At 40.8% G+C, this 68014-nt stretch overlaps 7 protein-coding genes and 1 long non-coding RNA gene across 10 annotated transcripts in view; 3 read left to right on the top strand and 5 right to left on the bottom strand.

Annotated features, from left to right (window-relative positions):
* Positions 1–26675: 26675 nt before the first annotated feature.
* Positions 26676–28101, bottom strand: dynlrb2 (dynein light chain roadblock-type 2). Its single transcript, XM_072673655.1, has 4 exons — positions 28039–28101; positions 27679–27754; positions 27058–27225; positions 26676–26937 (listed from the first exon to the last, which is right to left on the bottom strand). Exons 1-4 carry the CDS (start codon positions 28039–28041, stop codon positions 26894–26896), a joined length of 291 nt encoding a protein of 96 aa, XP_072529756.1. The 5' UTR covers positions 28042–28101; the 3' UTR covers positions 26676–26893.
* A 258-nt stretch (positions 28102–28359) lies between these two features.
* On the top strand, positions 28360–32871 carry rccd1 (RCC1 domain containing 1). 2 transcript variants are annotated; one of them, XM_072670047.1, is made up of 8 exons: positions 28360–28699; positions 28781–28984; positions 29266–29431; positions 29680–29801; positions 30799–30897; positions 30966–31112; positions 31246–31275; positions 32070–32871. In XM_072670047.1, the coding sequence occupies exons 1-8, from the start codon at positions 28471–28473 to the stop codon at positions 32225–32227; spliced, it is 1155 nt and encodes a 384-aa protein (XP_072526148.1). In that variant the 5' UTR covers positions 28360–28470; the 3' UTR covers positions 32228–32871. The 2 variants fall into 2 exon arrangements, with proteins under 2 accessions (XP_072526148.1, XP_072526155.1); XM_072670054.1 differs by having other exon boundaries at positions 30966–31075.
* Positions 32304–35528, bottom strand: cib1 (calcium and integrin binding 1 (calmyrin)). Its single transcript, XM_072670063.1, has 7 exons — positions 35301–35528; positions 35017–35051; positions 34727–34835; positions 33725–33878; positions 32844–32962; positions 32654–32742; positions 32304–32564 (listed from the first exon to the last, which is right to left on the bottom strand). Exons 1-7 carry the CDS (start codon positions 35349–35351, stop codon positions 32543–32545), a joined length of 579 nt encoding a protein of 192 aa, XP_072526164.1. The 5' UTR covers positions 35352–35528; the 3' UTR covers positions 32304–32542.
* Positions 35529–36129: 601 nt separating this feature from the next.
* metap2b (methionyl aminopeptidase 2b) lies at positions 36130–41553 on the top strand. 2 transcript variants are annotated; one of them, XM_072670081.1, is made up of 11 exons: positions 36130–36647; positions 37863–37964; positions 38115–38174; positions 38272–38374; positions 38482–38643; positions 38743–38924; positions 39031–39125; positions 39233–39329; positions 39432–39535; positions 40082–40197; positions 40522–41553. In XM_072670081.1, exons 1-11 carry the CDS (start codon positions 36494–36496, stop codon positions 40772–40774), a joined length of 1428 nt encoding a protein of 475 aa, XP_072526182.1. In that variant the 5' UTR covers positions 36130–36493; the 3' UTR covers positions 40775–41553. The 2 variants fall into 2 exon arrangements, with proteins under 2 accessions (XP_072526182.1, XP_072526175.1); XM_072670074.1 differs by having other exon boundaries at positions 36132–36647; positions 37860–37964.
* Positions 41554–41773: 220 nt separating this feature from the next.
* On the bottom strand, positions 41774–43938 carry LOC140546705 (uncharacterized). Its single transcript, XR_011978363.1, has 3 exons — positions 43816–43938; positions 42381–42474; positions 41774–41827 (listed from the first exon to the last, which is right to left on the bottom strand). It is a non-coding gene; the product is annotated as an uncharacterized lncRNA (long non-coding RNA).
* A 6586-nt stretch (positions 43939–50524) lies between these two features.
* LOC140549893 (cytosolic carboxypeptidase 2-like) lies at positions 50525–59026 on the top strand. The gene is made up of 10 exons (XM_072673656.1): positions 50525–50858; positions 51486–51653; positions 51785–51892; positions 52238–52385; positions 53735–54514; positions 56687–56846; positions 56962–57088; positions 57761–57861; positions 58046–58125; positions 58284–59026. The coding sequence occupies exons 1-10, from the start codon at positions 50747–50749 to the stop codon at positions 58420–58422; spliced, it is 1923 nt and encodes a 640-aa protein (XP_072529757.1). The 5' UTR covers positions 50525–50746; the 3' UTR covers positions 58423–59026.
* A 3165-nt stretch (positions 59027–62191) lies between these two features.
* LOC140549632 (galanin receptor 2a) lies at positions 62192–64851 on the bottom strand. Its single transcript, XM_072673382.1, has 2 exons — positions 64783–64851; positions 62192–63109 (listed from the first exon to the last, which is right to left on the bottom strand). Exons 1-2 carry the CDS (start codon positions 64849–64851, stop codon positions 62192–62194), a joined length of 987 nt encoding a protein of 328 aa, XP_072529483.1.
* A 2327-nt stretch (positions 64852–67178) lies between these two features.
* The window catches only part of pthlhb (parathyroid hormone-like hormone b), a 1277-nt gene continuing 441 nt past the window's right edge, over positions 67179–68014 (bottom strand). Inside the window, exon 2 of the mRNA XM_072673383.1 lies at positions 67179–67584. Within this exon, the coding sequence (XP_072529484.1) occupies positions 67179–67584 (406 nt within the window). The remainder of the gene's footprint in view (positions 67585–68014) is intronic.

The raw sequence follows: 68014 nt of genomic DNA on the forward strand, positions 1-68014 counted from the left end.
GTTCTTTCCTTCTTGCCTCACTATGTTTTATAAAAGGGAGCTTGTCAACATCAGAGGAAAACAACGTGAACGAAATCACCGGGAACCTCGCCACGGGAATAAGAGGGTACGATCTGGAAGACCGTCAACAGTGCAGCTTGTGTACGTGCAGCGCCTGAGGACAAACGCAAACAATCACACTTTCAAAGGACCACGTCTTCACACAAATGGGTTTATGCACACACAGCCCTGTACTAAAGCAAAAAGGTTGACAGCATTGCAGTAAAAGTGTTATTTCCCCTTTTCCCTGTCTTAACGTCCTAGAACAGTCTGAGGCGTTGTCTCTGTATCTTTGAAAAGGGTGTGAACAGTTGCTGGAAAGAGTCAATAGCTTCTGTGTGTGTGTGTGTAAAGGCAGAGAGAGAGAGGGAGAGGGAGAATATCTGTGTCTTTTTGGCAACATCTAGGCTTTAAGAGTACAAATAGCCCCCAATTATCCAAGACTGGCTCCTTATACTCTTAAAGGCTTAAACACATTTTCCCCAACTTCGTAATGAGTCAAGTCAAATAAACTGCAGAGTTCTACTGCTATGCCTGCACCCTGACACCAGTAAGCAATTTATGTCTCCATTAGACAATGTTTCCAACACTTTAAGACTCTTAAACACAAGTATCATCGCTGTCATACAACAACTTGTAACTCTGTTTTGTTGTTTTTTTACTTTTTGGCATGTGAATGTGAATCTGGCGGTTGTTTTTTATATTGTGTCCACATTTCATGATAAATAGACCAATAGAAATGATCCAAAATGACACAGAATAAAATCTGTGTTAATCTGTAAAAGTTAAAAAGACCTTTTCCTTCTCCTGTTAAGTTGCCAATTTGGAGATGCAAGGTTTTGCATGACTGCCATGGTATATCAATTTAAAGAGGGCTCTGTAAAGTCACTTTCCACTGTATTCTTGTAGCTAGAAGATGACAGAAACCAATAAGGCCTCAGAAAGCCTTATTGGATGACTAAGGGACTTGATACATGCAGACAGAGATTTTCACGTCTCATCCTGTTGCCAGACGTACTTACAAAGTACACACAGTATTTATATATACACACACACACAGAGGCTCTAAATCTGAAAGCCTGCAGCAGCTGGTGCTCACGGTTCTTACCGAGCAGTGGAGGTGTCCAGACTCTCCAGAGACGGTCCATGAGATCAGTGTGGAGTAGCCAGAGCTGAGCAGGCCGAGTGATGTGATGAAGCTGTGTGGCTTCTCTTCTCTTTCATAAACAGCAGCGATGTGTGTGGAGGGAAGGCGGTCCCGAGTGGTTCTGCACACACACCACGGACTGACACTCCGAAGCAAAATTTTTTAGGGTTTCTTTGGAAAGCCAGTACTGTACCAGAGAGATTGCATACCGCTCTTGTGTCTCATTTAAATTTCATTGTTGTTCTAATGCTAGGTGTATGTTTCTTTGAACCCATTACACTCAGAGGGTCCACACTCTCAAACAAGGTTCACTCTCACTCTCAAAACTACAGCTATGCATTAGTCCAGTAGTGATAACAAGTTTAAGCTTAAAAAAAGGACTAACAACCGCAGTGTTAGTGTAAGGAGTTAACTATGCATTTTCCTTTGGGATTGCACATAAGTATGTGTATGTATGTATGTTTGTGTGTGTGTGTGTACGTGCTTACCTTGCCTTACTTCAGTGTGAGACGGCACCAGTAATGCACAAGCTCTGCATGCCTCATTTCAAGAAAGTCGGCAGTGGTTGGTTTAGTGTAGTGGGTAACAACATTACCTGCCCTGTAGCAGACTGGGGTTTAATCCCCTAGCCAGACAAGCACACCATGCCACACTAGTAGTAGAAATATGGTACAGTTATGTTAACAAACTAAACAGATAAGTGTACCACCCCAGTGAAAACCAAGGTACCACCCAAATGACAGTTTGACTTATAGGGAATACTGTCTAAATCATTGTTATTCCAGGCTCCGTACTCGTTTCATGCTGGTTCTGTATCTCTCAAAAGTCATAAAAGCATGCCCTGCTTTAGTGGTGGCTCAAAGCACCACTTCCACGTCCCGACTGTAGGGGGAATCCAGAAACAAGAAATACCAATTCTCACAAAATTCAAGTTTTGAATCTTGAATTTTGCAATTGTGCCGGCATGGCCCAAACCAGACAATATATAGTCCATACCTGGATATTGTATATAGAGGGTTTGCATTGCCGCAAGTTCCAGCTTGAATGCGCCCCCTTTTAGTCGGACTGAGTGGCAAACCATTCTGCCGCACACCTGTGTTTATTAGGGAAATCATCCAAACCAGGAATGAAACGACCATGAAATGGGAATTATGCAATTATCTGTTCATGTTAAAGGCAGTTGGACTCGACAGTGATCCATCCAAATTACAAAACAACCAATGGTCCATGGACAGATGTAGCCAGGAACGTCCAGCTAACTAAGCTCAAATCACACCCGTTTATAGGATAAAACCTCATATCTGAGAGTACAAAGTCGAGTGAATGGTCTTAGGACTGTTTTCAGGCACAATTAGTAGACTAGTTTATCCAAGTTTGCTTGCTTTCTCTGATACTTGACCTTAGCATGTCGCTAAATTCGCAACTACAATAGGCTTTGTTTTTCCTCACCTGTTTTCAGAGTTCTTCACCTCTCCCACACCTTTTGGTGTCTGGATTCCAGTTGTTTGTGCGAATTGCAGCCATACATAACATTAGTCTCTGTTCTTTTATAAAAGGATGGCTCTGAATTCCTTCTGGATCTGTTTATACAGTCAATTGCACAACAGTTCTTTCTGTTTTTTGTGTTAGGGGCATTCACGCTGAATGCTAACACTATGCCACCTGTGACATCACATGTGAACCCTCTATTGACACATTGTGGCACCACTTTAGCAGTATTACCATCAATATATTGGATAGACGATGACCCAAAAAATATTGACCATAAATTATGGCATCCTTGTTGCCAAGCAGTTTGCTTTTTTTTATTTTTTGCACTTTACTTGTGGTATTGCAGCTAAGTTAACTGTGATGTGTATCATTTACTGGCTGATTTTAACGATCAACTGAAATGTTTCATTGTTGCCTTTCTGGAAATGTGCTTTCTGTCTGGGTCCCTCTTGGTATTTGCACCACGCACCACCATGTCCTCGAGCGACGACCAGGGCCACGAGACCAGAGACACTCAGAGACATTCATCAGGTGCTGGGGATGATCAGCCAAACGCACCACAGGCTTTTTTAAAATGGGGCAGAAATGGGACAGGAGAGAGAGACATAGCAGGAGATCCAACTAAAACAGGACTGTGAAGTTGTGCTTGACAGCTTATAAGAAGAAGCCAGAAGAACTGAAAAGTTGGGGCTCAGGTTTAACCCCTTGAACCTTTGGTTTATTATTCAGTTATTAATCCTTATGCAGAAACAATTATGATTTTCTTGGCTCAGATTGATTTAGCATATCTTGTGGAGTCCCACGAGGTTCTATTTTAGGACCTATGAAACTGATGTTAATTATGACTGTAGAATGTAGTAATGAAAGTGAAGATGCGTAGGCTACAGGGTCTAAGGGGTTACGCTGCTTTTATTTTTGTGTCTTTGGGAAATATAGAACAAGTCTGCTTCTGCTGCCCTCTCACACCAGGCCTCCAGCATCATCCTTCTTTCTGGAGTGGGTGGGGTCCCACAGTGTTGTCATGTTCTGTGCACAGAAAGAATGCTCTTGTTACCTTAATTAATACTACAGTAAAAATCATTTAGGACTGTAATATATTTTGGAAAGTATCTTAACATTGAATTGGATCAATATCACCCACCCTAGCAAACAGAAATGGCCTACAGAAATCCACAAAGTCTATGTGCAGCACAAGCAAAGCATGATTGAAGTGGCACACATAGTACTGGTGCTATACTACACAGCAGCTATACTGAAGATGAACTACGCTGTTAATATGCAGCCTGCTTATATGGTGCACAATAATGCCGCATTCTGATCCTTGCTGAGCAGGTGTGTTTAACTTATAAAGAACTGCCTCTGGATCTTGAACTGTTGAGTTTCTAGTGTGTGTGTGTGTGTGTGTGTGTGTTCCATTCCCCTGTTAATACGAGAGCTGAAACAGAGATGTCTGGATCAAAGTCAGCGCCTGCAGGGCAGTAACAGGTAATGTGGAGGTGAACAGCATTAACATTTCACCAGCTCACAAAAAGAATGCGAGATTTGGGTGAGACCGAGAGAAGAGTGCAGGCACTGCAGGGATAGATGAGAGGATTCAGGAGCTTCTCTGGGAGCGTCTCTGTGATCTGATCGCTTGCCTCTGTGGTGGTCAATGGAAATCGACTTTTCACTGTTTGGTCTTACAGCACGCACAGACACAGAGTTAGAGTCCATATCATCACTTGGCATCTCTGACATAGACCACCCTTGGAGACCTTAAACCTTAAGAGAACGAAGAAAGCTTTCTTAACTTTTTTCATGCAAATTACTGTATTACATTTTATTCCAAGCAATTTGGCAACATTTGTATTGGTACACTGCTTCTAAAATGTTTTTCAAATAGTGTTAAAAAAGGAAAAACAGCAAAAAAACAAAAAAAACAAAAGAAGTGATGAGTATTACTGAATACAGCCTACTAAATAATAAACTTGCAGTGTAGGAGGTTAACATATCTAAGACAAGGCTCTGTCCATCTTTTTTTCCTCATTGCAGTCATTATACATTTTATTAGGAACACTATACTAATATGTGGAAGGGCCTCTTTGCTCTCAAAACAGCCTTAATTTGTCTGTTGACACAAGGTAGGTCAAATGCATGGATTCATTTTTTGCGCTCATCACAATGGATGTAGGCCTGACCTGTCCAATATTAGTGAGCCTGTGCCCACTGCAGCTTCAGTTTTCTGTTCCTGGATAACAAAGGGGTACCCAATGAGGTCGTCTGCTGTTGTAACCGTTCCGCCTCGACATGCTGTGCATTCTGAGATGCTTTTTTCAGCAAAGTGTTTCGGTTTGCATGAAAATTCCAGGAGATCAGCAGTTCTAGAAAGACTCAAACGAGCCTGTCTGACCACACTCAAACTCACTATCACACTTGTTACCCATTGTGATGGTTGATGTAAGCATTATCTGAAGCTACTGGCCTGTAGTCACATGATTTTACACACTGCACTGCTGCCACATGATTGGCTGATCAGATAATTGCATATATGAGTAGGTGTACAGGTCTCCCTAATAATATGCTCTGTAAGAGTATACAAAAAAGTGAGTTAATGCATTTTAATATGATAGTTCCCCAGGATAAATGTTTTTTGAACCCTATAGCTGCACATATAAGTTTGGATGTATAGATCAATAGAAATGCTCTAAATTGCTTGAAATAAACTTTTATTTTCATTGTATTACTTTTATTCAGATTTAAGAACATGTCAAATCACTATTATGGAGATAAATGTTTAACCTTGGACAAAGACAATATTTACACTTGTCCAAAAGTGCAATGTGAAGATGCTCTGAGCTGTCATTCAGTATACACCTACCAGCCACCTGCTTATTTCTACACTCATTATCCATTTAATCAGCGCAACTGACCATACAGGAGTTGTTCAATGGTCAGGAACCCACAGAACAACCACAGTGCAGGTAGTATTTGGGTGGTGTGTCATTCTCAGCACTGCAGTGACCCTGACATGGTGGTGGTATGTCAGAGTGTGATGTTCTGGTGCGAGTGGATCAGACACAGCAGTGCTGCTGGAGTTTTTAAACACTGTGTCCACTCACTGTCCACTCTATTAGACACTCCTACCTAGTTGCACCTTGTAGATGTAAAATCAGAGACAGATGCTGATATGTTGCTCCACAGTATGTGTTGGTCATCCTCTAGTCCTTCATCAGTTATCACAGGATGCTCTTGGCTGGATATTTCCGGTGGACTAATCTCAGTCCAGCAGTGAGGCTGAGGTGTTGAGAATTTCCAGCAGCACTGCTGGGTCTGATCCACTAGTACCATCGCAACACACACTAACATGCCACCACCATGTCAGTGTCACTGCAGTGCTGAGAATGACCCACTACCCAAATACCACTACCTGCTCTGTGGTGGTCCTGTGGGGTCCTGACCATTGAAGAACAGGGTGAAAGGAGGCTAACAGAGTATGCAGAGGTACAGATGGACTACAATCTGTAATAATAGAACTACAGAGAGCTCCTATGCTCAGTGGAGATGATAAAATGGTAAATGAGTGTAGATACAATGAAGTGGCCGGTCAGTGTATATGAATATCTGTATCTGTATATAAATGTGTGCGTCCTTATGGTTTTGTTGCACTGAAATTTTATTTGGACATATGAGGCAATAGAGGACCACTTCAACAACCATTCCAGTAGTTAGCATCTCAGCATCTACTGTCAACTGTGATGTTGTTTTGAAAAACTCACTCCAGCACTTTTTCTGCGATGTCAGAGCGGATCAGGGTGAGACTTGGCTGAGATTGAGGCTAATTGGTGCTAATTCGCCATCTGCTGCCTGCTTCAGCAGACGGAGAGGGTTAGAAGGCTATCTGCACTAAGAAAGAGAGCAAACCTCAGCACTAGGCATATCATGGGGGGGCAAAAGAGAGAGGAGAAAGAATCAGAAGAGAGGGGCAAAGGAAACAGCAGAGGAGAAAGATGGAGAGACAGAAGAAGGTGAGATAATGGGACTAACATAGTTGATGCTGGAAGAGTGAAGAGAACCACTGCGGATGAGAGGATAGAGTGATGGGGAGGAAAGATGAGGTTAATGATTTGAATTCTGAGGTATGTGTGTGTGGTTCAGAGAAAGAAAGTGATGGGGAAGCACACTAGGGCTCAGAAATACTCTCCTTAATGTTCTGTAACATTCTTCTACTGTTTGTTTGTTTGTCATGCTCTTATAAAAGAGTTCTTCAAGGGTTCTTTTTTTCAAGCATGATAACTCATGATAAAAGCATGATAACTCAGAAATCATTTCGATGCTTAAATGGTTTACCCTGCCAGGTTTACCCCTCAGCGCAGGCTTGTGTGTAAACTTAGGTGTAGGCTATTCTTTGGTAATAGAAGTCTGGCGGCCAATAGGCTGTTAAAATTATCCTTGGATCGTCAAATAAACTTTTGTAGACGGTTCCATTTTTGAGTGTACATGAAACACATTTAATGAGATGTAGAGGTGTTGGCTTGGAGGGATGGGTGATATGTGTCCCACTGAATGTTGGAAATGTTGTATTTGTCCCACCCAAAGGTTATACTGTGGGGGGTATAACTTTTTAAAACAGACCTAATGTGAGAAAATCTGAACCCTTTCTAGGCATCTTCATTGTATCTCTTGTAATGTGCCGAAAAAGCCATAAGAAACATGTTAGATACTCTTAGATAGTAACTGTCAAACCAGAGCCTATGCCTGGTAACAGACAGACTGGCTGCACTGATCATCTGCCAGCTGCTTTGAGCATATGTGTGTTTTTAGAGAACTGTAGTTACTCTTTAAATTTACAGTAAGCTGGATGTGATGTGTGTGTGCATCCACAAATACAAAGTAGGCAGATGTAGAAAGGAGGGCAATTTGTGGTTGTCACACATGCTTAAGGCCCAGTGAAGAGCAAACACTTAGACAGCTCGTCATGGACACACATGCACTTTTACACACACATACTCACCACCAAGAGGGAGAATTGCCTTCTTAATCTAGCCCTCCACTAATTAGTCTGCCCCTCAGAGGAAAGAGGGAGAGTAAGAGAGAATTTTTCTTTCAATAAGACTTTAATCCTCACACATTTTCCCGCACAATAGTGTACTCACACGGATGTTCCACTGCTAAAATAGTTTATACAGTTCAGACCCTCATGCTTTCCCAAATTTAGCTAGGCATTGTTGTATTAAAGATCAGCACACTGAGCAAAGGAGGTGGAAGAACAGCACACTGAACAATAGAGGGAAAGAGCAGCACACTGAACAATAGAGGGAAAGAGCAGCACACTGAACAATAGAGGTGGAAGAGCAGCACACTGAACAATAGAGATGAAGAGCAGCACACTGAACAATAGAGGTGGAAGGGCAGCACACGGCACAATATATGAGAAGAGCAGCACACTGAACAATAGAGGTGGCAGAGCAGCACACTGAATTATAGAAGTGAAAAAGCAGCACACTGAACGATATATGAGAAGAGCAGCACACTGAACAAAGGTGAAAGAGCAGCACACTGAACAATAGAGGTGGGAGAGCAGTACACTGAACAATAGAGGTTGAAATGTAGAAATAGAACAGCAACACTCTGAACAATATATGAGAAGAGCAGCACACTAAACAAAATATGAGAAGAGCAGCACACTGAACAAAAGAGGTGGAAGAGCAGCACACTGAACAAAAGAGGTGGAAGAGCAGCACACCAAATGATAGAAGTGGAAGAGCAGCACACCAAATGATAGAAGTGGAAGAGCAGCACACTGAATGATAGAAGTGGAAGAGCAGCACACTGAACAGCAGAGGGGAAGAGCAGCACACTGAATGATAGAAGTGGAAGAGCAGCACACTGAACAGTTATCAGAATAAAAGCACATTGAAGAGTGAGGGAGAACAGCTGGGTCAACAATGCTCACTTTGGGCACAGAAGTTGGCCTCTAGATCTTAGACACTTGCACCCCTCAAGATTTCCCACCATCCTGCACTCATTTCACATTCTCAACAATCGTATGTACTAAACATTTGTTTGTTCATTGTAAAAGACCATATATATGTATAAGATCATCTGCTGAATATACATTAATGTACAACATCTTTTCACAGCACGGATGCTGGGAGACTCTGTGACAGCTTAGATTATGTGATGTGTGAGTCTGGAGGCTCCTGCTGCAGAAGTGCAGTGTGTGTTCTCCTGCTCCACTGCACCTCTGGGATGCAGTAATGAGGGAGAGGAGAGTGCTATTGATCCACACTTTGCTGTCCGAGTCGGGCGACAAGCTCAGCTATGAGTGTAAGGGCAAGTGTGAGTGTGTGACTTCCCACTATGACCTTAGCGTGTCTGTAGGTGTGAGTGATATCTGTGCACGTGTGTGTGTTAGAATTTAGAGAGGGAGAGCAAACAGAGTGACAGTAGAGGTCAAAGCATCCTGACAGTGACAAACAAAATGCACTGCCCTCGCTCTCATGCTCTTCTTTCTGCCTCCCCCCTCCCCCCTCTCTGACACTCCTCTGGGGGAGTGAGAGATGTGTTTGTTTATGTTTTGCTCTCTTCCTCTCACTGTAGTACATTTCTGCCTCAGAGAGCTTCCTTCCCTCAGGCACCTTTAGATGGCTGCCTGAGAGAGAATTAGAGAGAGTTTGAGGGAGGGAGAGAAAGTGAGAGAGAAAGAGAGAGTGAGAAAGTGAGAGAGAATGAGAGATAGGAGTGAGAGAAATGTTGAGGGTGAACAAGATACACTTTCTCTTGTGCTCACAGCGACAACATCGCCCTCTAGTAATAAGGAGCGACATTGCAACCATAGTACCTTTATTTAACCCAAGTGGGTGTATAGAGTGTATAGACTGTGTATAAACTGCATAAATAGTGCAGAGTGTACAAAGTGTAGAGCTTCATCAGCAGGGTTGGTCCTGGACCACTGGTTTAGAGTGTACAGATTGTGCTAAGAATGCAGAATGTACAGTGTATATTGTATAGAGTTTGCAGCATGCCTAGAGTGTGCATAGTGCTAAAAGTGTACAGAGTGGGCTGTGTGAATAGAAGTACAGTGTATAAGGTGTGCAGCATATGGAGTGTGCAAAGTGTACGTAATGTGTAGAGTAACATTACATAGTGTAAATAATGGATAGAAGTTTAATGTATGTGTAAGTGCATGGTATAAAATGTCTAGAGTGTATAAACTGTGTGCAGAGAGTGTAAACAGTATACAGTATAGACATGTGTATGGAGTATGGGTATGTATGGGTGTGGGGATGAAGTGTAAAATGTGAGAAAAGAGTGTACAGAGAGTTTTAACTGTGTATAGTTTTTTTTATCAAATGTATAGAATGTATCAAATAAAGAGTATATGGAGTATAAACAGTGTGACCTGTATAGAGTTATGAGTGCAAAGAGTTTACAGAGTGCATTGAGCATGCAGAGTGTACGAAGTGTGAACTGTATAGAGTAGATTGCATATAATGTGCAGATTGTATTGAGTATGCAGAGTGTATAAAGGGTGAAGTGTATAGAGTAGATTGCACAGTGTGCATAGTATGCAGAGTGTATTGAGCATGCATAGTATATTGAGCATGCAGAATGTATTGAGCATGCAGAGTGTATTAAGCATGCAGAATGTATTGAGCATGCAGAGTGTATTAAGCATGCAGAATGTATTGAGCATGCAGAGTGTATTAAGCATGCAGAATGTATTGAGCATGTAGAGTGTGTAAACTGTATAGAGCAGACTGCATAGAGTGTGCACAGTATGCAGAGTGTATTGAGCATGCAGAGCGTATGAAGTGTGAATTGTAAAATGAGTGTATAAAGTGTGCAGAGTGCTTACCGTGTGAAATGTATAGAGTAAGGATTGCATAGAGTGTACAAAGTGTGCAGAGTGTATAAAGTGTGAACTGTTTAGAGTGGATTGCATAGAGGGTGCACATTGTGAGGAGTGTAAAGAGTGTACTGAGCATGCAGAGTGTACAGAATGAATAAATTGTGCACTGTATAGAGTAAAGAGTACATAAAGTGTGCAGAGGGTACCAAAAGTGCAGAGGATACAGTGTGTAGGGAGAGAAAGAGAGGGAGAGAGAGAGAGAGAGAGAGAGAGAGAGAGAGAGAGAGAGAGAGAGAGAGAGAGAGAGAATTGCAAAGCTGCACTATTCTCTTTCCATCTAAATGTGCTGACGAGTAGTAACACAGGGACAAACACACACAGGCCCTGAGGAGCAGGGGAGCAATGCATGGAAGGGAGAGAAAGTGTGTGTGTGTGTGTGTGTGAGAAAGAGAAAGAGAGCCAGAGAGACAGAGAGAGGTGGAGGAAGACCTGGGCATAATTAGGATTACCTCAAAAGCTAAAATATCTTTAATAATAAAAACATTCCTTTGCTGTGTGTTTTATGCTCTCTCACGACCCAAACTGGACATGTTCCTACAGCACACTGCACTGTGTGATAGTCTGACTTGCACCAGTGAGTAAGAGATGAGGCTTCAGGGGATTTTAGCGCTTTAGGGTTGAATAGCAAACTGGTAACAAGCTTCTGTGTCATCATCTGAGTCCCATAGTAGTGCCTTCAGCAGCCCACACACACACACTGACATACACACATACACACATCAATGTTGTGTGGATCAGGGAGAAACTGTAATCAGATAATTAGACACATGTGCACACTCACACAATACAATGATCATGAGAGTAGCTATATTGCTCTAATCGGAAAGACCACTGGCTCTGACCTTCACATGGCCACATCTTGTTTCTTCCCTTCATGCGCTTATACTGTAGGGAAGTGAATGGAATAACCTTCAAATGGTTGTGCGTGGAGAAGTATGAAACATAACAGTGGGGAACTCATTGTGGCCTTTAAGGCCCTCAAAAAGGCCTAATGATTTCTGCTAGCTATTAAATATGTACACACATGTCCAATTTTGGCTTAACTGTTTTACATAATCCATATTTCTTGTAAACTCTGCAAGTACTGTATACTTTTAAAGCTGCATTATGCAAGAATTGACATGTCTTGCTTCTGGGCTCCCCCTACAGTTGGAAAGTGGAATTCGCACTTTAAACCACCCCTAATGGATGTGTTTTTCTGGATAAGCTGGAAGTATGTAATCTACCTTCTGGAATTCTGTTTTCTCTAATAGTGCTCTATATATTGATGTGGATTTTAGGGGATAGTGAATAGGGCACAGTTTCAGACATAGCTAAGAAATGTCTTTTACAAGCTTCAAATATTTGTGTTCCTATACCGAGTACACACAGATAAGGTTCATGTGTACCTTTTTTTTAGCTTAGAAATCCCATTAGGGGCCAACGGAAATTAGCATTATTGAACAGGTGGGATTCTTTTTGACACTTCTCGCTGGAACTGGCAACCTAGCTTTGATAGTCACAGCTAACTGCTGGATCATCTACTAGGTCTACTAAGTTCAAGCCGGAAAACAGGCTAAGTCAAATTGTTGCGTTATGTGCAAATGTACAAAATGGAGTCTTCTGATTGGTTGAGCCAAGTTAAGAGGTGTAAAATAATCAATATGCATGTCATACCACATCAAGTGAATTCTGTTAACTGTACCACATCTTACTATTAAAGAATAGTGTTCGGTGGAGGATTTGTATATCCTGTTCATCATAAATGAAAGCAGCATTATGGAGCATTTTAATCTTCAGTCATGTTGACGCTTTACTGACCTGTAAAAGGTAGAAATGAATCTCTATCACTGATACTTTAGCACGGTATGCCAGAAACTGCACTATGTAACTCTGGTGAAGCGGGCAGGACAACGCTTGAGAGCAACGATGCATAATGTGCGTCATATTTGTGTAAAATCCCGCAATATTACTCTACAGCGATAGTCCACATAGTCCACACTTCAGATGACAGTTCTGTGTCTCTCCACTCCAGAAATGCACATCCTTTAGTGGTGGCCCCCGCCTTGAATTCCACCTTCTGACTGTAGGGGGCTAGAAATGCCAATTCTCACATAATGCTGCTTTAAACTATTTATTGAACATGTTTTTCACCATTTTGTGTCTTAACCGTACTAGTACTTTATCTACAACTGAAGCTTCTGGTGGCTTGTAGCTTTAAAAGATGTATAATGTCCCTGCATGTGTCTTATATTCTTTTTGCTTGTATACAACAGGCTGCATTACTGAGCCTCACAAGTAGAAACAGACAGGGAACAAACCACTCACACATTCCAATCAATATAAGCACTCTCTGTCTGAAAATCCCTTCATACACACACACACACACACACACACACACACACATACACACACACACAAACACACACGCTTGCAGGCATTTACAACCTTTGTAACAGCTGAAGAGTGAACCTGTGGTCTCTGGGGGCACTGAGGCTGAATATTGATTAAAGGAGTTAGAAAAGAGGAAGGGAGGTGAAGCCATGTGTGTTTGAATAGGTAGGTAATTGGCAGTGTGTGTTTGTGTGTGTGTGTGTGTGTGTGTGTGTGTGTGTGTGTGTGTGTATGCATGCAAGTGTGTGTGTGTTAGTACTTCTTGACTGTATCCATACAAAAAGGGAAAAAAAGGTTTATGCATCTGCAAAGCCAATGTGTGGATGGATGTGCATGTGTGTGTGTGTGTGTGTGTGTGTGTAGGCCGACAGCAGGCCAGGTTAACAGAAGTGAGGCCTCGTTGTGGCTGCTGGTATGAAAGCGCTCCAGGCAGACCTGGGTTATTCTCTCTCTTTATCATCCACACACACAGCCTCTGGAGCATAAGGAGCAGAAAAAGGAAGGAGAGTCAGAGTCATAGAGCTGCTCTATAACTAATGCCCTGCCTGTTACTGAAAACTCATTTATCCATGTAGACAGTGACACACTGCTTAAAACACACAGCATACCAATTCACTTACCTTTTTAGAGCACACAATACTTCTGTCCTTGTCATGGTACTGCTAAGTTGTATACTGGCAGCCAAACTGTTGTCCAACTGTTGTTGTAGTAGTAACAGTAGTAGTTATAGTAGTAGTCATAGTAAGTAATCATAGTTGTAGCGGTATTAGTAGTAATAGTAGTCGTAGTTTTAGTAGTAGCAGTAGTGCTAGAAGACATGGTAATAGTACTGCTCCAGGGGCCTAGGGTTGTAGCTTCGCTCATTGTCTGTGAGGAGTTCTCCCTGTGTCTGCTGGGTTTCCTCCCACCTTCCAAAAACACATATGGTGCGTGAACTGGAAGTGGTAGTAGTAGTGCTAACTTTAATAGCAGAAGTATTAGTAGTTGTAGCAGAAATAATAGAAGAAGTGGTAATATTAATGGTAACAGTAGAAGTAGTGGTAGTAGTAATAGTAGCAGCTGTAGTGGTAGTAGTAAGAGTAGTAATTAATAGTACGAGTAGTAGTAATACTAGTAATAGTTTATGTACTACTTGTTGTATTAATACTATTAGTAGCGGTAAGAATAGTAATAGTAGTAGTAGTGGTGACAACAATAGTAGTAGTAGTAGTAGTAGTAGTAGTAATAGTAAAAAAAAATAGTAGGAGTAGTAATAATAGTAGTGGTGAAGGCAATAGGAGTAGTAATAGTAGCAGTAATAGTAGTAGTAGTGAAGTCAGTAGGAGTAATAATAGTAGTAGTAGTGAAGGGAATAGGAGTAGTAATAGCAGCAGTGATAGTAGTAATAGTGAAGGCAGTAGGAGTAGTAATAGTAGCAGTAATAGTAGTAGTAGTGAGGGCAGTAGGAGTAGTAATAGTAGCAGTAATAGTAGTAGTAGTGGTACTAGTAGTGCTAGTAGTAGTAATACCTCTGTAAATACCTGTAAGTCACTCTGGATAAAAGTGTACATGTATGTAATAAAATATGTAAATGTAAATATAAATGTAATAGTAGCAGTAGTAGTAGTAGTGATAACAACAATACAAGTAAGAGTAGTGCTAGTAGTAACCGTAGTAGTAGTAGTAGTAGTAGTATGCTGTGGAATGATAGAAAAATTAAGTAGTTATATATAAAACACTTTTGTATAATTATATGATATTTATAGAATATATTTGTAGGATATAATATATTTTATTTCATTATTATTATTACTAATAGTGATGATGATGATGATGACGATGATGATTATTCAATATTATTGCATGCTGTATGTGCACAGTTTATACTCTATACATATAGTCTATACAACTGTCCACATTATTTTGGGAGTCACAGTGGCTTTGGTTTGCTCACTGGGGGTCTTAGGTTTTCATGTCTTCTTATGTTGTTGATTTCTTGTCTTTTTAGTAATTACTGGTTGTGGAAAGCTGCTTTGTAACAACACCAGTTGTAAAAATCCAAACCAAAGAAATAAATAAATAAATAAATAAATAAATAAATAAATAATTTGGAATAGCATCAAAATTGGCTCCTGTCATAGTTGTGCACTTGCCTGTACTTGCCTTACTTGTAGGTTACTTAGAGTGAAAGCATCTACTCGAAGGTAAATATAAATGTCTTCATAACAGTCGTTCTGCTTGAGCATATGAAAATTCACCTCCATGACCTATTGATGATAAGGGAAGTCAACTACACATTACAAAAAATGTTCATCACTAATCAACTCAGAGGTCAGATCATCCCTTGTGTATTTTGTTGACCTTTGTGACCTGATCTCTCTCTTAACGCCCAGTAGCAGCTGTGTGTGTGTGTGCTCAAGGAACTCACAACTTGTGTGATTACTAGCTCAGTTGCTGAATCTTAACATAGACAAACACACAAAAAGGCACTCACTCAGTTAAAAAGACTTTCAAAAACATCCTGCTTTGCTAATCATTTCACAACCCTCATTCTACACTAGCACTTCTGTCAGCACCTGTTTCCATAGTAAAGTCACTGAAGGAGCGCAAGGATCTGTGCAATGTGTAATGTTTGTGTTTGAGCATAGGTAGGAGATGGACACTCCCAGGTATCACATTAGTCATGTACTGTGGCTATTGACCGAAGTGTTTAATCCTGTTTTAGATAAGCCAGTGTAGAATATCCTGAACGTCTATCACCTGTTCCCATGACAGCTGGTGATCCTGCATTGCACTGAAGCTAAAGCACTCAGCTCTTCACTTTGTGTTGAGACATTATTCACTAGCCCCCATCCAACACACACACACAGACAGGAGACAAAGAGTAGGCCAGATCTTTTATAAAGAAACTTCCAACTGGAATGAGAATGGAAGTGTGGCCCAAACAGAATCAAGCCGATCATAATTAAATCATTTCTACCGAACGTTTGATGAGATGCGTTAAGCACAAATAAAGTGTCAAAGTGTGTTCCCAAAGCTTAAAACTATTAATTCAAGAGTTCTTTTAAACTTGATATGTGAGAAAAGTAAATAAATAAATGAAATTATTTTTTAACGATTTGCGTGTGTCCCTCAGTTTGACCTACCACCCCGTCACACTAACTTGTTTTGTCCATAAATAATGTACTGATGCTTTAAATCACGTCATTTGAGCCTTTGGACCAACCACAAACAAAAGTAAGTCGGTAAGTCCAGATGTTCTTGTTTACTTGTTGCTTTTTATATCCCATTAACCTTTCTGTTCACATTATTAATGTTAAGGAACTGCATGAGTGCTAAGTCATTAACCTGACCACCTCAAGAGCTGCAACTACTGTAGGATGAAACTTACCACCTTGTTATATTCCACTGTGTGTTTATTGTAATCATGGCTCGCACAGCTCCAGGGGCCTAGGGTTGTGGGTTCGATCACTGTCTGTGAGGAATTTGATGTGTTCCCCCTGTGTCTGCGGGGTTTCCTCCCACCCTTCAAAAACACATGTGGTGGGCTATGCTACTTGGCTATACTAAATTGCCCCTAGGTATGAATGAAGGTTTATGTGTGATACCTTGTCCAGGGGTGTTCCTGCCTTGCATCCAGTGATTCCAGGTTGGTCCTGGACCCATCAGACCCTGACCAGGAAGAAAAGAAATGGATAAGAAGATGCATGGATGGAAATGGCAATCATTTTGTGGCAGTTGCTTTACAGGAGGAGAGAATCTTCTAAACTTCGATGTATGTTCATGTAACAAGGCTTTACCCTGGACTATTTCTATTGGTCCATTCATCATGAAGTTAAAAGTAAAATAGAGATGCCGTTTCCAAGTGGGGTCTAAAAACATGACTGTGACAACTGCCCTGATGTGCAATTTGCCATCATGTCATTGCCCCATTCCCTCCATGAGTGTACTGTTCATAGGAAACCACACCTCACCTTTCTCTCCATGTTGCAGGCTAATAGCTAATCCAGGCTGTTGTGTAGTGAGTAGAGTTACTAGATGAATCTGAAACAGCACATCTTGAGTGTGGGTGGGTGGCCATACTTTTTGCCATATGTGTGTTTTGTAAGAAAGGTTTGCACAAGACCTGAATCAATGGTGGATCTTGGTGGCTCCAGCAGAAGGAGATCAGCTCAGTGCCCTGCAGCAGCTGGAAGCAGAGCGGTGTCTGCAAACAAACAACACAGCAAACCAAGGAAAACCTTGAGAGTCAGTCTGGAACAAAGGAAGAGACACTGAGGAGAATGACCAAAAACACAGCTTTTGAGAGGAAGCATTAGGAAGGCTAAAACACACACACACTTTCACCTAATATCAGGATGAGAAGATACACACGCCATAGATACATCATATAGACAAAAGTATTGGGACACCTTATCATTCATTTTTTCTTGTGAAATTAAGGGTACTAAAAAGAGTTTATCCAGCTTTTGTTGGAGTAGCTGTATTTACTGTGCAGGAAACAATTTCTACAGAACTTGGGAAAATTGCTGGGAGAATTTGTTTGCATTCAATTGCATCAGTGAAGCCATGATGTTGAATGATCACCACCCCACCTCATCTCCAACTTATCCCAAAAGTATTAGATAGAGCATTATAATTTCAGAGAACACAGTTCCACTGCTTCACAGTTTAATTAGGCATGGTGCTAATAGGTTCATGTGTATCTGCTCCTAGAGTCCTATTCTATTGGCAATACTTCTACATAGGGACTAGACAAGCTGCATGTGTGCATTTGCACATATGTGTCAGCAGTTGATGCAACTTAAAGTAGCTGAATGCATTCATAAGAAGTGGTGTCCACACACATTTGGACATATGGTGTTATATATGGTTTATGTAAGCAAATGGTAAGTAAAGGGTGTGATTCCATGATTCCAGGGAGGCTCCAGGCCCACCTTGACCAGAAAGAAGCAGATAATAAGATGGATGAATGGATGGGAGGCAGGGATTTTGTGCTACATCAAAAGATATTACACTAGGCCCAACAACAATTCTACCAAAATACCTGATTAATACATTTAGGGCCCCTGTCAGTCACAGGACCTTAGAATTGTCCTAATTACCTACCCACCCCACGGTATACAAACACAAATACACTGATTCATTGAAGAACTCCATAGACCAGCCTACATTCACCAAACCAGACATAGCACAAAGGTTTGGTTTGTGTGCCATATCTGTGTTAGTTTAAAAATGAGAGAATCTCTTGGAGAACCAGTGGTCTCCAATCCTCCTGGATCTCCAGTCCTGGAAAGCTATCTTCCAGCAGGTTCTCAAATCTAGAGCCTCATTCAACCAATCAAGGACTTGGAGGCAGTCATTAGTTGGAGCAGGTGGGTAGATTAGGTTTCGATCCAATGTCTGAGAAAAAACTCTTCCATTCTCTTTGGTTCTTTTAGCTAATCAGTTCTGGGGATAACTGCTTACTTTACAGTGCTGGTGTTTGTCAGGTCGGTATGCTCTGACCTTAAAGCTTCACCTGCAATATCTGTTGTGGGATGCAATCCTAATGTCGTATCACCCACCTTCTTCCAAAGATATTTAAAGACCTCTATCCCAAACATTCACATGTGTGCATACACACACATATAAAGGCTTGACCACACTATTATTTACCAGGAGCTCTCTCGGTTAGCACCTCACCCCTGGTCTGAATACAGACACCAAGCAGCCGCTGACCAGATTATTCATCATAACAGTGAGGTAACCAATGGAGACACACACACTCAAACTCTCTCTATCTCTTCTTCTTTTTCTCTTGCTCACTTGCATTCACACTCTCCCTCTCATACACACACACACACACACAGCCTGAGGCACTCTAGCAGACAGCTCCTTGAGGTGATCTTTACTAAGCAAGCTCTACACAGAGATTAAATATTTAGCAACTGTCTCTTCACACGATGTATGGACAGAGCCCATGCCATTACAGTGATGTGTTCATTGAAGCATTCTCAGGACACACTTAAACACCACACTCTCACACACACACACACACACACACACACACACACTCATGCATGCACAAACACCATCTGTGTGCGGTAATGCGATGCAGGAAAAATACCTGAGGCATACTCACTTATTTATAATTTACACTCTCACACACTCACTCACTCTCTCACATACATACGCACAAACACACACACACACACACGTACACAAATGTGATAATGGTTAATAGATTCCCATGAGCCAGACGGGCACACACACACACACAGGTTACAGTGAATAAAAGACCATTCCAGAGTAGTAGTGTTACTGCATTTGGTTTTATTGCACTCTAAAGGGGCCTTGGCCCCATTAGTAGCCCACTCTGCCCTCTGTGTACAGCAGCGCTACACAGCATTCAGCATTCAGCTAATGCGCACTGCTATAAAAACACCTCATGCATGTATGGGCCTCGGGCCATTTCAGGAAAATAACGATGTCTCCAGCAATACTATACATTTGGTCTGACAAGTAGCTCTATTCTCCATGCAGGGACAAACCAAGTGCAATGCAACGACCTTCAAATACTCTCAACATTATTGCAATAATGTACAATAAATGTACAATAAGTCTTATGGTCTAGGTAGCGAGTGGTTGTCAAAGCTGTAGCTCACCTCACTGTTCAGAAGCAAACAGCAATCTAGCAACTGCACATGTGCCTGTGCTTTATCTCAAACACAGGAGATCAGCAACCACCAAAGAATCGAACTGTGCTTTAATACAGGGGTGTACAGTGTCATACATTACGTACATACATTAATACATTACTTAGCCTGATTGTATAGTGGATTGTAGTAGCCAATACTCACCGGCACTTCTATATTTTACTCTTGGCCATACCAGGACTTTTTCTAGCGTGCCAGCATTTCTCACTCGTGACCAGTACTCTTTTCTGCTCTCTCTGTATCAGGTCCTGAAAGATTCATAATAAACCCAGATATAAAAAATGCATCAAATGTCTAGAATCTCACGTCGATTTCACGGCAGTGTGTGCTTCTACATTCTGTGTGCGAATTTATACAACTTTAAACGTGTCTGTTTAAGCTCAGCCTTCTAGCCACCACTACTGGTCCAGCTCGTCTCTGGAGAAAAAGCAATATGGCGGAAGCAAGCAGCAGTCTGTACAAAAGTTAGTGTCAACACCCCACCCCCCCCACCCCCCCACCCCCTTTAATGTTTGGGCCTCTTCAATGTGGTTGATGTGCAAATTTATTTAAGTAGCATTTTTCACAACGGATGGTGTCACAAAGCAGCTTTACAGAGATCTGGGTCTGAGCTTCATTTCCGCAAACCAGTGGCAACAGAGGCAGATCCCTCAGATCAAAATTGAAGAAACCTTGAGAGGAACCAAGTCTCAAAGGGGGAACCCATCATCCTCTGGTCGACACCGGATAACACACAGATAACACATAACCAAACAGCAGTAGAATAACTGATCAGATAGCATGAAATAATGAAGAACTATGGCTAATGTTAAAGCAGGTTTGGACACATGCTAAATATTATTGTGAGAGGGGATTAGACTGGGGTAAAGTCCATGCAGGATAAACGGGTCCATGCACAGCCATACAGTATCATCCTGCTGTGAACTAATAAATCCAAGGAATGAGAGCAGCACAGCAATAAAGTGCAGGAATAGGAAATGTTGGTGTGAAAAGGTGTTGGCCCCCAGATATTGCAACCAAACTGAAGAATTACAATCAACAACCAATAACCAGTGTAAGCAACTACTGTAAGCAACCAGTCTTGAAGGCCTGTCAGCAGGTCAGCTAGGTCCTGTCCAAAACTGTCTAAAACTGATCTTGGGCCTTTAAGAACCCAAAAATGTTCCTTCTATGGCATTGCTTAAAAATAACTCTTTGGAGCACCTGTTTTTTAAAGATTCTATATGCTGTTCTTTAGGTCTGTCATTTTTTGGATTATTTTATGATTTTATATTTCTGGAGTTTCAGAGACTCTTGGTAAGTTTACTGTAACAAAGGTTTGAACTATTTAAACATGGATCTGGGAAATAAGGAGTCCTAATATCTCTAATTGTGTAAAGAGCTTTCTGTGGAGCATGACGTAAATGTGGAGCAGTGTCACACCAATATGCTTCCGTTTTTACACAGTACTGAGCCAATAACATGCAACCCAGTACGTATAATTGCATTACATATTCTATTTAAAGGTCATGGGAAAAGGTCAAACAGACAAAGATGGGTTTTGCTGAGTTTTTATTACAGCAATTTGATTGCAAAAAAAGTCTAGCAGGCATTACAATGCCTGTTAAAGGGTTCACAACTACACCAAGTGTTTGGCTGCAGATTTTGTGGCTAGGGGAGGTACTACCAGCTAAGGAATATCTGTTCTTAATAGATACATACAATATCTATAGTATTGTTGTGTTTTTAGTTTTTCCTCAGGGTCCCTTTTATGCATTATAGAGCCTGTTTACACCTGGCATTAACATGCGTTTTTGGTGATCGGATTTCACTTGTCCACATGTAAAGCCAGGTGAAAACACCCCAAGACGCACTGTGATCAGATTACAATCGGATCACTCAAATCAGATTCAGCGGTGACCAGAGATGGATCTCGTGCATATTTAACACGTGTACAAGTGTAAACAGAATATGTTTTCTGTGATCGGATTCTGTCAGGCAAGCAGAAATATGTCTGTAGAAAAAAATGTTAATGCGAGTAATAATTATTGTGGATCTTGGCTTCTCTCTCCCTCTTGCTCTATCTCTCTCGTTCACTCTCGTTGTGTGTATTTGTGTGTGCGCTCACACTTGTGCTTATTTACCAGTAGATGAGAGCAATATTACAGAGTTTGTTCTCTTACGGTTTAAATAATCTGTGTGAGAACTATCTATAACTATCTATTGTTCCACCACACTGCAGGAACCGTTGTTTACAGGAAGTAAAATGGGAATGATGTACACATTGGTGTGTTTTTTACGCGGGAGAATAAAATCGAATCTCATCAGGTCACACTGGGGGACGCATTTTAATGATAAATGCACACAGAATCCAGTCAAATAGATCCAGATACTATCCGGATACAAAACACATGTTAATGCCAGGTATAAACAGGCCTATTTGGTTTTGGTTTACAATGTGATGTTATTCAGTCACTCAGAAAATTCAGACGGGGGCAAACACTTTTTCACGGCACTGTACATTAAGTGGAGAAAGAGGGAGTAACAGAATAAATGGCTGAGTGAAGACTGAAGTGTAGCAGTCTCATCTGTAAGCTTCCTGGCAGATGGCTCACTGTCACAACTGTCTGAGTAAAACTCATCTCTCACCTTAAGATAAGCATTTGAGAGGGAGAGAGAGAGAGAGCTCCTGTCACTGAGGCACATTACAGGTGATTTGCTGCTTTCGCTGTCACCTTTAAAGATATGTACACCTAAGAGGGACAAAGCTTGTAAAATGTTATATATTTCTGTAACACACTTCACTCTCCATCTCTCTCTTACACATACACACACATTCTCTCTCTGCGTGGCATGTTTGCCAGAACCACTTGTGGCCTTAATTCCACTAATCGACCTGGTCGTTAATTATTTGCTTAATTGCTTTGCACTGACAGCGCCTTTCTAAGGTTGTGGCGCCAGAGCCAGAGGGCTAGCGAACCTGAGAGCCCCAGTGCCACCTGCCAAAAGCACACACACACACACTGGCAGAGAGGTGTGCAGAGAGCAGATGGCATTCGTTCAGGGTTCAGCGCAGCACAACGGCCCAACCAAGGCGCACTAAGACAGAGGAGACTAGAGCGGCTAGACCAGAAGTGTACGATTCTGGAGTCCAGCACAGTTTGTCCTGGCCAAACACACCTACTAAAACTGGCAATTAACTGGTGAGTTGAGTCAGGCATGTTCGAGGGTGGGAGGTCATCAAACTGTGCTGGAAGGAGGCCCTGAGGACAACCCGAGCTAAACCTGCATTCCTGTTATCTTTATAGATGACCCGTCATCATGTAGACCAATGATCCAATGTAAACGCTCCAAAATCAGAATGTAATCTTGCTAAATTGATTGATCTGTTGTTTTAACCTGTTAATGATATAACAATGCACTGCATTAAGGACTGATTTCCAAGACAGGTAGTAATCTCAGTCCTGGTCTTAAGTTTCCTTTAGGCTGAATCTCTATTCAGAATGCTGTGTAGTCCAAAACTAGGCTGTTCAGGAAACCAGCCCATACTGTACTGTATCAACTTGTTCAAAACTATTCATCTTGGCTGTAAAAATGTTGTTGTCTTTAAAAACATTATAGGCCAGTTTCCTGGATGAGGATTAAGCCTAGTCCTGGACTACGCAGCATTCTGAATGAAGCTAAAAACTACATTCATCAGGTTTATCATTAATATTGTGTAGGTCCCCCTCACGCCACCAAAACAGCTATGATCCACGCCCCTGACCCTCTCTCCAGTTCACCAGTTGTCCCTTTCTGGACCACTTTTGGTTGGTACTGACCACTGCATACCAGAACAAGGATCTGCCTGATATTTTGCCTATATCCTACCCCTTGACAGGCGCTAGGGTAAGTAATGTAATGTAAGTAACACTTCACTTTTAATGTTGTGGCAGATGTTAATTCCTGTACGGGAAACCAACCATTAATAAACAAATAAATACAGTCAATAGTCAAAAAGAGTTGTTTTCACTAAAAAGGATATTCATGCTAGTTAGACTATATGGACAGAAGTATTGGGACACCTGCTCATTCATTCTTCAAAATATCAAAAATGAAAAAAAAACAAGTTAGTCCTGCTTTTGGTGGAGTAACACTTCTGTCTCTTCAGTCCAGGGCAGGATTTCTACTCGATTTTGGAGTACTGCTGTGGGGATTTGATTGAAATGACAAGAGCATTATTGAGGTCAGGATGTTGTTGAGACCCTCATCACCAACTCACCAAATCATCCCAAAAATATTGCGTGGAGCACCATCCATCATTCCAGAGGACACAGTTCCACTGCTCCACAGCTCAATGCTGGGGGAGGGGGCTTTAGACCATTCTAGCCCACAGCTGGCATTAGGCATAGTGCCAATAGGTTTGTGTTTATCTGCTCCAGAGAGTCCTATTGGCAATACTTCTCTACAGGGACTAGACAACCGGCGTGTGTGCATTTGCACATCTGTGTCAGCAGTGGGTGCAACTTAAAGTAGCTTAAAACAGTCATTAGAAGGGATGTCCACAAACATTCCTGAATTCTCTGTAGAGTCGAGAAGAATGCAGTTCTGTCATTAAGTTAGTCATTAAAACTACTTGCTTTAAAAAAGGTCCAGGTCAAGCCTTTCCCAATAAATATGTAAATAAATAAATAAATAAATGCATTTATTTCAGAAGCAGGGCTGTGGATGTACAGTATATAATATATCATAAGCAAACATTAGGGATTTACCTCATGCAGGTTCATGCAGTACCACTGATGTAAAGAGGGGAGGAGGGGTAGTGGAATGAAAAGATGAAAGATGACTCAATTAGAGCAGAAAAGATGAAGCCACCCTCTTCCGCTCATTTAAGAGACAACATACCTCCCTTAGGCAAACAGGCACGCTTCTCAGAAAAGCGTGTGTCCCACTTTAATTCACAGTGTTAACGCTCACACCAGCGCAATCCACACTGTGATATTACCAGAGTGAGAGGTTTAATAAGGAGTGCTTGTTCAGTACTACAGAGCATTACACCAGCTGTGAGTAAATAAACCCCCCCTACAGAATGGTAAGAAGAACTGTTCAGATCTGACCTTGCATCTCTTCTTTTAGCTTCTATAGGTGTTACACGCACTCGTCCTCAGCTGCCAGGCCTCAATAACACTAATGAATCTCTAATGAACACAGAAGCACAGAGACCTGAACACACACACACATGTACACACATTAAAGACAATGGAAAAAACAATATATCCTCTACCATTTCTAAAGAGCCTTCAAAAAAGAACTATATCCATGATTTGAAAATGACCTTTATTAATGAAATGGGTGGGATGGAATTAGGCTGGCAAATATTTCACACCAATACCAGCAGTTTTTTCATTTCAGTCATGTTACAAATGTTGGTGAATGCAGTGTTAGGAGTCTTGTCCAAGGACTCTTACTGGTGTAGTGTGGTGTGTTTGCTTAACCAGGGAATCGAACGCCAGTCTGGCACAGGGAAGGCAGTGTTGTTAGCCACTACTTACACCAACCTACACTTACACTTACACCTTGTTTATTTTAATTACACTGAAGATTAGATTTGCTGCACCGAATCTCACCACATTCTTTCAAAGCGTGTGCATTTGAGGCTAATATTAAACAGGAGAAGGGTACAGAAGGGTACTCGTCAGCTTATATTCTCTCTCTAAAAACTGCTTGTCTCACTTGTCACCACATTTTACATTTCTGTTAATTCCACATGTTGATAGGTGATTTACACAAATTATAATGCCAAAAATATATCATAATATAGTATGATAATATTATAGTATAATATTTGCAAAGAAGTGGTTGGCTGGTTTCATGTGAGTTAAAGGAAACACATGCTAGTCTTCACCCTCCCAGTGCTGGCAGCATTGTGTCATACTTCTGTAAAATCCTGCAATGTCTCTCCATGTATATAGTCCACATGCTTCTCTCACTTTTAGTGACAGTTCTGAATCTCTCAGCTTGTCCAGAAATGCATGCGAGTATTTTCTTTCTTTAGGGGTGGCTCAAAGCGTGAACCTCACTTTACGACTGTAGGGGGAGCCCAGGAGCAAGAAATGCCAATTCTTGCATAAAACAGCATTAAATGACACAAATATTCCACAAACCATTTAAACCCTATGAAGGTATGCAGTATTGTTTTCAAAGTATATTCAAGCTCTGTTCAAATCTGCTGGTGTAATAAGGCTAAGCTGTGTGCAGCTGAACACTCGCTGTTAGAACTCCAAGCAAGAGCAAATCAGTCGTACAAGTCTGAGGCCTGAGCAAGGCCAGGTTTCAAATGTCGTTTGCCCTGGCCAAGCCTGTGTCACCAGAGTGCTCTGTACTGCCACACACCACAGCTGCTGCATATGAACTCTGATATTGAATGTACACCTCGCCGATCAAATTATAGCAGCCATTTAATTTATTAATCTACCATCCATCTACGAAATCTGTCTGAGTCTTTCAGGGGGCAAAACAAAAGAGGGGTCTCCCTTACACGCTCACTCACACACCCAGAGTCTTTAATACGTAAAAGAGGAGGATCTAATGCACTAATGTCAACAGATCGAGATTACAAACTGGTGGACCCAGCCCCACTAGGGACCACCTCATTAATAAAGCAAAGGACAGAGGTAAAAACACGGTGTTAAAAATATATGTTTTAATATTTATAATTATAATCATATTCTCTGCTCAATGGGCCTCACTCATCAATTTCTCACCAATTGTTTAGAAAGTCAGAGACATATTGTGTTTAGAAGCTGCTGCACTGTTCACAGCTCTGCTCTTACAATGATGTATCCTCTGAAAAGTGTGTAAGTAGGTTTTAAGAAGAACTGATTCTCAATCAAATGATCCAATTATAACCCTTTTTATTTTTTGATCTACCCTCCTACAAATCCACCTCTGTGGAGTCCCCATGGGGAGGCGCTTTATTATCCTGAAACCTCGGTTTACAACCTGGGCCTTGCTTCTCTAAACTATTCATGGAGAAATGGCTCCCTCTAGTGATAAGTTAAGTGGTCCACACCAACCCCAATCACTTGCATCACTTAGCTTCAACAAAAGACAATTTTATTTCATTAAAAATGTATTTTCTGGAGAAAACCATAAGGCTCACAAGTGTGTGTTTGACAGAAATATGACAGTTCAGGCAAAGGACAAGACGTAAGGCAATGGTTTAACTGGTAACTCAACATACAGAGGACTGAAGATAAATCGAGCAGGTATTTAGGATGAACATGGAGTGTGCAAAGCTGGTACAGTCCAGGAATACTATTCACTTGGGTTCTGAATGACGATCAGTAGATATTCTTTATCTGGAAATAAAAAAATAAAAATGATAAAGAAAACTGCTATTAGACTTAATGCCATTCTTCTCTGTGTCAAAGATATAAGGAAGACAAGGCTTATTACATCCGACATGCAGACTGACTTACCTGGTGCAACCATGATCTCATGCTTTTTGGATCTGATGCGTAGGAATGTCAGGTCATTCTGAGGGTCTATGTCCCTGACTGTGCTCCTGGCTTTCATAGTAAGCTGATGCAGCAGTCCGGCGTACTGTACAGTGGTGGAATTGTCCAGAGTTGTTCTGATAGGAATACCTGGAAGGTCCAAAGAAAAGGTTTTATGTTTAAAGCCACATTTTCTGAGTGCAAGACTCAGAGCCAATTTACTCAGCAATGCCTTCCAGTTCAAACTGCCCATGTAACATTTTTCAAAGCTGAAAAATATTTGTAGACACCTGCTCACCTAACTTCTCTTCTGAAATCAAGGGTATTATTAATGAACATTCTGAGGCTCTGAGGATCTTATTGCAATTTAAGAGTCATTAGTCTTACACCTAACCATGTCAAAGGTATTGCATAGAGCTCAGTGTTTGACACTGAGTATGATTGGCTCACAATTATACAGGCTGCATGGGCACAACACGACATCAAGGGGTGATCGGAGACGCCCCAGATTCCAGCTTTGCTGCAGGTAAGTTAGCTAATGTACTTCAGTGCTGTGCACTTTGGCAGTAGCTTAGGCATGATGAAAAATACACAGGTGTTTACCTTCAGCATTTACAACTATTGTCCCTATGACCCCTTTGTGGGCTTGAATTCTCTTCAGTGTGTTTTCGACTTCAGCCTGAAATACATTATGAGAGGAAAATAAGGTTGACAGTTTGGGAGAGGGGAATCAACATGACTATACGGACCACCAAAACACTTAATGCTAGCTAGCTAAATAGAGAAAAGCAGGACAGGAAGGTAGCTAGCTAGTAAGTAAGTAAGGTTAGTTGTAGTTAGCTGGGTTATAATTTTAGACGTATTACAGCTAATTAACAATTCAGACTGCAAAACGAAATGTATGAGGGAAAGTTAAACTATATAGACAGCTGTTTAGGGGAAAAACGTCTAACTTTACTTCACCATAGCTCCTCAGTGCTGCTTCCTTCTGCTGCGTCTCTCTGCTTTGCTTTCCGTTGCTATGTGGAGACGGAAGTATGAAGCCAGCAGAAACCGCTAGTGCTAGCTAGCTAGATCTCTTATTACATTTCAAAACTGCTGAAAAGTCTCCTTTTAAACATATAAATGTAGTATTAATAATTTTCTAATATTTTTAAATATTTTTTTATGTATAAATAATTTTACATACAATCCAGACAATGTATTTTAATTAATTATATTGGTAATTACAATTCCTATTAACCGTCGTAATGACTTTTATTCTGTAATACAAACTGCTGCTGGTTTCTCTAGCTAGTGGCGACTGAAAATTAAGCGCTCTAGATATATTCTGTTTCTCTTTTAAGTCAACAATTAATACGTTAGCTATATTTTATTTTATTTAACAACAAGCCAATGAGTTGGTTTGGCTTTGGTTTTAATGGCTTTGGACAAATAGTTTCCAGACGGGAGGGTGAAAACGATGGGGACAACTCTAAAGTGTTAAACCCAGCTGTGGTGGTCAGTTTGTGCTCTTGTGAAAGCAAAGCACGCCTGAGCCCAAAAATCAAGAGGACAGGATCAGCAGAGCGCAGTAGCAGAATTGCTGCAACTTGGAGCCGAAGAGCTGCGATCCACACACATGGTGCGAGTGCAGCTTAGAGATTCTCCAATCATTCTCTGGGGTCTCTTTTTGTAAATCGCTCATTCTTTAAATACATTGCAGGTGACCGACATGTCTGCATATCAGGGTTCACTAATGACTCAGGGAAGGATGAAGAGTGCAGAGGACTGCAAGGGTGTGAGGATGCTGTGATTAGTGAGAGATATCTAATCCTCAGTTTTGCTGACAGAGTGGAGTGCTGGAGCTTAACGCCAACTGGAAAAGCACTGGCTTGGAGCAGGGTGTGGGATACCCCTAAAAAAACTGGTAATGTACATGCTTTACTAAATGACTCAGTAAAAACTATATTTCATTAGTTTTAGTGCAAGTGTTAATAATATTTGACTAAAGCACAATATAGTGGTTGGTGCAGTGTAGGTGGTAGCAATAACAACACCTTCCCCAGGACAGACTAGGGTTCGATTCCCCAACTACACCAATAAGAGTTCCAACGCTACATTCACCTGCCTGTCTAACATGATTTAGATTAGTACTGCGTCAGAAGATGGCAAATCACTCATGTATTTTTCACCTCTGATCTCATGAAGGGGCCGCTGTAACATTGCCACTGGTGCCAGGAGGATACATAGCACCCAAACCTCCATTTTACCGACCCCTCTCTGCTGAGCTGTGTGCTGTTAGCCTGGCACTGGGCACTGAACATGCTGTTCTCTTGACAGCCTCTGGCACTGTCTACACCTGGGGATCTGGCAGGTGAGAGCCCAAGTCCTCAAGAGAATGATATAATATCAGTGATATTTGTGTGTTCTGAAATTACTGACTGATTAATGAACAGTCTCACTGTCTGATGTATAAGGATTACTGTACTGTATCGCCAACTGGGCACTGGGTCACCAACCTGCTATACACAGATAAATGGTGGACCTGTTTATAGTTTAAGTTAGCCTATTCATTGAGCCTTCTTTACTTCATAACAGTGTTTGTTGTGTGTTGTTTTGCAGCCATGGTCAGCTCGGTCAAGGCAGTGTGGTTTCAGAGGACGAGCCTCGAGCAGTAGAAGCTCTGTGGGGTGTTCCTATGAAACATGTGAGTGCGGGGGGCTGGCATTCGACATGCATCAGCGGTGAGAATACGACAATCCTCCTAACACTTTAGATCAAATTCAACCTTGAGCTGTCCCTTACTTTGAACTGCCCATCTGTAATTTCTACATTAAGCCTAATTCACTATTTATCAGAAAAAGAATTCAGCAATGACTAGCACCCCCTTGATAAACTTGAAAACTTCATAATAGAATAAGCCACAGTGATTGAAGATTGTCTTTTTATTTTTAATTTGTCAAATTTTTTAAATTAAGCCACCTGTTCGTAGCTCTTGTAGCACTAGCAATGCTCACGTCCCCTCTGATACATGTACATTTTTGGGGGGGTTGGTTGAGTCTGATGATGGTCATGGTTCTGAAGTGGTTGACTACTTGACTTGGTTTCCTTTTTGTAAATCCCTTGTTCACTTTAGAACTTGGAACTAACCAGCAAAATTGCATATCAGGGGTTTTCAATGATGCAAAAAAAGACAAATTAGGTTGAATGTTGTAATTAAAACAACAAATTCATATGCACAGGATTGTGACAGAAAAAGTGAAAATTTCCCTTGTTTTTGAGATTTGTAGCAGATAAGCATATGAATGAAAATGTAATTGTTCAGTTTCAATAATACATTAGTACTTTTTATTTTTAGAACTTTACTCTTTTTTTCTAAAACATTTGAATATATTCCTTTTTATTATTTTTTGGTGATAAGTAACCACCTGTTTGGTGATAACTCAAAATTGCCAGTTAGCCTAACAGAAACTAATATGACTATTCAAACCACTACAGAATTAATAATAGTGTCTGAATTGTAAAGAAGGTCTGTTTCGCCACAACATCTCAGTCCGTTATCTTGTAGCCTATTGGACAGCAGTGATTTGAATGTAAATTCAGGTGTTATATAAGATAATCATGACCTCAGCGCAAGAGAGATATCTCCTTCCACAGTGTAGTATCTGAAGTATCCAGGTGCCAGCCAGTTACATGGATTGACAGATTTGTGTGTTTGATATGATGTGTTAATGTGCCCAGCTGGTGGAGACCTCTATGTGTGGGGCTGGAATGAGAGTGGCCAGATAGGCCTGCCATCAAAAGGTCTTAAGGACGAGAGTCGGAGCGGACAAAGCACTGGTGAGTCAGATGCGAACACTTTCTCTCGTGTTTGCATCCTTCTGTTTTTAATACTTGTTTCTCATTAGGGCAAGATGCACTGGAACTGACTATGAGTAAAGAAGATGATAATGTGTTCATCTCAATTCAAGCCTTCCCTGCCCTTGTGGACGTTCCAGAAATGTCTGAAATCAGCAAGGTGAGCTGCGGATCCCGCCATACAGCCGCTATCACAAGTAAGATTCTTCAGTGTGTTCCTTTAATTGTAATAATTGGTTCATTAAAAATGCAGAATGGAGGAAGGAGGGGGGTTGTTTTTTTATTTTTATTTTAATCTTAATTGTATTTAATTATCTAACTTCTTTATAGGCACTGGAAATCTCTACACATGGGGATGGGGTAAAAAAACAACTTTACTTTCTATTTGTTTAGTAACACATTTATACACAAAACTATTAGTTAACACCACCTCCTTGATTCTACACTCATGGTCCATTATATCTGCTCCACTGATCATAGGGGAAGATATAATTACAGACTGCAGTTCCACCTGTTTCTCTGCTTACATGACCCCACATGACCACCACAGGGCAGGTATTATTTGGGTGGTGGGTCATTCTCAGTACGGCAGTGACACTGACATGGTGGTGATGTGTTAGTGTATATTGTGCTGGTACGAGTGGAGAAGACACAGCAGTGCTGCTAGTGGTTTTAAATGCTGTGTCCATTCACTGTCCACTCTATTAGACAGTAGGAGAGGCTTGTCTGTTGCTGCACAGTATGTGTTGGTCATCCTCTAGTCCAAACTATCACAGGATACTGCTGACTGGATATTTCTGGTTGGTGGACTATTCTCAGTCCAGCAGTGATGCTGAGGTCTGATCCACTTGCACCAGCACAACACACTCCAACACGCCACCACTATGACAGTGTCACTGCTGTGCTGAGAGTGATCCACCACCCTAATAATACCTGCTCTGTGGTCGTCCTGTAGGGTCCTGACCATTGACAAACATGGTGAGAGAAGACTAACACAGTATGCAGAGAAACAAATGGACTACAGTCCTTAATTATAGAACTACAGAGTGCTCCTGTATGGTCAGTGGAGCTGATCAAATGGACAAGGAGGTAAGGAGGTGGTATTATTGTTGATCAGTGTATATTCTAATACTTCGCATTTTTATCTCAAACAGGTAACTATGGCCAGTTGGGTCATGGTTCAAAATGCAGTTCAGATGAGCCTAAAATTGTGGAGTACTTCTCAAATAATGGAATGTTTGTGGAAGATGTTGTTTGTGGGCTGTGGAACACATTTGTATGGGCTGGTCCAAAGGATTGTTCCCCCTCATAACCCTGAGGTTCAGGACTCCGACTCCTACTGAGAACCCTCACTTGGGAAGGACAGTCATCAACACAGAAATAATAAATTCAGGGAAACAACATGCGTTTATTAAATATACAAATATCTCTGAAAATACAAGTTGGAGAGAAAAATGGCAGAACAGGAAATATGTACAGATATATTTTTTTAAATTAAAAAGGCATAGAAATACTGATACAGAGGATGCAGTTAACACCTTACATTAGTACTGTTAGGAAAAGAGAAAGGTACATGCCCTGGTGAGTATGCATTGGACCTGAAAATGTCTCCAATGTGTTGGATGCTTCACAGCACAATCTTGAATGAACTGTAAAAGACAACATGATTAGTCACCAAACACCACTTGTGCTACAAACAGGAAGGAGTTTAATGGTGTTTAATTATAACATCTCTTACCTGACAAAGTCGGGAGACCTGGAAATGACATGCTGAAACTCAGAGAGGTTTACTGTTCCATCTTTGTCAATGTCAGACTCCTCAAGAATCTGCAGAATCACAAAATAAGATATGCATATACTGTTTTTTTCTTTTTATTATTTAATTTAATTACATTTGTAGGATGTTTTTGTGAGTCCAATATACTCACGTTGTTTATAAGTTGCTTCATTTCCTCAGATGTGAGTCTTGTGTCCTCAGTCTCTCCAGTCAAGCAGTTCACCAGCTTCTCAAGATCTCCAGAATCAAGGGTGCCATCATCATCAAAGTCTGATACAATTAAATATTAAATAAAATAACAGTCAACTTTTAACAGGGTTAGCCTGTTGGAATTGGCAGTGGAAATAATCACATTTCTACCCACTAAACATTGTAGCAGCGTGGCACCTTTTAAGTTACATTCAACTAAATATCAAAGTTCTCTTGAATTCTCGCTAACCCTGAACCTGGTTTTATCTTTAGCTTCAGAATCAGAATCTCTTTATTTCACCAAGTATGTTGCACATACAAGGAATTTGTCTAGGTGAGAGCAACATGTATGACAAGTAACAAAAACACAGAACACAGATTATTTACGGTATTAAACTAAAGGAAAATTACACTAAACAAATAGGATAGGGGATAAATTAAAAAAGTAAAGTAAAAAGTACTAAGGGTAACAAGAGCTGAAGAAGCTGAGAGATGTGAAACAGATTTAGTTGAAAAATATTATATGTAGAAAGTTACAGATGACCTGAATATTTACAGAAAGAGAGAGAACATCTGTACAGGTGTGCAAATAGTCAGAGTGCAAATAGCTGTTCAGTCCGGTTTGGTACAGTTGCTCGTCACCGTGGCTGCCATCCTCCGTGCCATCTTGGAAATCAGCTTTAATCTAGCTTTAATTAGCTTTAATCAGCTTTAATCTAAACCCAACCCTTATCCTGAACCTAACCCTAGCCCTTGTCTAGGTTAAAGTTACCAAGCCAAACAAAGTGAGACCAAAAGCAGTAAGATATGTTTTAAAATGATCATTTGCTTTGGGCTCCTTACCAAAGATTCTGAAAGCATAGTGAGACTTGATTTCAAGTGTTGCCGAATCACTGAAGGCACTCAGGAGATCCAAGAAATCTTCGAAGGACAAGCTCCCATCCTTTTGGTCAGAGGTCGAGAAAACATTGCAGATCCTTTTTCGAAAGGGATTGGACTGGAGTAAAGGCAAAGAATTAAGAGATAGAATTACTAACAGAAACCTATTACAGCTATTTTTCATATCAATAAGAGGAAGTATTTTAAACTTGAAACCATGAAGACAGAGAGCTAAGGGTGTAGAATTACAACCACAGATATTAGGCATGTGTTTGCATGTAAATGAGAGAAAGTGTTTTAAAATTTGGATTATAGGTTTTACAACTTTGGTTTTACACTTCGTTTTGGTGCTGCTTTCGGTACACATGATCCTACAAATCTGCAAATTAATAAAGCCTTCATGATGGGTTAGAGCAGTGGTCCCCGACCCTGATCACAGTTTTCTGTTTCCCCTGCTTTGCCTACTGATCTAAGGCAGTTGTCTCCAACCCTCCTCCTGGAAAACTACCTTCCTGCAAGTTTCAAGCCAAATCTAATACAACCTTATCTGATTAAGGGCAGTGGTGGTTTAACGATTAGCGCACCGGGCTATTCAATACCTGTGCTCGGCAAGCTGCCACTCTTGGGCCCCTAAGCAAGACCCTTCACCTTCTCTGCTCCCCAGGCTCCACAGCAAAGGCAACCCACTGCCCGGGGCACATGTGCTCACTGGCACTGCGTGTTTGATCACTGCATAGACAGGTTAGAGGCAAAGGCCAAATTCCATCTGTGTCCAAAACAAATGGTGAATATGCTTGTCTTGTCTAGGTGAATCAGGTAGGGTGGAATAGTGTTGGATCCAAAGTCTACTGGATTGAACATCGCTCTCCAGGAGCAGGGTTCTAGACCACTGGCAGGACAGGGAGGTGTAAATCTAAATGTTTAGGTCTCCTAACAACCATGATGTATTATAACCTCGTTTCTCACCTTCAGCTCAGGCAAAGTGAGAATTTTACTCATGGGTACACGAGAATGCACATTGAGGGTTTGCTGTCTGTCTCCTCTGTCCAAGAGTTCAGTGAATCTCTTATGTGCCCTTGAAACAGAGATACAGTCACGTCAACATTTCTCTCCAGTAGCAAAGATCTGATTTACTGGGTGGTGCTATAAAGTTCACTTATAAGTTCACTTCAGTAATTAGAGCAAGGCTCGTTAACAGACATACTTAAGAAACTCAACACAAGTAACGATGTAGCTGCATTGTTAGTTTTACTTACAGCAGAATTTCTTGCTTCGTGAGAAATGTGAGCTCCTGAAGACAGACAAACAATTCTTGGTAACATGAAAGCGAACACCTCCACAGTACAGTCAGAGACGATGGAGAGCACACACACACACAAAGGCCTTAGGTGTTCCACAAGTACCTTAACTACTCATAAGATACAGTGACAGTAAGTTAACCCAGCAGAGAAACAGTGTGCTCACCACAGAATCAAAAGCTAGATAAAAACATAGCTGGCTAAAGTTAATGCTGCTTATCTATGAAAATGTGAGGCTTTACCTGATACTCCGACAGCAGATCCTTCGGTAATTTACTAGCTGCTGTACCCATGGTGTTGTTCTTTACGGCGGATGTGTGATTTGTTGGAGGATGTCCGTACCAGTGGTCAGAAAGTGTCGATTACTGAACTTTATTTTTATTATGAACTAACGAGAACTTCTCAGGCACGAGCTACACTTCCCCTTCCTGTTCGACGTGCTAGTTTCTATAGAAACGATTTGCATATTAGTGCGAAGTCCAGCAAAACACAAACTTCAGAGAACAGGGGGCGACATTTCCCCCATGACAGCTTCTGGACCCACTGTTCGGGGTTCGGGACTCTACATTACTGCATTAATGTGTACAGTGCTAATATTTGGCAAATATAGTTAATGTTGACCAAAAGCACCAAAGGTGTTATTTGTGGATAGACAACATTTTAATATATATATATATATATATATATATATATATATATATATATATATATATATAAAGTATTTCTCCTGAAATAATATTCTGAAAAAATAGGCTTGCTGCTTTTTAATCGGCTGCAAGCATTTTTTACACTTATATATGAATATATATATATTATATATTAAGGTCCTATATATATATATTCATATATAAGTTTATTGAACTTTTTTTTTCATCTGAACACGCTTAAGGTCCATCACTGAAGAAATACTATATATAGTATATAGTATATATATATATAGTGCTGCATGCATGTATGTACAGAGACGAATGCATTGATAAGAACACGTTTCACTACATTGGTATTAAAGCAAGGCTTTTATGTTTTTATATATTAAAAAAAACAAGTATTTCTTCAGTGATGGACCTTAATAAATAAATAAATTTGATGCTCTACGACTAAAGCCAGTGTACCGATGGCAACAGAGAGTTTTAGGAGCTCTACCTTCGTGCATATAATATAAGTATAATATTATATGCACTTCTTAGCTCACCATAATAAGTTTGGTGAGCTAAGAAGTACCACAGACTCTCCTCTGAGGATACACCACATCACATCGTATATTTAGAAACTGAAACGTTGCCAACAGACAAATAATTAAACTGTACCCATCCCTGTAACCTGTACCAGAATGGGTCGCGCTGGAGTTCCGGTGTGACGCTAAAAAAGACACTCGGCTAATTAGGGCAGACATTTCCCACAAGTCTGTGCTGCGGGGCGGCCCTCCTGCTTAATCATGGCGGATGAAGAGTTGACGGAGCAGGGAACTGCTAAAGTGGAGATCCTCCAAAACGGAGATGCGCACGACCTAAAGGACGAAGCGGAGCACACAGAGGAGGCTTCAAAAAAGAGGAGGAAAAAGAAGAAGAAGAGTAAAGCGGCGGCCGAAGGTAAATAGAGCACATCGGCGCTGATGGTGAGGCAGCTCCCACGCCGCTGTGTCCGTCTGCCCCTAGGGCTCAGTCCACACCTGCACCAGCTCTCTCTGGATTAACGGACAGCCTGAGCTGACCCAGAGCCTTCATAAAGCAGTGTGCAATTCAGCAGACTTGCTGCTGGTCTCCTGATGGTGCAGGCAAACCTCTTTATCTCGAGGTCTAACTGTGATCTGGGGGGTGGGGGATGGTTTGACTGTGGTGGGATCGCATGTGCTAGCTCCAGTAACATTAGCTGGCTGGTTGGTTCCCTGTGTTATGTGAGTGTAGCCCGCTAGGCTAGCTCTTTCACAGTGTGTTCAGAGCCTGGCTGTAGGCCTCAGTACGCATCGCCGGGCAGGCTGCTCCACTCATGCTATTCTCTGTCCCCTTTCCAACAGCGTGTTTATTTACCACCCTGACTCTGTTTTTATTTATTTACTTTTTTGGTAGTTTACAGGCAGGGTGTTTTAGAGCTCACCTCTCTAAACACTGGACTGTGTCTTCAAGAAACGATTTGATTTTTACAGTTTAATGTCGAATATTGCTTTAAAAATTAGGATCAGGGTTTTAGAGTCAAGATCAGTGACCAGACATTAATGTACTAGTGTTTAGTGTAGTACTGGGAGCCATTCCTGTCAGCAACAGCCTCCCAGATGACATCTCTAAAATTCAAGACTTTAGGCAAACCTATAGAAATAGTTCATCTAATGATCAAGTGCCCAGTTCTTTCCTCTTCCCCCCAGATGTTTTTGATCGACCAAGACATGTTGAGGCAATCAAAAGTTATAAATCTTTGCTTTTGAACTGGATCTATAGATTTCTTATGTTGTGACAGATTTCTGTTTCATTTCAGAGCTTCACCAATCCACTATTGAACTAAAAATACAAACTTCAGCCAACAAACACAACCTCTACTGTGTTTAGGACGGGTGATAAAAATGTGTAGATGAGAGATGTTTTCCTGCTGCTAAACCTCTATAGACATTGTATGATTTTAAAGCTTCCACTGACACCTTGCAGTCCACAAATACAAGACTGTTAGTTCACCAAATGTGTTGCTAAAACATCATGGAGGGAAATATGCCCTATAATTGCCAGTTACAGGCCTGTGTCTTTTAGAAAGGCACTCAAATGGGCTCAAAAGATCATGATTTATGAGACGGTTTGTGTGTGTGGTCTTGTCAGCAGGAAACAATAATGGCGAAGGAGAATCTGACATCAGTAAAGTGACAAAACAGTTGGATCAGCAGACCTTGGATGACCAAGAAAAGGAAGATGATGGCGAGGATGGTTTGTGTTCTCTTTTATTTGTAGCCAATAAATGAGGTGTTAATCTTACTACAGGTTAATGTGCTTGGTTTTATGCCTTTAAACAACAGGCATTATTTGTGAATATCTTTCTACACATCAATTAAATCTTCTGGGGTTTTTATTGGTCAGATGGTGAGGAAGGAGATTCTGCTGGAAAAAAGAAGAAAAAGAAGAAGAAAAAGAAAGGACGTAAGTTGTTGATCAGACCCCTTTCAATAGGGACACAATTCTCAAGTTAATGTACAGTATTTTATACTTCATTGTTTTTCTCTCTCTTCTTTTTCAGCCAAAGTGCAGACAGATCCTCCATCTATTCCCATATGTGAACTTTATCCAAGTGGAGTTTTCACCAAGGGACAGGAATGTGAATACCCAACTCTACAAGACGGGTACAGACCACATCCATGCATTGCTCATTCTGGTTGAAGAACCAGGCATAGATAAAATGTCATGTTTCTTAAATGTTTATGGGCTCACGGTCTTGTGCCCTTCTCAGCCGCAGTGCTGCCTGGAGAACAAGCAGTGAGGAGAAGCGAGTGTTGGACAAGGCCAATGAGGAGATGTGGAATGACTTTAGGCAGGCGGCAGAAGCTCACCGGCAAGTCCGGAAGTACGTCATGAGCTGGATTAAGCCAGGCATGACTATGATTGAGATCTGGTGAGTTCGAAGCTTTTTTTCATGTGTCTTTGAGACTCTTGCAGAATTTTGAACTTAATCCTCACATCTGCCTTTGCCTGTGTGTTCTAATGTTTACAGTGAGAAACTGGAGGACTGCTCTAGAAAACTAATCAAAGAGAATGGTCTGAATGCTGGTCTTGCGTTTCCCACTGGCTGCTCTCTTAACCACTGTGCTGCGCACTACACCCCCAATGCTGGGGACCCCACAGTGCTCCAGTACGATGATGTCTGCAAGATCGACTTCGGCACGCACATTAATGGTGTGTGAGGTTTTTCTTCCCCCAAATACAGAGCACTGCATTCTACATTTACACCTGGTACTTTCCATTTTTTTCACCAATTGCTTACATTGTAATTGTCTTGCAGGTCGAATTATTGACTGTGCCTTCACTGTCACCTTCAACCCAAAGTATGACAAACTGCTGGAAGCTGTTAAAGATGCCACAAATACTGGAATTAAGGTTGGTTTTGGTTAAAAGCGGTGTCATAGCAGTGGTTTGTAATGGATGAAAAAGGTGAGCTTCATGGCTTCCTGTACTAATATCTTCTTTGTAATTTTATTTGCCAGTGTGCAGGAATTGATGTCCGTCTGTGTGATATTGGGGAATCCATTCAGGAGGTCATGGAGTCTTATGAGGTTGAGCTAGATGGCAAAACGTATCAAGGTATGAAATATTGCTGCAGTGTACCATACCTGACTTACAGAAAGGACACAACTGGGTTGGTTGTCTCTAATATTATGTATTTTTCACCATAATTTCCTGTAGTGAAGCCAATCCGGAATCTCAATGGCCACTCCATTGGACAGTACAGAATACATGCTGGCAAGACTGTCCCCATTGTCAAAGGTGGCGAGGCAACCAGAATGGAGGTTAGTTTCACAATCAACCTATTTCTCCATCACATTTTTTTAACAATACAGCAGCATTGGGACTGCAACATATGATTATGCTAAAGTAGACGCTGTGTTCAGTGTTTATTGTGAAATGCTAACTTATGACACCTGGAGTGTTCACAGGACTTTTTTCCTCTCCTCCTGCACTTAAGGAATTCATATTATTTAATGTTTGATAAAAGTATGATTTCAGAATAAGCTTTATTAATAAAAAAAACACTGATGTGCCCACTTCAGTTTCAGGGCTACAATTGGGTGTGTTCAAAGAGCTTATCATTACAGCCACACTGTGAATTTTAGCTATCAATAACTGACAGCTCCATAAGACATAGGAGGTGTGGTTGAGCTAACCCTGACTCCTCAGGCCCCTGGGTTTTGATATGTTTACTGTCTAAATTCCTTACAGGCAAAGGAACTTGACACATTTAAAAGCATACATTTTTGGACATTTGTTTTAGCATCCCTCAACATGTGCTACAGGGAAAATAAGAACCCAAGTCCCACTGCTCCTTTCTTTTGCAGGAAGGAGAGGTGTATGCCATTGAGACCTTTGGAAGCACCGGAAAAGGCATGGTGCATGATGACATGGAGTGCTCACATTACATGAAAAATTTTGAAGTTGGACATGTGCCAATCAGGCAAGTCATTTTACCATTACAAGCCAAAAGAAGAGTGGTTAACTTATGATTAATTAATGAACTTAATGGAGCATTAATTCTGTATTTTGTGTAAAATTCACTACATAATTGGGCCTCATTCATCAATACCTTTCTGAGATTTTCTTCTTATTTTTTTTTTTTTTTTGGAACAGCTTAATTTTTCACAGCTCTGCTCTTAAAAATATGAATCTCTCATAAATGAAACAAATCCCATGAAATATTGGATGAGGCCCATTATTACTAAAATGTGGACCATGTACTTGATCAACCCTATGCTTATTTTGCTTGCTATTTGTCTTTTAGACTCCCAAGGGCCAAGCACCTCCTGAATGTTGTCAATGACAATTTCGGCACACTGGCCTTTTGCCGCCGCTGGCTAGATCGCCTGGGCGAATCAAAGTACCTGATGGCACTGAAGAACCTGTGCGACCTGGGCATCATTGACCCCTACCCGCCTCTGTGTGACACCAAAGGCTGCTACACTGCTCAGTTTGAGCACACCATCCTACTGAGGCCAACCTGCAAGGAGGTGGTCAGCCGTGGCGATGATTATTAGAGCTTGGGCTCACCAATTTCTCAAAATTTCACAGACATGTTCGTGTGGTTGGAGTTTGGTAGGAGACGAATGCTTGGCTAGCCTGTGCCTGTCAAGTTTCAACGTTTGTGGTATTCTTGGGCGGGGGGTTTGGGCTGAGAGACAGAGCGGGTGAATTGTGGTTTTGGCTGTTGGCATTCTGTATGCTTTTGGAGGTTCTGGACAGATAGCCATGAAATCCACACCCTCCAAAATGTGCAAGTGTAAAATTTTGAAAAATTGGTGGACGTTTCTTAATGTAAACGCACCATGTTGGCCCAGGGAGGACTAAAGTCAAGCTGTATTACTACACCACCATGCAAAAAAAAAAATACTTAGATTGGTGCAGAGAAGTTCATGTTCACTGAGATATATACATTTCCTTTCCTTCTTATTGGGACAGCTATGTTCCTCTGCAGCTTTCAGTTTTAGCCTCATTTGATTGAATTCTTCTTTCAGATTATGGGTGCATTTGTAGGCTGGTACAGAAATTGGATTCTTTTCATTCCTGATCACAGGAATAAGCCATTAAAACCATGTAGATAGATCTTAAACATGCAGTTGTGCTTTGTTGCCTTTATAAAAACAAGTAATAAGGCTTACATCATTTGGACTACATCGGGCGATGATGCATAATAACCTTGCATGTTTGGGCTGAGCTGTGTTTTAAGCTGAATTCAGTCACCTTTCTGGGTAAAGCACAATGTAGTGTTTTATTTTGAATTACAAATAAAATTTGTAAGAAATTATTACTTAAACAGTTAAGTTGAACTTGTCTTCTCACTGCATTTGGAAACACACTTTAATGAAATGTGAAACAAAATACCAAAATGTGAAACTAACTAAAGCCATACTGTATATAAAATAAAATACAGCTTAATAAATGCATGCGTTACGGTTGGACTAACTGAAAGCAGCTAGACTTCAAGTGAAGAAATAGAGGTGGTCCTGTTGCTCGTTAGTGACCATCGCATGGGTTTTGTCCTTATTTTTGTTCCCAAGTGGTTCAGAGCGTGGCATCAGCTTTCTTCCAATCTAGAAAATAAGAACAATAAAGGTGCAAGTGGCAAGTTAAAAACCAAACCCTGCCTGTAATAATATTTAGGCGTACAATGCTGCTAGAAAGATTGTGTACCCTTTGAGCAGTTTTAACTACTTGTAGACTTGTGTTCATTTGCTGAACGGCCCACTTCGGGATAAGCTTCAGTTCACGGACAGTTACCCTGATGTTCTGTGGGATTTGTTGGTGCAAACCAGAATCCATACCTATATTTACAATGGCAAGCCATCTTGGACTTGAAGCAGATTAAAGATTTGTATAATTGGATAATGTTGCTCAGTAAATAAACATAAAATCTATGTATTTGTGTGATTTGGTTAATTAAGTTCTCTACCTAGTAATGGAAATTGTATATGACTTCTAGGTAAAATTTATGTAGAAATGCAAAAATAAAAAATGCAAAAAGGCTTCATAAACTTTCAAGCAGCAATGTATGTCATTCCTTTGGATCTCTCTTATCTACTTGAATGAGGCTAGATATAAGAGAGGTCCAATCGTGAAAAGAATCTTATATTAATAAATGCAAACCCTTTTACTGATGTCTGCAGTGGCCCGTTCCATGAGCAGTTTACACCTCTCCTCCTGATGCCGTTTCTTCAGCCGTGCCTTTTCTTCTAGCATTCTGTAATACAGGGGTGGATAAAGCAAAGTATGGCTACTGTGCTGTGTTTAAAAAAACAAAAAAACTACAGTCTAAACAAACAAAAGGTTTACATTTGATTGGACATTTTTGGAGTAATTGTGCAGAAACTCGATCAGCAGGACTAAAAAAAAAAAAAATTCACTAATACAATACACAACAAAATAAAGGGTTGTGTATGCACTACCTACAAAGTATTTAGTCATAGATTTATAATTTTGAAGAAATTTATAATTGTATGTAAGCAATACAAGTGATTTGTACAGCACACCTATCTTATAATAAACCATGACACGTTAAAAAATTCTATAGATGCGAATAGAGCTCATACCCGGGCCTTTCACTGCAAAGAATGTGACTGTTTCCCCCACTCCCAAAGGCAGCAATGTTCACAGCAGTTATGAAAGCAATGCAATGTTTAAAGCTCTAAAGAATACTGCATGGAAGTTATGCTGCATGTCCATGTACTGCAGAGTGAGACTCACTCAGTTATGAGGCAGCTCAGTATCCAAAGATAACTTGTTTGTCCTCAGATCAAACATTTTACTATTATCATCGAATACTTATACATTTTGAACAACCCTGTTCCTGTCACCACCATTGTTAAGAAATCTGATTCAGTCTGGGTTTTACACCAAGATATTTCACAACAAACCCATTTTCCACACGTTACAATAACTTCTCAAAGATCATCTGAAACATCTCAAAGATTGAACAGTGCAGTAAAACTAACTGGAATACAATCCCCATGTTAAGCACTGATAACTGTGCTCATGTACATCCATCTTCCTGCAGGCTTCAGTTCCAACCTTAAGACATCCTTGATTAGCTGAATGAGGTGTATTAGATTTCAGTTGGAGATGAAACCTGCGCAAAGGTAGATCTCCAGGAGCAGAATTGCTTGGTTTCATATTGGTTTGTTGACTCTTCCTTACTTCATTTTCCTCTCCTTGTCTCTCTTTGATTGAACAAAATCCACTTTTTCAGGAGCCATTGTCTCTAACGAGTCCAGAATGTTCATCGCCTTGTTCTCGATATTCGCTAACATGTCTAGAGTGCTGATATTCGAGACCTGGTCACCAACAACAGCTCTGTATACATCCTTTACTTTCTTCTGCAACAGGTTAAGCATGTGTTCCTAAAACAGGAACATAGGCAAAGCCGTCAGATATGACTATTCACCGCTAATGATATAACAGTATAGTGCAGGATCAGAAATGATTTGTGTCATAGATATCAACATTAAACTGCTGCTGTGCTGTGCGCTGCCCTAAATGTCCTGCCCACCACTTTTTTTTACCCAAGTAAATGAATTCCACTGACCTGTTTGTCTGCCCTGTATTCTCCACAACAGAAGATCTTTGTCTTCAGTTCTAATTCTGAAGCTTTTTCCTTTTCTCTTCGGGTGGTGGATTCCATGATCTCGATCTGTTGTTGTAGAAGCTGAATCTTATTTTTCCTTGTCAACAATAAGACAAAGCATAATTGGATATTATATTACTGCAATGAAAAGCTTTAATCTTTGTAATCTTTTTTTACTGCCAGTTTCATACAGATCTGATTCAATCCATGCTCTGACTCGACTTCCTACATTTTTTCCTGTGTCTGCTTGACAGTTTTCTGAATCTCAGCCATGGCCTCCTCTGTATCCTGTAAGTTCTGGTTGCAGAAGAGATTCTGTTCTTCCTCCTCTGTCAGAACATTCAGCAACTCTTTTGGGTTGGAGAAATACAGTGCTGGCTCCTATTGAGTCAAAAACACACATTTAGGCAGCCTATTACTAATGGCTGTAATCTATTACTTTAGTAGTGTCATTTCCATCACATTATAGGAGTTTTCAACACAAATTCAATGAAATAAAAATTTCAGGTAACAACGACAGACCTCATCACTGTCAGAGAAATCGGAATCCATTGGCTCATTTTCTACTGCAATGGCAGAACCTTGTCTCTCCTGGTTGGTGCTTTGTCTTCCACTGCTGTGGATGTTGGATGTCATACAAATCTAAACTTAAAACTTGACATTGACACGAACATGTCACAGTAATCTGTCTTTATACACCACATTACCATTTATTAAGCCGCTTCACTTTTGTAGACTTTATCATTTTTGGATCACATTTTCCAGCAGCTGCATCAACAAAACAACATAAAACAGCGTGTTAATACACACTGCACTCTACAGTTGACCAGAGATCAAGATCAAGATGCAAGTCAGAGTATATTTAGACTAAGATCCAGAACAGTTTTTCAAATGTACCTTTAGTATTGGAGGAAAGAAATGTGAGGTTCCTCTCTTTCATCCTGCCCTTACGCCTCTGTTCTTTCTTTTGGTTTTGCTCCTCATGCCATTGTGGAGGGGCTACTGCCATTAGAAACGTCTTATATGTCTTATACTCCTCCAGTTTGTCTTGGTACTTAGAGATTTCACTGATCAAGCAAAGATCAAGCAAATCATTGAACAATCTTGGAGCATTATGCAAGAATTGTTTTTTTTTTTTTTTGGTCAATGGGCTCCCCCTACAGTTGGAAGTGTAGTTTTACACCACTGCTATAAGCTGCTATAAGCTGCTATATGTTGGGGGGGGGGGGGTTGTTGGGGGTGTATTTTACTACATGACGTCTGTTTACATGGGATAAGAAATGTTTGAGATAGCTGTGGCAATCTGATTCACACACTGCCTGTACCTCCAAAGAACATCATGATAGGCAATCTTAAAATCCTCCAAACCAAAAAAAAGTGAAAAAAATTAAGTTCATAACACTTTTGTTAATAACACTTATATAGGCCATAGGCTACGCTACACAATGACTTGCCACGCTTTTGTTGGTCTTCTGGATTTGACTAAGGTTGCCATAGACTTAAACAACCAGCAGTATCTGTGCATGCATGACAAACCTAAATGCTTCTTTAAGCATCTCCATACTTAAGAAAATACACAAAAACTCCCTTTTTCCACAGGACATGGCTGAATATTTACCCACATGTCGATTTGCTCAGGATTAATATAACCTTTCTTTTATGGATCGTTTTACAGAAGGTAAAAGGTGCCGGAACCTTTACTGATGCGGGAGCACCCAGTCTGTATAAATGACTGACATGGCGCATTGGGACAGGACTTAAATCACAGAGAGACTCTGGTAATAATGACATTACTCCACCTCCTCATGTCAAACTAGTCACATCCGATTAGGGCTTCAGAGATACAGAGCCAGTATCTGAAGTGTAAGAAGCATGTGGACTGACAAGGTAGAGTAATATTACAGGCATTTACACAAAAACGAGCACAAATCTGATCATGTTTCACCAAAGTCACATAGTGTAGTAGTCAGCATTCTGGCCTGGAGTGGCAACGACAGAGGCACCATTCTCCCTATTTCAGGTGCATATATTTGCACATATTTGTCACTGTACAGTGTACACTGTACAGCAAAATGTGTTCTCCGCATTTAAACCATCTGTGGTAGTGAACACACACACACACTAGTGAACTAGGGGCAGTGAGCACACACACACCCAGAGCAGTGGGCAGCTAACTCCAGCGCCCGGAGAGCAGAAAGAGTAAAGGGCCTTGCTCAAGGGCCCAACAGTGGCAGCTTGCCAAGCCCGGGAATCGACCCCACAACCCTGTTATCGATATCCCGGTGCTCTAACCGCTGAGCCACCACTGCCCTAATGGTTCTAATGGTACTAATAATAGAAACTTTTTTTTTCTTATACTGGAGTGAACTTAATTTGTGAGTTTGTGCTTTACCTTTTCAGTTTCATCTTTTGTGCTGTTGCCTTTTTGACCCTTGCTGTTATTTCCATGTTGAGCATGGTTTCCTTCTCAGCTCTGGAATTGGTTTAAGAGTTTAATTTAGAGCACTAACAACAAATACACTACAAAATGGTCCTTAATTAGTATTTACATGTCTGGCATTTTGGCTGACACCAGAGTGTCTTAAATCTAACTCATGTTACACAGCATTAGGGTCTTGCCCAAATACTATTATTGGTGTAGCATGGTGTGCTTGCCAGATCAGGAAATCAAATCCAATTCTGTTACTGGGAAGGCACTGTTGCAACCACTATGTTACACCAATCGTATCAGAGAAGATTTAATTCAGTGGGTTGAACAAAATGATTGCATAAAAACTAACTAAATCAGGAACTAAATCATTTTTAAACACAATCCCTTCATTTCAGGGGCTCAAATGTAATTGGACAAATTAAATAATTGTAAATTAAATGTTCATTTCTAATATTTGGTTGAAAATCCTTTTTTGGCAATGACTGCCTGAGGTCTTGAACTCATGGACATCACCAGACGCTGTGTCAGGCCTTTACTGCAGCAGTTTTCAGTTGATGTTTGTTTGTGGGCCTTTCTGTCTGAAGTTTAGGCTTTAACAAGTGAAATGAATGCTCAATTGGGTTGAGATCAGTTGACTGAAGAATCTCAAGAATATTCCACTTCTTTGCTTTAATAACCTCTTGGGTTGCTTTGGCTTTATGTTTTGGGTCATTGTCCATCTGTATTATGAAACAGAGACCAATCAGTTTGGCTGCATTTGGCTAGATCTGAGCACATAGTATGTCTCTGAATACCTCAGAATTCATCCAGCTGCTTCTGTCCTGTGACACATCATCAATAACCACTAGTGACTCGGTGCCAGTGGCAGCCATGCATGCCCAAGTCATCACACTGCCTCAACTGTGTTTTACAGATGATGTAGCATGCTTTGGATCATGAGCTTCACCATACTTTTTTCTTTCCATCATTCCGGTAGAGGTTGATCTTGGTTTCATCTGTCCAAAGAATGTTCTTCCAGAACTGTAGCAATTTCTCAGATGTTTTTTTCTGGTTTTGCAGCATAAGGATGGCTTGTTTCACCTGCATGGAGAGCTCCTTTGACCGCATGTTTTCTTCACAGCAAAATTATAAAATGCAAGCACCACACCTCAAATCAACTCCAGGCCGTTTATCTGCTAAATTGAGAATGACATAACGAAGGAAATGCTCACACATGCCCATGAAATAGCCTATGAGGCAATTGTCCAATTACTTTTGGTCCCTTTAAAAACAGGGTGGCACATGTTAAGGAGCTGAAACTTCTAAACCCTTCATCTCATTTTAATGTGAATACACTCAAATGAAAGCTCTGGACTTTATGTTCATGTTAAATACATAGCTATAAATTAAATATGTTTCAGTAAACAGTAAAAAAACAGAATTTGTGTTAGTGTCCAAATATATATGGACCTAACTGTACTCACTGCTGGACAGCCTCTTTTGCATTTTCCTCGCTCTCTGAAACAAATCTTTCAAAAGCAATGGCATCATCTTGCAACAGCTTCTCGACTCGATAAATCCTGAGTCGCTGCGTCTCAATGTCTTTCTGAAGCTTGTGAATGTTTTCTCTCTTCACTGTGAGAGGATACTGTGGAGACAATAGCCACATTTAAAAATACATTTCGACAATATCCCAGCATTTATCACTGCCACATTATGTGTATTACATTTACCTGAACCAGAAATGCTTCTCTCTGCTTCATCAGATAATCCTTAACGGTCTCCTCTGTCTGGTAGCGACCTACCCATTCAGTAGACAGAGAATTCAGCACGAGATTCAGCAGATATCCCCTCATCCCACCGAACAATAGTCACTGAACCAACGTTAAAATTACATCTTGTACATGAGTGTCATTTTAACACTCATTTAACAACCAAATCTGTGCTGCGGCCTCACTGTATGAAGAGCGAGGATTAGGCTAAAATGATTCAATGTGTAGCACCAATTGCCTTTATTCCTGACTGCTGCCCAAGGTTTCCTGTCCCTTTTGGATTTTTCTGTCTCAGAAATAGTGTCCTCCCTCATACTCCTTAATAGGGCTGGGCGACACCTGAGGCGAGACAGAATAGTGGTCTTCTTATGCACAGGGAGGCTTCTGACGAATGCCTTCTCCTGAAAATGATAGGACAGGGTGAGAAGCACACCTACTGTTCAATGATCAGCCTAACAACATTAGGATTCACTGGTTAGTATTTCAGGTACAGGCCTTTTCATACACACTTGCTTACTGATGGCTGCATCTTGCTCTCTCTTTACTAAGATTTCCTCATCTGTAGGAAGCAGAAAGGGGTTCCCAGCTTTCCTGCCATCCTCACCTATAAGAACATTAAAAAAAAAAGACTGCTATTTTTCCAGTATATTCCCCATACTGGTCATCATTAAATATAATCGGGGTTATGTCTATCTATCTATCTATCTATCTATCTCATATAGCTAGCAATACCTTCTTAAAGAAATACTGCCTGTTGGGAGCAGTTTCTGAGGGCTTCACCGAAGGACATTTAGCTAAATGATTATGAATGGTGGTTGGTGTGGCGCAACAGATAACACCACTACCTGCCACTAAGCTACCACACCATGTGGGAGGCTGGGGTTCGATTCCCAGTCTGGGTGACTGTGCTGCGCTACACCAATAAGAGTCCCTGGGCAAGACTCCTAACACTACCCTGACCCTCCTCTGTAATACCAGTCACCTTGTAAGTCGCTCTGGATAAGAGCGTCTGCTAAATGCCGTAAAAATGAATGACATCTCTGATGTAGGACAGTCAGTATTTTACTAAACATACTTACTAGCTGTAGCTCATAAGCAACCATAACCCTCCCTCTCACCTGTCTTGAGGGAAAGCCTGTAGTAGGTGCAGTGACTGCCGCCATCACTCTTTCGGCTAAGAGGGAAAAGGGGCTGTTTTGAATTGCTATCATTAATTGAAACTTAGGAAAAGGTTCAGAAATGAAATTAAAAGTACCTGAATGTGTCTGTGACAGATTCTCCCATCGCTAGGATTATTTACTTTTACATAATTTCCAGGTCAGCAGATTTTAGCTGGCTCGGTACGTTACATTTCGAGTGTAAACACATCAGGGAGAGGGAGCGATGCAGCCAGCGGTGGAAGCCCGCTTAGCAACGCCGGAGCAGCAGCGCCACCCACCGGCCGGTTGGTGTGGAGCTAGCTAGCTAAAGGTGGGTGACGGTATGGGTGGATTTGGTGAAGAAGTGCTGTTTGTTTACACAAAATATGGAGTCGACTCTGAATCCAAATGGATGTCTTAATTATAGAAACCACTGACAAAACCTTCCCCAATGTTTAGCTAGCTAGCTAGTTTTAACTGTGTGGACACCTCTGTTGCAGGTCCGAGCTAACTAGCTAGCTAAAGCTGCTCAGGCTGTTTGATCAAAATCCTGGAGAGGAGTCTAACTTTCAGAACGGAAAAATCCATCCAAGAATTTTGTTCAGTCATCCTGGACAGCTCTGCTGCAGGTCCGAGCTCTTTAGAGCTGCCCAGGCTGTTTTGATCAAAGTCCCTGAGAAGATTTTCACTTCCTGGACCTGAATTTATCTACCATCTCTAGATAGAATTCGCCTCTGCAGTTAGCTATGCTAGCTTTCTCATGTCAGCTGTCCAGGAGTGTCCATTAATTTGTTAAGCTGGACATTCATTACAGCTGGCTGGATTAACTTAGCTGTGGAGACCATATTTTGATTTTAAAAAAAGAGCACACACAGGCTTCAACCATGACTGAGAAGTTGTGGTGGGAGGCATCAAGTAGGCCTAAATGTGTGAAGGTAGGAGGGTGTTAGCTAAATACCCCTAGAGCCGTGCAGGTAGCTATATTACTAAACATTAATAATAATAATTACTAAGATTAATAAATAGCTTTAACAGAGTATATGCCCAAATCAATCCCTTGCATGTATGCTCACCATAACTTAGCTGACCGGTCTAACTAAACTAATCTTACCTGATTTTCCTCTGCCTACTGATTTAAATGGGTAGTTTTAATATGTTACCATAGACATTTTATGGACAAATCTTGTCAATGTTGTTTTCTGCTTTGATATATGAGTGTACTTTGGAGGAACAGCTACATTTTTCAGACTGACAAGATCAATGCATCAAAAAGGGTATTGATGGGGTTGATGGTACATCACCTACAAAAAAGGCTAAATGACTGCTATCGTCTTTAAAATGATCTACTTTTCTGACTCTACAGTACAGAATGATGATGCACTAAATTAATCAAATCCATCAATATAGGATCAGCATACTGACACACCCCTAGTTAAGTTGATAGCTAAGGCAACTAACTACTTTTTGGACTGGCTAATTATCTATGAAAATCGTATTTGACAAATCACTATATTTAATGGATGATTTGGAAACAATGCTTTCTCACCGGTAGGACTCAATAAGAGAATGAAATGAAGAGTAGCAGGCAAGTGTCACCCCTGTCCTCCCTTCGCTATTCGATGTCTGACGAAGAGGAGGAAGTTAAGTGGGAGGACCAGCAGCAAACTAAAAAAGCAGCCGTGGGTGAGTTGGCCTCACTGAACATGAAAGTGCATGAGTATAAGTCATTGGAAGTCAAAATTGCCCATATCCCCTACTTTACAGGTTATGTTTTCCTCTAGAGTCCATTTGTGGCATTTGTGTGGTCTTATAAACTACAATACATCAGTAATAATTGCTGTGCAACCAGCAATTAAAAAAAATCATTTTGATTACCATGTGTAAATGCATGTGGCTAACATTTTATCAGGATATAATCCAGAAACTAATCACATGTCACAAGTGGTTTTTAAGACATCTGCAAATGGGCTCTATTCCAATTAGTTGCCCTAGATGGTGCCTCATTCCGTGCAGAAACACTCCTTATAACGTCAAGATTAGTAAGCAGTGCAAAACTGCTGACTCTATTTATTCACAAAAGCAGTGAATTTCAAATGCAAACTGTGTGTTTTAAAACTAACTGTTAAAATTGTTCACCTACTATATTAAAAGCCATATATATTTAAAACAAATGTAAAAGATTTAAGTTAAGTCAAGGGGATGGTACATGCCCTTTAAAGATTGTGTCAGCTTCATTTTCAGTCACTAAAACACAGGAGATATAAATTCATTGGTAAGTGAATGGTGAATGATGTAACTGTTTTTAAACAGAATTTATTGGAGTGTCCACTATACCAAGAACCACCCAAGTAGTGTTTGAATATCAGTCAGGACGGGTTTTGCCTCGGCTGCGTGAACCTTGTCACCTGTACGGACCTCATGTTCTGCCCCGCTGGCCTCGAGAATGCGAAGTGATTCCAGAGGAAATACATCATATCGGTAAGACGAAACATTTCTGACACAACAATCAACGCATCTTGTTTGTCTGTTTGTGGAAATTACAGTCAGAGGTGTATGAACTGTGTATATGTGGTATAATGTTTGTAATGTGAACAAACGTCTCTTTTCAGATTGGGCACCAGCCCATCCAGAACCTCTGTGTTCCCCTGTGAAAACTAGTAAATGTTCAGGAAACTTTGATGGGCAAGAGGGAAGATTAGTTTTTGATGCACATCAAGGTAAAAAAAAGGAGACATTGTCTTTTCTTATATATATATATATATATATATATATATATATATATATATATATATATATATCACTTTATTAATAGAATTAGTAGAATTTAGTACAATGAAAGGAAACAAGAGTAAAGCAAAGTTAAAAGCAAGGTAGCCTCCCATATATGTACAGATACATAAACAGAAATTAAAAAGAATATAACAAATCAGTTGAAGTGAAACATACAGTAAGTAAGCACATAAATATTATGCATGTTCATTTCAAGTAATGTGTTTGTGCTGGATTATTTTCTGTCATGTTGCCTCATTGTAAATGTGTCTATGTATGTATTTATGTGTCAGGTCAAGAACATTATTTCTCAGGGTCGCAAATTAAGACCAAGCTGTCCTCTCCGAGCCTGGCCTCAGTCTCCCTTTCTGGGCCTAATGACACCACGCTGCTGTTTGAAGGGCGATTCGAGAGTGGCAATCTTCTGAAGGCACACAGAATGTAAGAACAGTTTGTTTTGTTATGACAGTGGCAATAATAGGCCTTCGCTGGCCAACTCATGAACAGTATTACTGATATCAAACTCCTTTAAAAACATTTCCAAAAATGATTATATGTAGTACTTATAAAACTTACAAATATATATATATATATATATATATATATATATATATATATATATATATATATATATATATATGTGTGTGTATATGTATTTTTGAATACTTATAAAATAAAAAAAGCTTTAAGTTCTCGGATAACTTTTACCATGGTCTCAGACCTTAATTAGTGTGTTAGTCATTATATTGTTAGGAAAGACAAGTTGATGCACATTCCAAAGCATTATAAATAATTAGAAAGTGACTGCTCAAACCTTGTCCCAACGATCATCAGCCATGGGCTCCTCTAATTAACTGCATTCAAATAATATAAATAATTAATGTCTACAAAGCAGGAGAAGGCTATAAGCAAAGCATTTTCAGGTAGCTGTTTGTAATGTAATTAAGAAATGGCTTTTAGCAGGAACAATGGTTAAAGTTAAAAAGATAAGATCTGGAAAACCAAGAAAACTACAAAAGGAGGTTTTAACAGACTCTGAAGTGGTGGTGCACTTCTGACCTGCACAAATATCATCTTCAATGAAGAGTCATCCTTTAATCCTCACCACAAAATTCAGGGTCAGAACCTTTCAAAGGGACATCTACACAAGTCCTGTAGACTGATTAAGTTAAAATAGAAAAAAAGGTGCAAGATTGTAATAAAAAGAACACCCCTTAAACTGTTAAGCACAGGGGTGGATCAGTCATGCTTTTGGCTTGTGTTGCAGCCAGTGGGAAAGGGAACATTTTTCTGAACCATCCCACCATCTGTAAGAAAGCTGAAGCTGAAATGAGGATGATTTCTACAGCAGGATAATGATCCTAACCACACCTCAAAATCCACAAATGGACCTCAAGCTGCAGAAATTGACAAAGCTTTAAACATTATTGAAAATCTGTTAACAGACCTCAAAAGAGCAGTACATGCAAGATGGCCCAAGACTACCACACAAAGGCTACAAAATGCTTTAAAATGGTTACACAAAGTTATAATATTTGCCAATGGAGAGGTTACTAATTACTGACCCTGTAGAGGCCCAAACCTTCACTACTTTGGGTCCTTTTTTGTGATTTTGAAAATAATAATGAAAAAATAGGAACTAAATGTGTCATTTTTAACTCTCTGCCTTTTGTAAATCAGGGTGCTCTTTGCATGTCATTGTATAGAAATATTGCTTTTACTAAAGACCACCTAAAGAACGCCCTTATTGAGGGTATAAGATTTGTTTATTGTTTCTCTTGTCTCCACAGTGGAGAGTTTGACTATGAGCTCACTCTGAGGACAGACCTTTACACTGTTAAGCACACACAGTGGTTCTACTTCCAGGTGAGGAACACACGAGTGGGCGTTCGCTACTGCTTCACCATCACCAACCTCCTGAAAGCCAGCAGTCTATATGGGCAGGGCCAGAAGCCGCTCCTGTATTCTGAGCAAAAGGCTCAAACCCTGGGTGTCGGATGGCATCGGGCGGGACAGGATGTGTCCTACTACTGCAATGGCCGTGTCGATCAGGGGAACCCTTGCTATTCTCTCTCCTGGACCATACTCTTTCCTTTCGACCATGACGTCTGCTACTTTGCTCAGTGCTACCCTTATACCTACACAAAACTATGGAGCCACTTGTCAGAGATCGAATGTAACCCCAGGTGTTCACACTTCTGTAAGGTCCGGACACTGTGTCACTCGCTGGCAGGGAACTTGGTCCCAGTGGTGACCATCACCAACCCAAACAGAGATAAGGAGGCACTTTCCAAACCGGCTGTGGTGCTGACGGCCCGAGTACATCCTGGTGAGACGAACAGCTCCTGGGTAATGAAGGGCATTCTGGACTTTTTGCTGGGAGAGTCGCCTGACGCAGCCCTGCTCAGAGATCTGTTTGTGTTTAAGCTGGTGCCCATGCTGAACCCTGATGGGGTGATTGTGGGAAACTCTCGATGCTCACTGACGGGCAGAGATCTTAACCGCAACTACAGATCAGTCTTCAAAAACTCGTTCCCCTCAGTGTGGGCCACACGGCAGATGGTGCAGAGGTAAAATTACTACATTGAAACTACACCACACTGAGTTATTTATTATGGTGTATTAAATATACTCCTAAAGGACTCTTGTAAAGTCCTGTTTTCACACAGCTTTCCATTTTTCCCCCAAATGTACAAACCGGATTCCAAAAAAGTTGGGACACTAAACAAATTGTGAATAAAAACTGAATGCAATGATGTGGAGATGGCAAATGTCAATATTTTATTCGTAATAGAATAAAATATAGAACTTTAATCTGAGTAAATGTAACATTTTAAAGGAGAAATATGTTGATTCAAAATTTCATGGTCAACAAATCCCAAAAAAGTTGGGACAAGGCCATTTTTACCACTGTGTGGCATCCCCCCTTCTTCTTACAACACTCAACAGACGTCTGGGTACAGAGGAGACCAGTTTCTTAAGTTTAGAAATAGGAATGCTCTCCCATTCATGTCTAATACAGGCCTTTAACTGTTCAATCGTATTGGGCCTTCTTTGTCGCACCTTCCTCTTTATGATGCGCCAAATGTTCTCTATAGGTGAAAGATCTGGACTACAGACTGGCCATTTCAGTACCCGGATCCTTCTCCTACGTAGCCATGATGTTGTGATTGCTGCAGAATGTGGTCTGGCATTATCTTGTTGAAAAATGCAGGGTCTTCCCTGAAAGAGATGACGTCTAGATGGGAGCATATGTTGTTCTAGAACCTGAACATAGTTCTCTGCATTAATGGTGCCTTTCCAGACATGCAAGCTGCCCATGCCACAAGCACTCATGCAACCCCATACCATCAGTGATGCAGGCTTCTGAACGGAGCGTTGATAACAACTTGGGTTATCCTTGTCCTCTCTGGTCCGGATGACATGGCGTCCCAGTGTTCCATAAAGAACTTCAAATCGTGACTCATCTGACCACAGAACAGTCTTCCATTTTGCCACACTCCATTTTAAAAGACCCCTGGCCCAGTGCAAACGTCTGAGCTTGTGGAGCTTGCTTAGAAATGGCTTCCTCTTTGCACTGTAGAGTTTCACCTGGCACGGTGGATTGTGTTCACTGACAATGATTTCTGGAAGTATTCCTGAGCCCATTCTGTTATTTCCTTGACAGTGGCATTCCTGTTTGAGGTGCAGTGACGTTTAAGGGCCCGGAGACCACGAGCATCCAGTAGAGTTTTACGGCCTTGACCCTTACGCACAGCGATTGTTCCAGATTCTTTGAATCTTTTGATGATGTTAAGCACGGTTAATGATGATAACTTAAAAGTCTTTGCTATTTTACGCTGGGTAACACCATTCTGGTATTGCTGCACTATCTTTCTGCGCAACAATGGTGGAATTGGTGATCCTCTTACCATCTTGGCTTCAGAGAGACACTGACACTCTGAGAAGCTCTTTTTATACCCAATCATGTTGTCAATTGACCTAATTAGTGTTAATTGGTCTTCCAGCTGTTCGTTATATGCTCAATTTCCTTTTTCCAGCCACTTATTGCTACTTGTCCCAACTTTTTTGGGATTTGTTGACGCCATGAAATTTTGAATCAACATATTTCTCCTTTAAAATGTTACATTTACTCAGATTAAACTTTTGATCTGTCATCTATGTTCTATTACGAATAAAATATTGACATTTGTCATCTCCACATCATTGCATTCAGTTTTTATTCACAATTTGTTTAGTGTCCCAACTTTTTTGGAATCCGGTTTGTAAGTGGTCAGCCAAGATATGTTTGGTTCTTTAGCTTTGCACATTTTGTAGGTCCCCCTCGTGCCACCAAAACAGCTATAAAGTTATGGACTCCACAAGACCTCTGAGGGTATCCTATGGTATCTGGCACCAAGACATTAGCAGCAGATCCTTTAGGTCCTTTAAGTTGTGAGGGGCCTCCATGGCTCGCATCAGTGATCCTTGGGCACCCATGACCCTGTCGCTGGTTGTCCTTCCTAGGTGCCAAACATGTCTGGAGCACCCCATAATACTTGCCTTACAAAACTTCAATTCAAGAACTGACTTTTTACTTCCTGTCTAATATATATAGCCCACCTCCTGACTTCACTTCACCTGTCAGTGGTTTTAATTTAATGGCTGATCAGTATGCATCCTTTAACAAATGCAATGCTATAACAGCAGTAACCTATTTTTTATTGTTTCTCAGTTCCTAAACGTTGTGTTGTTTTTCTGAGGTTGTGTGAGGAACGTATGGTACTGATGTACTGTGACCTGCATGGACACAGCCGCAAGCACAACGTCTTCATCTACGGGTGTGAGACCCCTCAGAAGGGTCTGAGGCTCCCACTTCAGAGAGTTTTCCCACTAATGCTTCATAAGAACTGCCCTGATATGGTACCAGATAACTTTGCCCCACCTTGTTAGATTTTTGTAAAAAATCTAACATAAGTCTAGTAGTGTTGTTTGTTTACATTTTTTCAGGGTTTATAAATTGGCCCATTGTCTTCAGTTCTCTTTCCAGGGCTCTAAGTTCAGAGTGCAGCGCAGTAAAGTGGGCACTGGCAGGGTGGTCTTCTGGAGACTGGGTGTCCTTAACAGCTTCACTTTGGAGACGTCTTGCTGCGGCTCCAGCATCGGTCAGTGTCCATCTATTATTTTAAGAGCTCTGCTCAGGCTTAGAAATAATTGTTTGCAAGTAACATAGGACAGGTTAAAGGGCAAGGATGAGGTCATGTATTTAAAGGGCCCTAGAGTGTCTGCATTTTGCTTAGCATAGTTGAATAATAAGACTGACTAACTATAAACCTCAAACACTGCTGTGTCATAATTTTAAAAAGAAATCCAGCATAACCAAAACAAGACTGGAAACCGGCCAATTCCTAAACCCAAAGACTGCTTTATCTGTATTGACTCATTATATTTACATCCCCATAATTAACATAAACTAGCGAAAGCCATAATCAAAACTCGTAAAACAATAAAAAGCTACAGTGACTTGTAGAATATGGTGTTGTTTGTACTAGAGAGCAGCACATCACCACCAGACTCTAGTTATGGAAATGTGAGATGCTACATAAACTAGTTCTCATGACCACAGCTTTTCCTGTGTCAGTGTCCACAGAAAGTGGAGCTCAAACTTGGTACATCATAAAGCGAAATAGTAATCTTTTGGTGATTACCCCGCTGGACCTAACATACACCAGACATACACATGCCATCATACTTGTAACACTGCATTGTCAGAGCATTTTTTTTAAACCAGAAATCGTTCAACCTTTATTTCACAGTCATTTTTCATTGCAATACAGGTCAAAGGAGGGCGACCCACTTTAATACCAGAGATCTGGAAATGTTTGGGGCTGACTTCTGTGATACTCTTCTAGACTACTGTGACCCGGACAGGACAAAGGTCTGCATTTTGATTGGTTTGCTTGAGACTGTGTGTCTACCACACTTAAAATGAAATCTTTTGTTATTGATTCTATATAAAACTTATTAAAAATGACAGTGAATTATGTTTTTTTACAGGACTATATAAAACCCTATTTGCTTAAAGTGGCTAATATTTGCAACATATCTCACTCTTTACGCAGTATAACGCATGCCTAAGGGAGTTGCAGGAAATGTCAAGGGAGGTCACTGGGCAGGCTAATGATACTGGACCCAAAAATTGGTAGGTCAAAAATAGGTGATCTTAATTCTGCCAACAGTATGATCAAAATTGACTTCTCATCATACTGTAAGGTGAATTGTTTGGTATTAAAATGAGCTGAAATTAAAACAATTGTAACAATTGTGTAAAATGTTTTATTCTCATTGATTTGCTTTTAGCCCCAGTGGATCAAATTCTTCGGATTCTGATGGACCACCAGCCCATCTCCAGGCCGTTGGATGCGTGGGTGTGTGTGTTTGCAGAGACCGTTTTTTTGAGAAAGTGTGGGTCAGATTTTATATGTTTTTGATATTCTAAGTGAAACTAATTTCGCACCCTCCACAGAGAACACAGTTTGCACATTCTGAAGAATAATTACTGCTTATTTGCTGAAGAAAAGAAATAATAAATGTGGTGTGTGCAAAATAACGTAATGGCACATTAAATACTTAGTCTTATTGTGTGTTAATGTTAATGTAGAAGTAAAATAGGAAGGAATCTCCTCTAGTTGTTGAAGTTGAAGATGATAGTTAGAGGATTTTTTATTTTAAAAATCAGTTAAAAGTGTCAGGGGTGCCCAAGTATGTATGCGTGTATGGGCACATTTTACCATGAATTTAAACCACACATGAACTTGCAATTGTTATTATATTGTCCAAAGAGAGGGACAACAACCTTCTTAACTTTTAGTGATAGTCATTATGGAGCATTTTTATTGGTCCATTCATCATGACATTTTATTTTAATGTAAAAAACAACTGCCAGATTCACATTGTGTCAAAAAGTGGGACAGCAGCTATATACAGTATACATTTGTCTGACCTCAGTGTTGAAAGCTGTAAGTTACCACTTTTTCAGCGGCTGAGTGAGACTCCATTCTGACTGAATGTTACTGTGATCACTTATGCAACATGTCAGAATTATGAGATCAGCATTTGTGAAGTATTTGTTAATATGTCAGTTATTAAAAGTTGATAACAGAGATCTTTAAATCTGAACCTGAACTGAATCCAGTTTCCAGTCCTGGACTTAACAGGTGTGAGAGTATACATAGAGTTCAGGTCCATCCATTCATCTTCTTATGCACTTCTTTCTGGTCAGGGTCGCAGTAGGGCAGGCGTTGGGCTGCACAATATATTGATTCAGCATCGCTATCTCAATGTGTGCATGTGCAGTAGTCAAAGCGCAGGATGTGCAATGAAAAATGATATCAAACATGTCATGCTACAACTTTTTTTGCTGCTTATACAAAACACCCACACCCACAAATTGCACACCGTTTTCATTTTCTATGACACCAGAGGCAGGTTATATCTGCTAAATATCATTCATTTTATTCCAATCTTGGATATACTACTGCATTATTAATATCATGTTGAAACATTGACACCTGGAGACAGTTCCTATATTTGTTTAATGTTGCAATATATATTGCAGAAAAAATATAGATTGCAATGTAATTTATTTTCCCAATATCATGCAGTGCCAGTCTGGAGCCTATCTAGAATCTTTGGGCACAAGGACAGAGCGCCCAGGATAGAGCCCCAGAGCACCAGTCCATTGCAGGGTACCACATACAACCATTCACTTACTCACTCACTGACAACTAGCTGTGCGGACACAGAGAGAACACACCAAACTCCTCACATACAGTGACTGGAGCGAAAACCAAACCCACAACCCCTTCTTCAGTGTTTTTTTTGCTGGTTGTGTGATGACTTGTTAAGATGTTTTATTGGAAACCTTTGATGCTAACAATTTTACTTTCTTCTTTTCCACGGAGGTCGTAGTTATGCAGGTGTCAATGACTTGCTAGCAATTATAAGAGCATAAGTCTCTCTGAAAGTTTGTGTGTAACTGTGACTCAGATAATGATCACACAACATATTATTACTAATTAATGCAGAAAACCAGGTCATTTCAAAGAGGCCACTTACTTTTTGCTGCAGCTATGGCTGTTCCTGCCTATAGGTTCTGCTCTCTGCAGGTATCTCAGGCCTCCACTCTGCCTTCTCAGCATATATCTGCTTTTAGGTATCCCACTGGGCCTAAACACCTTCCCAAACCTATACAGCTACCAGGCCTCTTTAAGCTCTCAGCCAGAGAGAAGACTCCTCGCAGGTTGTGTACAGTTCAGTGTGAGCATTTTAGATTTTATAATGTACCGAAGAAAAGGTGTTTGTCCCGTCCCAATTTTTCTTGCTATTGCATATTTGTCAAAGTATAAAATATATAATATTAGACAATATCAGACACATTAGACAAATCAGTATTTAATTTACACTGTTTTTTTTTTTTATCTCTGTTAGGGGTGCTATGTCTCAGACCAGTCTACCAGCTGAAAATAGACAAGAGAGTAAGAGGTTTTACAGAACTCATAAAACTAGACTAGACTCAAATTCCCTTTTTAAAATGTGTTTTTATTATGTGTACAGTTCTGGTTGGGTGTTTTCATACACATCATGGCTTTCAGTGATTTGCTTGAACTCAGAGTGAACAACACACATCTTTGATAAGAATTTGGTGCACATATTTTAATATTGCTGGAGTTTTCTGAAATTAACACATGGTCAAAAATATGCATTCACCCACTCAGATTAGGCCTCTTAACTTCCTGTTATTGATCATGATTGACTACAGCTGTTTTCAAGCTGTCCTAATCAAAAGGGTTTGTTTAGCAGCACTCTGGATTGACCAACACACAGTACAAAGGAGCTCAGTGCAGTACAGACAGCTTAATCTAAGTGCCAGTGGAACTGGTACATCGCACAAAGTGGATGGAATAATAGGAAAAAATTCTTCAGCATAACCTCAAACCATTGGCAAGACGGTTGTAATTTGGACATAATTGGGTGTGTTTCAACAGGACATTGACAATAAAGAAACCATCAACTGCACAGTGTTCTCTAAAAAAGATTCTTTTTCAAATAAAACATGTTTTTAAAAAACATAACATCCAGTTATACCTTTACTGGAATGTAGAGAAAAATGGTTGTTGACTTCAGGAAAACAAGACAAGACCACTCTCCGCTCAACATCAACGGCTCCTCTGTGGAGATTGTTAAGAGCACCAAGTTCCTTGGTGTCCACCTAGCGGAGAACCTCACCTGGTCCCTGAACACCAGCTCTACAGCCAAGAAAGCCCAGCAGCGTCTCTACTTCCTCCGGAAGCTGAGAAAGCCACCCATCCTCACCCTCTTCTATAGAGGGACCATAGAGAGCATCCTAAGCAGCTGCATCACTGCCTGGTTTGGGACCTGCACAGCCTCTGACCGCAAGACCCTCCAACGCATTGTGAGGACAGCTGAGAGGATCATCGGAGTCTCTCTCCCCTCCGTTATGGACATTTACACTGCCCGCTGCATTCGCAAAGCAATCAGCATTGTGGATGACTCCACCCACCCTTCACACAGACTGTTCTCCCTCCTGCCATCAGGAAGAAGGTACCGCAGCATCCGGTCCAACACGACCAGACTCTGCAATAGCTTCTTCCCCCAAGCCATCAGACTTCTCAACTCAACTCAACTTCTGACCTGATGTCTTTTCTGCTACATGCACTCTTTAACTTTACTACCTCACTGGACTCAATATTTATTACACACTGCATAATTTGCACACTACCGCCAATTATTTATTATTCTCTGTCTGTACTGTGTTGTGTTGTCTGTCCGCACTTGTTTGTGTTGCACTTGTGTTTTGTATGCACTGTGTCTATGTTGCACCATGGTCCTGGAGGAACGTTGTTTCGTTTCACTGTGTACTCTGTATGTAGTTGAAATGACAATAAAACCCACTTGACTTGACTTGACAGTGTGAGACAGAGCACCAAAAATACACACATATTATGAAAATTATAGATCAGGCCCCAGTTTTCCAAAAGCATCTCAGTGTTAAAGATCATCTTAACTGATTAGAGAGAGTATTCACTGTGGTGCTCACTTAACCATCTTCAAATGACCATCATTTTCAAGATGTGTTTGGGAAACCCAGCCAGTGTTAGTTTTCTTGAACCAATTCAAATATTTTAAAAATCAAATTGAAAAGTCATGTAATTTCAAACTTCTTTAAAAAGCCATGTTCCTGAATATCAGAAGCTCTCAGTCACACTGACGATCTGAGGGTGCACCCTGTTACGGTTACAGTGAAAGAGCCAGACTCCCTGTTGGCTCCGGTAGCGCTTGGATAGAAGCACATACAGAACAGGGTTAACACATGGATGCAGGTACTGAAGCACAGTGCAGGTGAAGTAGAACATCTCCCAGGACTGACCGTGCTTGTAGAGGCCCAGATACACACACAGCTCCAGGATATAACCTGGTAGCCAGCACACCGAGAATGTCCCAGCAGCAAGGAACACCATCAGGGAAGCTCTGCGTGTGTTTCTGGCACTGACTGTGGACATCACGGGGCTTTTGTGGAGGAACAGAGCCAGGCGCATGTAGTTGACTGCGATTACCAACATCGGTATGAAGTAATAGAGCACAAACTGGCTTAGTATCACCTGATAGTGGTGCTCCTGGATGGTGGGCAGGCAGAAAGTGAAGTTGGTCAGACCCGGCCCCAGGTTCTCCTTAGTGGCAAAAATGCGCAAGGGCAAACTGATGAAGAAGCTCAAAGCCCAAGCCATGACGAGCATCAGCACGACCAGGTCTGTGGTAGGTGGGTGGTATGGGTTGGTGATTATCATGACCCGGGCCATCGAGACCGCACACAGAGAGTAGGTGCTGGCAGCCAGGGAGAATGCAAGCAGGAACTGGTAGATCTTACAGGACGTGTCGCCCAGTGGCCAGGAGAAGCTGATGGCCGAGTGCAGGGTGAAGGGGATGAGGAGCAGGGTGAAAAAGTCTGCCAGGGCCATGCTGAGGAGGAGTGCATCCAGGCGGTTCTTGCGCAGGGTGTTGTGTTTTACAAAGAGGGAAAAGACCAGCAGGTTGGCACCGAAGCCCACGCCCAAGATCACTCCACAGGTGCAGGCAAAAATCACACCATAGGGGTTGCTGAAAACCTGTGTGGTAGATCAACATCAGAGGCATTGCAGCATACATTCTTGAAAGTGTTTTAATGTACATACAGAATACAGTACATTAAGACATACAGTAAAAAAAATGTGGCCAGGACAAACACTTAGGCCAATTGTGAGAATATATGTTGTATAGACAATATGTTCAGAATACATTTTCAGGTTAAGCGCTATAAGACCACTGGTTTTATAAATATTCAGTAACTACAGGGACTTCTGTAGAAACTGCTGGAGCTATTCTTTGATAATAGAGGTTTGTAATAACACTTTTAGCCTGCCGGCAAGCCCCAAACTGTTACATTTGATTTCGACAGTGAAGCATTTTTGTAGTTTACCTTTACATTTTCGGCATTTAGCAGACGCCCTTTTCCAAAGCGACTTACACAAGTTCTTCACTCTTTACCCAAGAATAACCTCAGCTAGTTTGAATAGACTAAAAATTCAAAGATCCCTCTAAGTTTAGACACTAGTAAACACAAGTCAATATGATGACCATAATACTCTACTATTCACCCAAGTACTCTCGGAAGAGGTGGGTCTTCAGTCTGCGTTTGAAGACAGCGAGCGACTCTGCTGTTCGGACCCCCAGGGGAAGTTTGTTGCACCACTTTGGTGCCAAGACAGAAAAAAGCCTGGACACTTGTCTTCCATGGACTTTAAGGGATTGTGGGTCGAGCCAAGCCGTACTTGAAGCTCGAAGGGCTCTTGGTGCGGATCGGCTTTTGACCATTGCCATCAAGTATGGAGGGGCTGGTCCACTCCTGGCTTTGTAGGCCAGAGTCAGGGTTTTGAATCTGATGCGGGAAGCAGCTACAGGAAACCAGTGAAGAGAATGCAGCAGTGGAGTCACATGGCTGAGCTTAGTTTTGCTTCTATACACTAAGACAATGAATGTGGAATCTTTGTGAAGCAAATAATTAGCTGTCCCATCATCAGTAACCTGGCTTTTATTTGTCCAAAGAATCTTGTTTGAACTTGAGATTGAATTGATCAGCCTTTCTTAGATGTTTTCTAGCAGTCTTATCTTCTAGCAGAGTGTTGCCAGTGCTTTGCATCTTGAAGTAAACCCTCTGTATTTTCACTCATGAATGTGCAATCTCTCGACTGTAGAGTTTGTCAGTGATGCCCTTTCCTCCTCAAAAGTGTTCTTGACTTGACTTGTTTAGTTTTTTTCTTCACCAAGGACAGAATTCTGTGTTCATCTACTTGAGTTGTCTTCCGTGATCTTCCAGGTTTTCCCCTTCTTTTTATAAATATACCAAAGTGTTGATTTAGCCACAATGTTTCGGCTCTTTCTCTTTAATAGTTTAATTGTTTCTGCCTAATGTTAACCACTTCACTTGCATCAACACCCTTTTATGCCGTGTTCACATTCAATCAGAATTATAGCAAATACTACTACTATACTTCTATGCATATCAAATGGCCTACTCTGCTATTTATCAACGTCACATTAGCTGACATTTTTCATGCCACGCCGACAACAAAAGCACTTAAATGTGACATACTCGTAATTCCTACCTCACAATCTCTCAACTAGCATGTTAACGCAGCATCAGTCCTAGTGTTGAAAGTTCCTATGTACATCCACCAAATGCAAATGCAGCACTTGGAATGAGCTCTCAACTGTCACGAATGAATGAGGGAACAGGCCACACCTGGCCTTCACACTGCTTTTTCGAGCCTATGAAACTGGAAAATCTACTGAAAGTCCGTGCTTCAGTCATAGCTGCAGTGTTTCTAACATGCTCATGCAAGTAACTGTACAATTAAGGCAAAATTACAAATATGGTGTCACTGTCCACCTATGGACCTGACTGCAGGTTATGTTTATTAAAAATAGTAATTTCCTTATATTATAGCAATAGCAATGTGCATTATTTATCTATATTTTAACATTTATCTTTTTGATACTAAACTAAATGTATTTTTGTACTACCTTATTTAAGAATGTACATTTTACAAGTCAAAACATTTGTGTACTTAACCTGAAAATAAATGATAATAAAATAAATATAATGATTATAACCTTTTAAAAGTTAACTAAAAGTTTAAATTTATGAGTGTACAATTCCCATTTAAGGTCTTAAGGTGACTCACAAGATGAACATATTTTATCAGAAATACTCACCATAGTTGATGTTCAGTGTGAGAGAGGTTCCTGTTTAGCCAAATGAAATAAATCCTGGCCCATTGAGAAAATCATAAATGACCCATTCGGAGGAAATTAAACATTTTGCACTATAACTTGTTGCAGAAATGCAAACCCAGCACCCAGCACCCAGCACAAGGCTAGTTTACCCATTAGGTTTGTCAGGCAATTAGTTCCAATTGAGTTGGTCACATTTAAAGGGACAGAATCACCTTTACCCTACAAAGACAATAAGAGCCATCAGGTTCAGTAATGCTTTAATGTCTTAATGCTTCATTAAAGATGGGACTTTTTGGACCTGCATTTGCAGTCATTTTACTTTCACTGTTAGATGTTAAAACATTTTTTGGGGGGGGGTTTTGTCACCCATCAGCCTTCTGTATTACGTCCTCTCGCAGTACAGTACTACTGTTAGGCTGAATTGATTTGTGTAGAGCAGTCTATGTTCACATGATAGAGGGCTTATCAGCCCCTGCTCTTTTATGACTTTTTAAGGCCTAATGCTAAAACTCAGGAAGTTGACACAGGGGTGCATTACGCTTCTCTTCCATTAGCATGTGTGATTTAGTGCATGGCTGTACCAGTACCACTTTATTCACACATTAACACCCATATTTGACCTGAGATGTAACATTGTCCATGTGAAATGGAATAGTTAATTATACAGGGGTTTAATTGCTGCTAAGGACACGCGGGTGTTGCAGGGTGGGTGGAGAGTTTTGGAAGCATGTCTTTCAAATACACATTTTGCAACTTTTTATTGCTCATCTTTTTTTTATTGAAAATTGAAAGCAGACAGCCATATCTGTTTCTGTAGCAGAAACAGCAGAAAAGGGAGACATCAAACAAAACACTGAAGCAGATTAAAGTGCATTGTTTGAAACTTGTAGAAAAAAATCAGCAGCATTGTGATACATTCACAGAATAAATATACACATTCCTAATTAAATAAATAAATGCAAATATGTTTGGTTAGTAAGGCAAAACATTTCTTGACTGTTCATTTCATGTCAAATACATCCTCAACAATAAAAATAGCAGTAAATTTGAAGGAGCGTCTATATGGAAAAAAAATTGGTCTCGGCTTTATCTGCCTTTGGTTGTCCAGAACCAGATTAGAAAAAAAGCTTTTCAATGGTGAGTCACAATTGACATTTCCAAGACTTACTGTGCGTCCAGGAAACTGGCTCTATATTTATACACCTGTGATAACGTAATATCATAAAATTCGTAAACATAAGACTAAAGTATATCCCAAGAGATTCATAACATTTGGATGAGTCACAAGCAGCTCCCATTCCACTGGTGGCGCTGCTGCTAAATACACACATCCCAGCCTGCCCTGTCCTCGAAGATGATATTGAGAAACCAGCGGAGCCACCGCATCCAGCCTTCGCTCCATTATGGGGTTTATCTTTAAGGAATAAAAAAAATCCTACAGAAATTGTACGATTTTCACATGTATTGGGTTAAGGTAAGGGTATGATTAAGCTTAGGTTCTGATAAAGGCTAAGTTTTAAGGTTGAGATGTAAATTCAAATTATAAAATCACACTGGTTGCTTTCTAATATTGTCTGTTCAAATCATTTGATTTCTGTGTGTCTGGATTGCGTCAGTAAATTGTGCAGATGCACAAGAGTCTATATTTAGTACACACTGTACAAACTCAGAAATGTTATTTCAGTCACATATGTACGAATTCATCTTGACACCAGGCAGGTCTTTAGACAGTGCATGATGATGATGATGATGATTAATTTATTACATCAGAAATAAGGCACTGCATTTTATTTCCTCTGGTGACAGATATTAGCAAAATGGTTCGCAAGCCATGGTCCAAAGTGGTTGATGGCATCATCACACGTGTTTGAGTCTTGTTTAAGAACACACACCCCCTGCCAGTCACTCTGTTAATTGACCTCTCATTGGCCCTGAACTGTGGGCTGAGCATGGCCATCTTCTTCTTTTATTGCCATCTCTCCACTTGCCCAGACACACTCTCTTCTTCTGTCTCTTGGCAGCAGCTTGCGGAGGCTGCTCCTTGTTGGTCTCCTGCGGAAGAGTGTCACTGCTGCCTGTGCTCTCTGGTTCATAGTCCGAGGGGATGTCCTTGGTGCTGCTGGCAGACTTGGGGCAGTGGGCGCCCCAGGTAGACGTCTGGAGGCCAATGTCACTGTTTGAGGGAGTGTCCCACACATTGGCAGTGTGCACCTGCTTGAAAAGCTCCTGCAGCCACACCCGCCTCTTCCTATCCTGTAAGAACCGTCCTCTATCGTGCATCAGCTGGGCGTGACTCACAGAACGCCTCCTGAAAGAAGAATAGGGGGTTACAATGACTTTGTTGTCTAGATGGTTCCCCTTCATACTTCCTTACTTAGAAAAAAACATATATTTGCATATTCTTGTTCACGGATTGTTGACTGCTTCCTAAGTTACGGCAGTTCCCAACCATGGCCGTGTGGTTCTCTTGCCTTGGGCACATCTACACTTTCCCTGCCCTAATGCACCCTTTTCCTCTTCATTCTTCAAATAAAAGGTTCCTAAATAGTTCAGAAAAGAACAGTGGTCTCCAACCCTGCTCCTGGAAAGCTACCTTCAAGCAGAATTTGGATCCAGACCCTTATCTACCCCACCTGATCCAACCAATTACTGCCTGCAGAAGTCCTGGATTAGCTGAATCAGTTGTGTTAGATTTGGGTGGGTGCTGAAAGGAAGGAAAGAGGGCTCTCCAGGAGGTT

This window comes from Salminus brasiliensis, chromosome 2 (genome assembly GCF_030463535.1).
Source record: "Salminus brasiliensis chromosome 2, fSalBra1.hap2, whole genome shotgun sequence".
Classification (NCBI taxonomy): Eukaryota; Metazoa; Chordata; class Actinopteri; order Characiformes; family Bryconidae; genus Salminus; species Salminus brasiliensis.

Coding starts and splice junctions, on each gene's coding strand:
- dynlrb2 (XM_072673655.1), bottom strand. Junction 27,226..27,678: donor AATAGTTGTAAATGCTGAAG/GTAAACACCTGT, acceptor TGGACCTTCCAG/GTATTCCTATCAGAACAACT. Junction 26,938..27,057: donor TGAGATCATGGTTGCACCAG/GTAAGTCAGTCT, acceptor TTTTATTTCCAG/ATAAAGAATATCTACTGATC.
- rccd1 (XM_072670047.1), top strand. CDS start 28,471: ATGAGTTGGTTTGGCTTTGGTTTTAATGGCTTTGGACAAATAGTTTCC. Junction 28,985..29,265: donor GGATACCCCTAAAAAAACTG/GTAATGTACATG, acceptor GATCTCATGAAG/GGGCCGCTGTAACATTGCCA. Junction 30,898..30,965: donor TCGGAGCGGACAAAGCACTG/GTGAGTCAGATG, acceptor GTTTCTCATTAG/GGCAAGATGCACTGGAACTG.
- cib1 (XM_072670063.1), bottom strand. CDS start 35,351: ATGGGTACAGCAGCTAGTAAATTACCGAAGGATCTGCTGTCGGAGTAT. Junction 34,836..35,016: donor ACGAAGCAAGAAATTCTGCT/GTAAGTAAAACT, acceptor CTCTGTTTCAAG/GGCACATAAGAGATTCACTG. Junction 33,879..34,726: donor TCACTTTGCCTGAGCTGAAG/GTGAGAAACGAG, acceptor CCTTTACTCCAG/TCCAATCCCTTTCGAAAAAG.
- metap2b (XM_072670074.1), top strand. CDS start 36,494: ATGGCGGATGAAGAGTTGACGGAGCAGGGAACTGCTAAAGTGGAGATC. Junction 39,536..40,081: donor GCGAGGCAACCAGAATGGAG/GTTAGTTTCACA, acceptor TTTCTTTTGCAG/GAAGGAGAGGTGTATGCCAT. Junction 40,198..40,521: donor GTTGGACATGTGCCAATCAG/GCAAGTCATTTT, acceptor TTTGTCTTTTAG/ACTCCCAAGGGCCAAGCACC.
- LOC140549893 (XM_072673656.1), top strand. CDS start 50,747: ATGAAGAGTAGCAGGCAAGTGTCACCCCTGTCCTCCCTTCGCTATTCG. Junction 57,089..57,760: donor TTGCTGCGGCTCCAGCATCG/GTCAGTGTCCAT, acceptor ATTGCAATACAG/GTCAAAGGAGGGCGACCCAC. Junction 58,126..58,283: donor GATACTGGACCCAAAAATTG/GTAGGTCAAAAA, acceptor ATTTGCTTTTAG/CCCCAGTGGATCAAATTCTT.
- LOC140549632 (XM_072673382.1), bottom strand. CDS start 64,851: ATGACTGAAGCACGGACTTTCAGTAGATTTTCCAGTTTCATAGGCTCG. Junction 63,110..64,782: donor AAAAGCAGTGTGAAGGCCAG/GTGTGGCCTGTT, acceptor TCTACCACACAG/GTTTTCAGCAACCCCTATGG.